At 37.8% G+C, this 72089-nt stretch overlaps 6 protein-coding genes across 6 annotated transcripts; 1 reads left to right on the forward strand and 5 right to left on the reverse strand.

Moving 5' to 3' along the window:
• Window positions 1-8933: 8933 nt before the first annotated feature.
• LOC149383791 (uncharacterized) lies at window positions 8934-9202 on the reverse strand. Its single transcript, XM_089629063.1, has one exon. The coding sequence runs from the start codon at window positions 9165-9167 to the stop codon at window positions 8958-8960; it is 210 nt and encodes a 69-aa protein (XP_089485189.1). The 5' UTR covers window positions 9168-9202; the 3' UTR covers window positions 8934-8957.
• Window positions 9203-10516: 1314 nt separating this feature from the next.
• LOC149383792 (Noc2p family) lies at window positions 10517-15671 on the forward strand. The gene is made up of 11 exons (XM_089629261.1): window positions 10517-10691; window positions 10773-10852; window positions 10964-11035; window positions 11835-12419; window positions 13073-13375; window positions 13754-14083; window positions 14166-14372; window positions 14526-14612; window positions 14809-14903; window positions 15001-15153; window positions 15245-15671. The coding sequence occupies exons 1-11, from the start codon at window positions 10610-10612 to the stop codon at window positions 15516-15518; spliced, it is 2268 nt and encodes a 755-aa protein (XP_089485387.1). The 5' UTR covers window positions 10517-10609; the 3' UTR covers window positions 15519-15671.
• A 1980-nt stretch (window positions 15672-17651) lies between these two features.
• On the reverse strand, window positions 17652-20868 carry LOC149383793 (DNAJ heat shock family protein). The gene is made up of 2 exons (XM_089628758.1): window positions 20232-20868; window positions 17652-18563 (listed from the first exon to the last, which is right to left on the reverse strand). Exons 1-2 carry the CDS (start codon window positions 20762-20764, stop codon window positions 18119-18121), a joined length of 978 nt encoding a protein of 325 aa, XP_089484884.1. The 5' UTR covers window positions 20765-20868; the 3' UTR covers window positions 17652-18118.
• A 5228-nt stretch (window positions 20869-26096) lies between these two features.
• LOC149383794 (FAD/NAD(P)-binding oxidoreductase family protein) lies at window positions 26097-27720 on the reverse strand. Its single transcript, XM_089628752.1, has one exon. The coding sequence runs from the start codon at window positions 27624-27626 to the stop codon at window positions 26184-26186; it is 1443 nt and encodes a 480-aa protein (XP_089484878.1). The 5' UTR covers window positions 27627-27720; the 3' UTR covers window positions 26097-26183.
• A 1596-nt stretch (window positions 27721-29316) lies between these two features.
• LOC149383795 (calcium-dependent protein kinase 10-like) lies at window positions 29317-34317 on the reverse strand. Its single transcript, XM_089628751.1, has 8 exons — window positions 33808-34317; window positions 33100-33445; window positions 31861-32004; window positions 31613-31765; window positions 31102-31217; window positions 30851-31018; window positions 30233-30463; window positions 29317-29871 (listed from the first exon to the last, which is right to left on the reverse strand). Exons 1-8 carry the CDS (start codon window positions 34129-34131, stop codon window positions 29698-29700), a joined length of 1656 nt encoding a protein of 551 aa, XP_089484877.1. The 5' UTR covers window positions 34132-34317; the 3' UTR covers window positions 29317-29697.
• Window positions 34318-56511: 22194 nt separating this feature from the next.
• Window positions 56512-57276, reverse strand: LOC149383796 (uncharacterized). The gene has a single exon (XM_089629485.1). It carries the CDS (start codon window positions 57150-57152, stop codon window positions 56565-56567), a length of 588 nt encoding a protein of 195 aa, XP_089485611.1. The 5' UTR covers window positions 57153-57276; the 3' UTR covers window positions 56512-56564.
• Window positions 57277-72089: the final 14813 nt, after the last annotated feature.

The raw sequence follows: 72089 nt of genomic DNA on the forward strand, positions 1-72089 counted from the left end.
AACCTGAAATTTTTTTTTTTTTGGACGTGTGGATATGGAGAAATTTCAGCGTTGATTTAACTAATTTGTTTCATTTAGGCAGTTTTTTTTTATTTTTTATATTTTGAATCAAACCGATTGAGAAAGTAGTTAACCTGGTTTTTTTGAATTTTTGGACGTGTAGATATGGAAAATATTATTCATTTATTGATATTATTTTGTTTTCCATATATTAGAACGTCCAAAATATTTCCAGAATTTTTTCTAGTTTATTTACATGAATATACTGTAAATATGCTTTGTATTTACAATGAATATATTGTAAATATGTTTTGTATTTACACGAATATACTGTAAATATGCTTTATATTTACACGAACAAACTGTAAATATGCTTTGTATTTACACGAATATACACTATTCGAACAAAAACGAATTATCATATTCTGTACAACCAAATAACCATTGAAACTCATCTTCCTCATGTAGCAAATCACCGACCCATCTTCCTTGGGCGTCGGAGCCTTCTCGCAAGCCTTTTGCAATCCCGGTCATGTAACAACCTCGAATCATGGTGTTCCACATGTAAGTAGGCTTTGTCGGAGTTCATGCCGACTTTGAAAACCATCACCGGGGAGGAATCGGCGGCTGTGACCTTGAGCGCCATCGTCGGGGAGGAATCACAGGCTGTTTCTCGCGGCCAAGATCTCGTTCAGAGACAACCTCTTTTTCTCCACAAGGCTCGCCAATCCTTCGCCCTCGCCAATCATGACGCGCCGCGGCCTGGAAGAGCTGCGACAGCGGTGGTGGTGGGAGAGTTCGTGTTCATGCACGGAGGGCTTCTGGCAGAGCACGTGGATTACAGCCTGGAGCGCATGAACAGAGAGGTGAGGGAAGAATTCTAATTTCTGAATATTTGATATTTCTTTACGCTGGAGAGATAATGAGAGAGGGGTTAGATATGCATTGATGGAGTTTTAAATGCTCCCTTGATTTATGCGAGGTAGTTATGGTCGAATTCTTTTTTTCTATTTAAATTATTACGCTGAAAATAATGGGCGGGAGTCATTTAAAGTCATTCACGTCTTTTAACTTGCTGTAAATAGATTGCTGTGACTATTAACATAAAATTAACAGAAGGTTGGCTAAAACCAAAACTCTTATAACCGTATGGCTATATACCTATATAACCCTTTTTATAATGATACATATGTAATATATGCACATATATTCCTTATCATGGTTTCAACTTACAATTTATATACACCAACTAATTACATACATGAGATCTAATTTGCTTCGTTCAACATTATAAAAGAAAGTGATAACAATAGCACAAAAAGTAGTCTAAGTTACTTAGACATACGCAACAAATAATTACTTTTTTTTTCACACACAACAAACTACTTAAATGAATAATATATTAAATAGAAAAAAGGGCACTCTGACAAATAACAAAGTAGCCAAATTGAAACGTTGAATTTCAATTTAACCAACGTTTTATAAATTTTTTAAAATTAGCCACTTGCTATTACTAACTGCCTAAATGTTACATAATTACCCCCACAATTATACCAACACATAAACAAGGTTTTTATTTTAAGAAAAAAAAAATTATGTGATATACACGCAATCCTAATATCACTCAATTGTGGGGACAACTCCCTAATACACGCAACAAACAAATTAATTATCATTTCAATAAATAAATGATAAAAGTCCATCACATTAGCTCTAACGTTTAGAGAAAAGAAAACAAAAATTGACTGTATAATTTAGAATACTGAAATAACAATCACCAATGAACACAATCGCTTATAACCAATAATTAACAATTAATAATTGTGCATAAAACCAAAAAAATTGAAAATCAGCAAGTTATTAACATATATTAGCGATTATTAGCCATAACGGAGGTTAAAAAAAACAGTATCACAGTTAATAGTCGATAATAACTGTTAATAGGTACAAAGGTCAAATAAATAAAAAGCGCAATTAATAGTCGTTAATAACTGCTAATAGGTTTCCGCTTTAACTAATAGTCAGTCATAACTGTTAATAAGTTTCCGATAGATCTATCATAATGATTATTTTTTATAACAACAGATACCTATTTTAGATCTATCATAATCATAAAAATTTAAGTGCATAAGGATTTTTTTTAAATAGACATTTACTTAATTTTTAAAATTTGTGTCTATTTTCTCTATGGATCTATATAAAATACTAGTAAAATGGAATAATTTTTTATTATTAAGAAACAATGCATCTGTTGATTATTCCCTTTAATATTTTTTTTTTTTTTTGAATAAACGGATTTTCCATTAAAATTAGGTAAAAAACCCATCAATACAGGAGAAAAACACCTTAATACAAGGAACACCAAGACCTAAGTCGAAGTGAATCTAACACTAAGATCCGGTAGAAGTACGTTATGTGTCAACTTCCGACAACGAGAAGAATTACAAACACCAATAGAGCACACAATAGGCTCGTTCAAAAACCCAAAGATTGGCGGTGGACAAATCCAACCAACCTCGGTCCGATGACCACGAAGAAGATGACTCTTCCACCTGCATAGATCAAAACCTAACAGGAAATCCACTACGGATAAGGAGATTACGGCTAATCCGGCTCCTAAACAAGTAAAAAAAACCAAAGCACAACAACAAAGATAACGATTCACTACAGAACCAGCAAGAGCTAAAACCAAGAAATCAAAACACAAAACTAAATTAAAATTGTCTTCCAAGAAAAAGCTCTCAAACCCCACAAGGACCGCGACGAGGCCGGCGCCGAACTGAGCCATGGACCCCCGGTGGACCGCGACTGCCTTCGCCGGTGAAGCACGGAGAAGAACTGCTGCAAGAACCACCGGCGGCAGCGCTGCACCAGCCCCGGTCGGAGAAGAAGGCAGAGCCGACCGGACCGCGACGAGGCCGGCGCCGAACTGAGCCATGGACCCCCGGTGGACCGCGACTGCCTTCGCCGGTGAAGCACGGAGAAGAACTGCTGCAAGAACCACCGGCGGCAGCGCTGCACCAGCCCCGGTCGGAGAAGAAGGCAGAGCCGACCACTCGTGAGGTCGCAAACTCAGATCTGAGATTTCAGATCTGAAAAGGCCACTCGGTCACCGCCGTGCGAGGTCAAGGGAAGAGCGATGTCGGAGAAGCCACCACACGCGAGGAAGCGCGACCTTCGCCTCCCCCCGGGTCGGAGTCGTACAGCCGACGTCCGGTTAGCGAGACAAAGTTCGCGCATAGAGCTCCCTATGTATTTGAAATGTTGGGCTTCTTAACTAGGTTAGAGAAGTTGGTTATCTTATATAAACCTTTTTTTTTTATTTTTTTATTTGAGAAACACTTTAAGAACATGGCACACAAAAAGATAGAGCTCAAACCGGAGGATATGTGTGTCTATATCTAAGCATGCATGCATGCATTCTTAATATAATTATATCATATTGTGTACGTTATATATGTGTATTATCATGCAAGTTTTTTTTTATTATTGGTAATGGCTTGAAGTGGAAAGATGAGTCATTTGGCTTTTACAAGCACAACACATTCCATGAGGAATCAATAGAGCCCAATGACAAATAGAGATTACCTTTTCATTATTTAAAAAAAAAAAAAAAAAGGTGAAAGCCTAGGTGGACTATAAATTCTTGGTTAGGTGTAAATCCCTCAAAATACACTTTAATGTAATAGAAGAAGGTTATACATGTTTTGATCTTTATCTTCTATGCATGTATAGAATATTTCTGTACCAAACGTTTCATGGGGTTGTCACTTTCCACTCAACCTTTAACGTTTCGGCAACTAGCTAGAAAACCCTTTTGTTCTCTAGCTAGAAAACCCTTTTTATGTATGTATTTATTGCTTAGAGGAATCTAATGATATCTTTTTCTTCTAGCTATATTCACTTTAGAAAATTACCAAAAAAAAAAAAAGTGTTACGAGCCGAAGTAGAGGGTTCGTCACTTTCATTACCGACTTTCATATGTATTAGAACTTAAACTCTTCGAGTTTGAATGTTAGTGAATCTCTAATTTGTTACTAATTTTGTATATACGTGGAAGCGAAAATATTGCACGTGCATGGATGTACCTAACGTATTATTAACAATTACGTTATGTAAAAAAAAAAACTAAAAACTAAGCATTGTTAGTACTGTATTTCTTTTGGCCTTATCTTGTAATATAAAAATGATTTATAATCGCTATCATGCAAACCTAAAATTTTGTACGCGTCAAGAAATCTAATTTTATCTTTCTTGTAAATGTGTGGTTGTATTTGCTAAATTATTGGACTTTTAATACTTCTGTTAGCGGATGACATTGAAGTCATTTGAACATTAAAAATTGGACAAAATAATCATTATATACTATTGACAAGTAATGCATAGTATATGTTTTAAATTTTCGTAAGAATTAACCATTGAACTACTCGATCTTTTCCTTATTAGTTTTGTAATACATTGAACATGAATATGACGTGATTGATCTACCATCTTCACTTCTTAATTTATTATTGATATTATGTGTGAAATCTTTTCTCAATTCCATAGCCGCATTTCTAAACTTTTAATACATGTTATCCTCCTTTTTTTTTATATTCAACCTTCACTATTTTTCAATTAAATTAGATCTTAATGACTATCTAGTTAGAACGGAACACCATATAAGTATCAATAGAGTCATAAACTTACAACCACAACAAAATTGCTCATTTAATTCAAACCAATTATTTCAAAAGAAGAAACCCAATATGTTTTCCATCGCCAATAGATTAATGTTTTTAGGTACTTAACTACGCTCCAAATACAATTATTGGTTTACAAAAGTAAAAATCTAGCGTACAACAAACAGGAATTTTATCTCATTAGTTCACATTAGTATGGTGCAGCTAGGCAATATGGCCCAATTTGGTTTGGGCCTCAGTATGGTCCATCAAGTAACCGTAAGAGAGTAATAGACTGGTCTAGGGTCAAGAAATCGGAGACACTACACAAATATCTAAATTGAAAGATAAATATCTCATTTGATTTGAAGATGGTAGTTCTATAATATCTTATGTTTTTAATTAATTATAAGTACTTCGTTACTTAATTTTTAGACGGTTTTGCTCTTAATCTAATTGAAAAAAAAACTTAAACGAAACTATAAACAGTAAAAAAAAAAAAAACGTAAAACTGTAAACAACAAGGCAAGTAATATATATAATTATATATATGTATGTATAGAATATAAGAAAAATTGTACAAAATAGCAATTTGAAACTTATTGATTAGCAAAATAGTCATTTGAAACTTTTCAGCAAAATAGTCAAATTTACATTTAAAAAAAATTTGTGATAGCCAGGATTAAAAATTTTGACGATTATTATAAGCAATTTATCATTTTCAAAAAAATTATCTTGGGATCATTTTTTTTTTTTTAAAATCAGATTGTTGCACATTTTGGCTATTTTACTAAATTAAGACAACCCTTGGAAAAATAGTAGAAATTACCGCCGGTACCTTCTCTTCAAGCTTAATCCCTCAAATTCTTTCTTATTTTATTTGTTTTAAGACCTCTTTTCTATAGTAATTTTCATGTCGTTCAAAGTTTTTATATATATATATATATATATATATATATATATATATATATATTTATCGCTTACAGTTTTATTTAGCTTTTTCTCTTTGTTTACAGATTTATTTAGAACATGGAAAAAATCATCTAAAAATTAGAATTATCATATTTATGGAATGTTTGACAACGCGAAATATTCTAAGATTTACCAGCAAATGAAGTATCTGTGAAATTTTCCTGAAGAATCACCTATCACTGTGACTTTTGCCAACATAATTCCTAATATCCATTATATTTATAATTCATAAAATATCCACTTTGTGCAGTTTTTCTTACAGCATACTGTTTATTTTTCTTATTTTCCTTATCGTGTACATTTTCATTTAGTTTTCCTTAAGTCTATCAAACAAAAATTCCAAAGATGGCTAACCTTTGTATCTCTCTCATTTATTTAGTGTTTAGCTTTTTCGTTGGGTAAATTTGAATATATGCACTTCATATACCTCTACATAATACTTTTTTTTTTTTAAAAACGTGACCGGCACCACGGAAAAATAGCATTAAAAACCCTCACTTAAGTGGCGGATGAATACCGTGGTTACATCAAGGACTAAAACCACGGAGATCGTTCACGGCCTCTTGAACAACATTAGGAGGGGCCGATCCCAACCACCTGGCGCCCGGATCAAAATTAAAAGCACAACTAACAAGAACATGGGCAACATTATTACAATCCCTTGGTTGAAACACAAAATCTAAGCTATCAAAACTAGGAAAGAGAAGAGAAATATCATTAATAATTGTACCTAGCTCCGTAACCGGCACCTCACGCCATCGGAGAGCCGAAATCACCTCAAGACAATCCGATTGCACTGTGACACATGACCACCCCATATCTTGGAGCATCGTCGACGCTTCTAACAATTGGGGCGAGAGACCGAGCTGAATAACAATCGTTTCTGAACCAAGAATCTCCCTCCTCACATTTCGCGCGATCGCCCCAAGCCCAATCCGAGGCTCATTCGAATGGACAGCGACGTCCACCGAGATCGCCACTTTGTCTTCCTGAGGAGGGTTCCACTGTCTCGGCGGGGCAGCCTCCCGCTCCCCCTTATGTCCCCCGCACGCTTCTTGGTAATCACGTAGGAACATAACCGACCATTCCAGGAGGGAGTCTGGCTTCCACACCTTTCGCCCCGAGCATATACCATTCCTGTGATTCCATAACTCCCATAAAATAGTAAGAAAGAGTTCAAGAGAGCGTACCTTGAGTCTCGTCGAGGCAAGGAGGAGCAATCCAATCATGTCGTCGCCCCGGAAGCACCGAACAATATCTTTAAACCCACCAAGCTTCCACACCTTCTTGGCCCAAGGGCAGCCCCAAAAGGCGCGGAAGATAGTTTCCCCTGCCGTTTCGCACACCGGACACCGGTCATCGGAGGTAATATGACGATGTCGGAGGAGAGTCCTCGTCGGAATCCAGCCCCTACACACCCGCCACAAGAAAGACTTGACCTTAGGGGGAATATTAAGGTCTACTTTATTCTCATATTTTAAAATATAAAATCAAATGTATCGTTCACATGAGGATTAAAATAACTTACTCTATTCTCTCCATGTGTTTTTCATTTTCGCTAAAAGCCATCTTCTTTCTAATTAAGCGAATTGTATATTATCACAAATTGAAATGCATAGCAATCATTAAAGAAAATTGTAAAAGGGATACATAATAATTGAATTTTTTTTATTTATGTAAATTGGATATTGATTTATTATACATAATCATCCAACTCCATTTTGCTACATGAGATTGGAGATGCTCTTAGAAAATCCTTCTTGTACTCATTAGTTCTCTCTCGCCGTCAACTTGTGGGCATTCCGATACGGGCTAAAACTATCGTCGTTGGCGAGAACTATGGCTTGAAGACGACCTTATTATATTTTCTCATTCTGATCTCGTAACCACTCTATTCGGATAAGCATTATATTTCGAGACAATCTCATTGAGCACAAATCTATTCATCATTCAATTCATGCTTAAACTATTTGTACATTAGGCATATTTATATACCTACCGGCCATTAAACAAAAAGGACTTGACAGCAAATATACTTAATATTAGATATATTTGTGGCCACTCCCTCTAAAATAAAACATAAAATATATAAGGGCCGGCTAAAGAACTAGCCAAAATGACACCTCTACTTTAAAATTATAGCCAAACTATTAACATATTTAGGAAAATAGCCAATTTATCATGACAACATTCCAATATTCCAATTATACCCTTAGGTTAATAATATTAACTATCATAGTAAATTATATCATCTATAACAAAAAAATTAATAAATCTAATTAACAATAACAAAAACTATATTAAATCGTATTTGTCGTAACAAGAATAATAGTAAATCTTATTTACCGTAACAAGAATAATAGTAAATATTATTTACCATAACAAGAAAACAATAAATTTTATTTACCGTAATAAGAACAACAGTAAATATTATTTACCGTAACAAGAACAAAAGTAAATTTTATTTACCGTAATATTTTGTAGTTAATCTAACAGGAAAAATATCAGAGATGAGGACTAGTTAATCTAACAGTAAATACGATTTACTAATTATTTCCGTGAACAATCGAGGACTAACAATTCGACAGTAAATCATATTAACCATTGAGTAAATCATTCGTTTCTATGGTAAATATGACTAGTTAATTTAACAGTAAATACGATTTACTAATTATTTCCGTGAACAATCGAGGACTAAAAATCCGACAGTAAATCATATTAACCATTGAGTAAATCATTCGTTTCTATGGTAAATATAACAGTAAATCCGATTTACTGTTATATCGATCTTCTCTTTATATCTCTCATCTCTTTCATTTTCACTTCAGAGATGAAGACTAGTTAATCTAGCAGTAAATACGATTAACCATAATATTTTCTAGTTAATCTAACAGGAAAAATATCAAATATGAGGACTAGTTAATCTAACAGTAAATACGATTTACTAATTATTTCCGTGAACAATCGAACATAGTAAATCCGACAGTAAATCATATTAACCATTGAATAAAGATGTGCGCATTCCATGAGTTGGCAATGGCATATCTTTTTGCATCTTATAATACTAGAGGCCACGAAATCCTGTGTTTATATAGTATAAAATTTAAAAATTTCAACCAACTTGGTAAAATAAATAAATAAAGTAAATAAAACCACGTAAAATAAAAACAATTGGGAACATCTCAGGAAATGCTCAACTTTGCACACGATCAATGATCACAAACAAAAAAACAACACAACTGAACCAAAAAAAACAAAAGCACAATTAATAAACATGAATACATTAGAAGAAGAAGAAGAAGAAGAAGAGGTAATTAAAAATGATCATCCAGTGTAGATATGTACACCAACAGCGATGAGCAAGATAGTGATGAGTCCAAAGAAAATGACCGTGTGAACCAGAATCGAAAGACCACTTGTTTGGAAATTTCCAAATTCGACCACTTTGTTCCTTCCCGGAAGCTGAAACAACAGTCCTGGGCCTAGCAAAACAAATAGCACCACCGCTATCACCACCGGTCCCCAATCTGCCATTCTCTCTCTACTCTCTCTCTAGAATATTATATATATGTGTGCATCTGTGGTGGTGTATATGTGTGTATCACCGTGAACAATCATATCTGGACAGTCACTCTCCAGATCTGCGTGACGAAGGCTGGTTCGACGGCCGGGTCTGCTCCGCCCCGGTGACCTTGCGACGAGGAGGGTTGTCTCTCCCGCGCCTCTCCGGGCGACGGCGCCCGACGACTCGGACCTACAATCGTCGCCCCCAATTCGCGCGACTGGTCTCCGTCCCCCGACGTTCCTTCGTCGGCGCTCGCTCTTCTCTCGATGTACAACGACGAAGAGGAGGACGAAGAGATCTTCTCTCGCGCTAGACGGGGAGGTGGACGACCATGTCGCAGGCGGCGGCGAGGGGGTTTCCGGCGACGGAGGTGAGGGCGACGAGGAGGACGCCGCGGGATCGGGCGGAGGGGAAGAAGATCGGCCGAGGAAGAAGATCCAGATCCAGAATGACCAAGATCAGATCTTCAAGCTTCGGGGAAGATTTTGAGAAGAAAGGTTGTTGAGCAATGTAATACGTTTAGTAAAGGGTATTTTAGGGAATCTAATTTAATATTGGCTAAATTCCTAATAAATTAATAGTTTGGCTATTATTTTAGTATCACCCATAGAGAATGGCCAATTGTTAACAAATCTCAATATATAATAGGGAAAATTTTCATAAGCAATCTAAAACATACGTCACTTTTCATATTTTACTCATATTTTCAAAATATTTCACTAGTAACCGTTTCTATTTTTTCGAACAAAAATACCTTTATGTTTCAGAAATTTAGTAAACAATTATTGAAATCTGATTACCAATTATTGTAATTTGGTCAACAAATATTGAAATATGATTAACTATTATTGATATTTGGTTAACTGTTATTGAAATGAGATTATTAACTACTGAAATCTAGTCAATAATTATCAAAATATATTAAAAAAATTGGCTACTTAAGCCACCTAAACTATATGAATTGTAAATTAGCCAACCTTTAGTAAATACTTTATAAATAGCCAACTTGCATACGTGGCAGCCTATTAACTACCTTTTTTTTATATGTTTGGCTGGATTAAATAAGTCTTTTATTAATATGCTAATAAGTTAACTTGGCTATTTACAAGAAATTAACGAAAGGTGAGCTATATCCCAATTCACTATGTGTCTATATAACTTAATAACCCAAATATATTATTGAAATATGATTAAAATGGTTCGACTATTTCCACAATATAATAAGCGAGCGCTATTGAGTGAAATGGTTATTGGGCCTATTGACAAGCCCATTGAATTAAGCCCTAACTGCCCATCACGGCTGATTCTCTTTCGCTTTGAACGCGAATTTTGGTCTTGGTTTCAAACAAGCAACGCAACTGGTTCTCTCTATACCTCTCCCGAAGCTCTAGCAATTCTTGCAATACGAGATATGGAGGTCGTAAGTGGACGCAAGAGGAGCAGGAAAAAAGCTTCCTCGGATGAGAATGACGCTTCCAAGAAATCGGCACAAGGTTCGTCTTACTCTCTCTCTCTCTCTATGTGTTTGTGTGTATGTGTTTACTTATTACAGTATATGGGCAATTCGTTCCCAGGGCCTGAGCACGAGGAACCACGGAAGTCAAAAGGCCAAGCGAAAGAGCACAAAGACCAGCTAGAAAGACTCAGAGAAAAGGTGAATAAATCACACTCTCTGCTTCTTTTTATTTTTATTTTTTTTATTATCAGCAATTGATTTGAGAATGACTATTCGATCAAATGAATTGGCTTTATTCGTTTCACGCAGGACCCGGAGTTCTACGAGTTCCTGAAAGAGCATGACAAGGAGCTCCTACATTTCAACGACGAGGACGCTGATGTAAGTCAATTCATATTTTGAATACAAGTTGTTTCTCACTGTCAACATGTTTCATTTCAAGTCTCTCGTGACCATTATAACATGTATGTACGTATAGGAAGTTCCGTATTAGTATGCGAATTGTTGGTCACTCTTAACAGGTTTCATTACAAGTCTCTTGTTACTATTATAATATATATGTGTATATAAGAAGGTCCATATTTGTATGCAAATTGTTGATCACTCTTAACAGGTTTCATGACAAGTCTCTTGTTACCATTATAACATGTATGTATCTATAGGAAGGTCCATATTTGTATGCGAATTGTTGATCACTCTTAACAGGTTTCATTACAAGTCTCTTGTTACCATAAATATTTAGGAAGGTCCATATTTGTATGCAAATTGTTGATCACTCTTAACAGGTTGCATGACAAGTCTCTTGTTACGATTATAACATGTATGTATCTATAGGAAGGTCCATATTTGTATGCGAATTGTTGATCACTCTTAACAGGTTTCATTACAAGTCTCTTGTTACCATAAATATATAGGAAGGTCCATATTTGTATGCAAATTGTTGATCACTCTTAACAGGTTGCATGACAAGTCTCTTGTTACGATTATAACATGTATTTATCTATAGGAAGGTCCATATTTGTATGCGAATTGTTGATCACTCTTAACAGGTTTCATTACAAGTCTCTTGTTACCATAAATATATAGGAAGGTCCATAGTTGTCTGCAAATTGTTGTTCACTCTTAACAGGTTTCATGACAAGTCTCTTGATACCACTATGATGTACATGTGTAAATATAGGAAGATATGGACACCGACGCCGAAGAGCTGGTAGAGGAAGAAGAAGAAGAAGAAGCCGATGATAGCAATGAAGTCAAGAAGACTATCGACACTGAAGAGGCCGCGGAGGAGAAGAAAGACGAGAAGCCTTCGGGGCGGACAATCACCGCCGAAATGGTTGACGCGTGGGCCGACTCGGTGCGAGCGGAGGCGAGGCTGTCTTCGGTGCGGTGTCTCATGAGAGGGTTTCGGACGGCGTGCCACTACGGAGACGACAGCGGGGACGACCCGGCGAGCAAGTTCGGGACGATGTCGAGCAGCGTGTTCAACAAGATAATGCTGGTCGTGCTGACCGAGATGGACGGCGTGCTCCGGAGGCTGTTCAAGCTGCCTGCGACGGGCGGGAGGGGAGAGATGGTGCTGAGCCTCGTCGGGACAAAGCAGTGGAAGAGCTACAACCACATAGTCATGTCCTACCTCGGGAACTCCTTGCACGTCTTGAACCAGATGACCGACACGATGATGATCTCGTTCACTCTGCGCCGCCTCAAGTACTCTTCCTTGTTCTTGGCTGCTATGCCGAGTCTCCGAAGGAAGTATATCAAGGTACGTTGGAGCTCTTTGGTCCTCTCTCTCTCTCTCTCTCTCTCTCTCTCTCTCTCTCTTTTGTTTATGAATATTACGATTGCTTTTTACAATGCTAATGAGGCAGAACAAACCCCAAGGAGAAGAGACGAATGCCCACGAAAAGAAAATGACCCCAAAACCCCAACAGATTTATGAATATATAAGTTCTCTATTTTAAGGCTCTGTTCGTAACCCGGAAAATTAAGGAAAAATGAGAGGGAAAATCAGAGTTCTATGGTTTTTTTGGAATTCATGGAGGGGGAAAAGTTGGGGATAGTGAGAAATGAAACACGAAAGTGGATCCCATCCCCGCACGTAGAAATTTGGATGGATTTTAATTTTCCAAGGAAAATAGAATCTCCTCATCAGTTTTTTCCCTCCCGTTTTCCTTTCTCTCAATCCAAACAACAGAAGCTAAATAGGAAATAACCTTTAGGGTGTGTTTGAAACCCGGAAAAATACGAGGGAGAAGAAAATAGAATTGTATATAAATACAGGAGTTGAGTAACTCTATATTTTAGATACTTTGATCTATAGTCATTTAAGTGAGAGAAATTGGCTTAGAGCCTGGACTTGTGAAAATCTTTGTAATTTTTCTAGTTTATTAAATTGTGTCTGTGTTATTGTTTCAGGTTGCTCTTCACTTTTGGGGTACCGGGGGAGGTGCTCTTCCCGTTGTCACATTTCTGTTTCTGAGAGATTTGTGCATTCGTGTCGGAGCCGACTGTTTGGACGACTGCTTTAAAGGGATATACAAAGCCTATGTCATGAATTGCCAATTCGTCAACGCAGCGAAACTGCAACACCTCCAATTTCTGCAGAATTGCGTCATTGAGCTTTTCCGCGTCGATCTTCCGACTGCGTATCAACATGCTTTTGTTTTCATTCGGCAATTGGCGATGATATTGAGGGAGGCGCTTAATACGAGATCAAAGGTATTGTCTCCTCTTTTATCTTCTTGTGCAAGTTATCTTGATTGATAGTAGAGTACTCCAAAATAATGCCCTCACTTTTTTTCATTTTCGTGCAAAATAATACTCGCTTCTTAACTGCGTAAAAGTATTTATGTAAAATAAGACCCTCGTTTTTAATTGTGCAAATTATTACCTTTTCCCACAATTTTGCGACGTAGGAAATAGTATTATTTATTATACATGACTACTTGACTTTAATCTTTAATGTCTCTCAGCTAGTATCATTTGTCATACATGAAAATAGTAGAATATGGTAAACGCGCCACCGCACAAGCCAATGGGTTCACATCACTCTACCAATCCAAACATTTTCCCACTCATGGGTTCTCTCTTTTATAGGAAGCATTTCGTAAGGTATACGAATGGAAATACATAAACTGCCTCGAGCTCTGGACCGGAGCCGTGTGTGCGTACGGAGTCGAGTCCGACTTCAAGCTGTTGGCTTTTCCGCTGACCCAGATAATCACCGGCGTGGCCCGGCTGGTTCCGACCGCGAGATACATTCCCCTGAGGCTGCGCTGCGCGAGGATGCTCAACCGAATCGCCGCCTCGACCGGCACTTACATCCCCGTTTCCATGCTCCTCTTGGACATGCTTGAAATGAAGGAGCTCAACCGGCCCGCCGCCGGGGGAGTCGGCAAAGCCGTCGATTTGCGTACGGTTTTGAAGGTATCGGATTGGATTGTCAACTTTTTTTTTTTATAATTTTATTAAAGACTGGTTTGATGTATTGATGCGTGTGTGTTGCCAGGTCAACAAGCTTACCGTGAAGACCCGGGCGTTCCAGGAGGCGTGTGTGCTCTCTGTTATTGACGAGACCGCGGAGCACTTGGCCCAATGGAGCTACTCGCTTGCCTTCTTCGAGCTGTCGTTTTTTCCGGGTGTGAGGTTACGTAATTTTTGCAAATCTACCAAAGTTGATCGCTTTCGCAAGGCAATGCGGCAGTTCATCCGCCAGGTGAATTTTTTTTTATTTTTTTTTATTTTTTTTATTTTTTTTTTTTTTGTGTGTGTGCTCGCATGTCTGACTGAACTCATTACCTGTGCTAGATTTTACCAGATTCAGTAGCATTATGCTCATCTATTTAAAATCCTTTTTTTCCTGTCTCAGGTTGAGGCCAACTCTGCCTTTATAAACCAAAAGCGCACCTCAGTTTCTTTTACACCAAATGATCATGCTGTCGCGACTTTTCTCGAGGTACGCACCTTTCATTTTTGTTTATTTAAATATTTTATCATTTTTTTTACAAGCTTCTCTTCATATTTGGTGACACACTGGTACATACCTTTGTTTTTCAACTTTTTATATTTTCTGCCTAAAATCTCTCATTTACCTTTTCATCGAGTTTATCATTGTCTCATCAATCGACTTAGAATCGTATATTTTACTGAAGGCTGAGAGAGAAGCGGGAGCGAGCCCTCTGTCGCAGTATGTGTTGACTCTGCGACAAAGAGCTCAGCAGAGAGCCGACTCGTTGGCCGATTCCAGGTTCCTTTGTCATATCGGAGCTCTTTAAAGCCGCTTTCTTATTTATGTCTCGTGATCAAATTCCCTAATTTTGCTTATATACATTCGACTGTTTCAGTGTTCTTGTCGGTGAAAACTCTTCTATATTTGAGAAGAAGAGAAAGCCTGAAAGCGACGACGACGAAGAAGATTACGACGACGATGACCTGGTTCCCGATGAGGAAGGCAATGCAGCCTTTAGTTCCTCTTGGTTACCCGGAAGTGATTCCAAGTACGCTTAATGCTCGATCACTCTCTCTCTCTCATTCTTAATTTGTTGAAAAGGTTTTCATGCGTTGTTGTCTTTTGTTTGAATGAAACAGGGCTAAGCAACCCAAGGAATCGAACAAGAAGAAGAAGAAAAAGAAGAAGAAAGGGGAAGAATCTGCGATCGATGAAGATGTTGTTCAGGACTTGGTTCTCAGTTCCGATGAAGACGATTATGATGACGATGCGTTCAGTGACGGAGAAGACGAGAATGAGAAACCGGCTTTGCCTCCGAAACAGCGGAACAAAAAGCAGAAGCCTAATGGGTCGAAGTTCAAGAAGTCTAATGGGAAGAGATCGAAGAAAAGACAGAGAACCACTTCTAACTAGGCTGTTTCTGTTGTATTCATTTGCCAAGAAAATTTTGATTGAGTTGGGATTTTGCTTTTACTTTGTTTTGCAATATTTGTTAACACATAAGAAAATGTATTGCCACCGAAACACCATCTGTCAGAGGGCCTAGCTATTTATGCCAGTGTAGCTCTAAGAAAAGTGCAAATTATTTTAAGAAAAATGAGATACTAAGTGAGAAATTTTGTAGGCTAACTTCTGCCTAAAGTGAAAGATAAGAATTTTTTATTTCTTTTTTAAATATATGAAATGATGGCTGGAGCTTTAAAATAAATAAATAATCCAAGCTCTATCTATTTATATATTAGGTTTCGTCTTTCAAATTTCCCTCATTTGTTGAAATCAAAATAACCGAGGTCCACTGACCAAGCAAAAGTTAGTACATTCTAGAAGAACAAATAATTCCAACAATACGCCCGTAATACGACTATGAAAGATGGTTATTCCATCCATGGTCGAACTATAACCCAATAGTTTAACATAAAAGGAAAATGAAATTGTCATGCTAAAGCTAAATACGAAAGAAGAAAACACTGAAAAAAGAAACAAAGGCCTTTGCGAGGTGTGCCCCGAAATGGGATTCACGACAAGGAGACGGACCAAATCGAAGGTATCGACGCCCATCCAATAGAGCATGCACAGCAAGAATACGTACGTTGTGGATCCTCTATTTTATTCCCTAAATCGTACTCATTTTTTTAAACACTTTCTTCATGGTACTTATGGGTCGTTAAGGAACACATAGACATGGAGCGTAAAACCTATCAGAATTCGAACATGCGGTGTTTTAAAGCACCAAACCATGCATCATGCACGCAAACAATTCTATCTACAAGATTATCACATTCTTTTCCAGGTCTTCCATCTTTTTTTCTCTTCTTCATAGATCTCGCCATCGGTCAAGCTCATTTGTTTATCCATCGTCCATAACTCTTATAATTGAATGAAACCTTAGAAAAAGAAGTGTCTCGATGCACGAGGTTGAAGGGGGTCTTGGTTGATATTTCTTCTCTTAGAGAAGAAAGAGAATTGTGCTTGGTTGTTCTTCACTCTTTCATTAAGAGTACTGATATATATCAGCAGTCAGAGAGTACTGTCCATCTCTCATCAGCGGCCGTTGATGAAAATCATTATCGTTTCATTAATTTAACTGTGTTTATGACAATTAGCTTTATATGCTAATCTATCGATAAAGAGTTAGTTACAAAGTGTGCTGAGCACGGGATTGTTAGTTAGAGCGTGTGCTAGGCACATGCCTGCATACGCATCACACTAGTCGTGCTAAGCAATCACGCTGACTGTGCTGCTCATATTCACTCTTTAATTTACTAAGTTTATAAAAGTCCAGAGAGCACGGTATTTCCCTATGGCCTTTCGCAAATGCAAGACCGTCACTAATCCTCCTCAATGTCTGGATATCCTTTTAGTGCATTCCTTTCGGTATCCTCGATAAATATCATATATGGGCAAATCTCGAAATACCATCGATATATATCCGTTATCCTGAAAGATAACTGACTTTTGGAGCGAGCTATTTGTTCATAAACAATAGAGAAAAATATTTGCAAGATTCCCGTTAAATTTAGTATTGGATTATGCATGTGTTTGCGTGTGTTGCATATATCGGAGATTTGTTCCGACCATAAAGATTCATCAGTCACAAGGCCAAGCTAAACAAAGACCAGCTAGAAATGTCTCAGGAAAGGTTTATAAATCAGTCTCATGGCCATGCGAGCGAGCACAAAGGCCAGTTAGAATGACTCGAGAAAGGTTTTTAAGCTTTGGCAGAGGCAATTGATTGAAATATGTGGGTATAAATTGGGTTATTAAAATTATACAGGATAAACCAGAGTTCTATTGAGTTTCTGAAAGAGCACACGAAACCAGAATGTAAATTAGGGAGGCTAATATGCAAAGACAAAGTTTAAAGGGGCTAATTTATAAATTTGTAAGGTAAAAATTAAAAACATTAACAAAAAAAAAAAATTGATGGGGGTTAACCTGCCCCCACTTGCACCTACCTTCGTGCCTAAGCACAACAATAAATTTTTACATTTAAGAAATTCAAATCCAGAGAGAAAGCGCATTTAACATTGAGAGTTTAGCCAAAGATAAATCAAACATGCGATCTTTTAACAATTGCAAAATAGAACAATACCATTCGAAACAACCCGGGCCAAAACAATAATCTGTAACAAAGAAAATCTATGGCATTCAGTTTTCTACAAGTAACAAAACCAGCCTGTAAAAAACTAAAATCTAACAACTTTTTTTTTTCTCAAGTATATAACAAAAGAAACAAATAGCAAATCTAATGACCCACCAAAACTTGAAGCAAAAGATATAAAACAAAGCCTATCTTTCTCACTCCCTTCTTCCACTTCAGCAACGCCAAGCCAAAAAATGCTAACATTTGAAGATACAATCCTATTAAAAAAAAAGCCTGACAGTTCTTCTCCTTCCAGCCCAGTGTACCCCTCCTAATGTATTCACATTCCTCAACCAAATAGACGTGAAATTATCTACACTAATCCCAATCACGAAACCGTCAATAGTAATAATTAGCACCGAGTTTACTATTACGACACTCCTCCCAAAACCTTTCTAAGATCAGCTTTCTGTTCAGCGGTAAGCCTTGAAGGATATCTCACATCAAACTTGATTCTCAAGTTACCTCTCTTACCCGGCTCTTTAGAGATCGGCATGCCCTCGTTCACCATGACCTTCTCGAACCCGGGCTTGACGACGGTGCTCAGCATTATCGATAAGCTTCTTCCGTCGAGAGTCTGTAGTTCGAAGGTCTTTCCGGTGAGGGCTTCCAACAGAGTGATCTCTTGGTTGACCACGAGATCGTTACCGTCCCTTTTGAAAACGGCGTGTGGTTTCTCGTCCACCACGAAGATTAGATCCGCGGGAACGACCCCGGGCTCTTGGTTTCCCTTCTCCGGGAACGTTATCTTCGTGCCTTTCTTCCATCCGGGTTTTATCTCGATCGTCAAAATCTCTTCCACGGTGCGAGTATTACTGCAAGAACGGGAAAATGCTTGTTTAGAATTTGATCATGAGTATATTCCACGAGCTTTATGGACAGGTGAAATTGAAGCATTTAGGCATTTCTGATGAGTCGATATGAGAACTACATCATTATTAAACAATCATTTCGCTTTTTGTTTTTTCCTTCAGAAAATTAATATCAGGTGCTTCTACCAAAATGCTGGCACATGCTAAGAACATATTATCCAAACAAAAAGCATTAGAAAGGAACTAATAAGGTCCAAATACACAATTAAGGCAAAAGACATCAGATGCAAATGAAAAAGACTAAAAAGAAGAAAACAAAGCTGGACTAAGAAAGATAAAACTATCTGCGTATTCATTCATGTTTAATTCCACACGATAGATGAAAAAAAAAAAACTGTCCCTAAAGAAACAAGAGTAATTTGAAAACACAATTTGAAGGAATGTTGCAGTCCATAATACCCTCCAACTTCTATAAACCGGGTTTCTAAGCCAAAACATCAGCGCAGAGTAGTTCCAAAAATTCTTTGGGAATAAAACGAAGTCTAAGCTTCGGAAGTTCCAATTCTTCCAATGCTATGCCAAAACCACATAATTTAGTCTACCCTAAGCCGACTCTAAATCCTTAAAAAAAAAAAAAAAAAAAAAAAAAAAAAACTGGCCAGAAGATAAGGACATTTATAATACATTGCTTGCCTAATTATAGCACACCCAACAACCCACTATTTCTATAACGCATTTTTTACGTTTCCGTTCTAGCATAAACAGTTGAATTTAAATTAAAAATTAAAAAGCACAAAGGATTATTCCTTCGAAGACTCTACCACAACTCGCCAACAGACCGCTAGAACAACAATAGATTCAGAGAGCCCTTAGACACAACATACCCTGCTTGGACTCCAAGCTTCAGTGTTGGACTGTCGGTCAAATAAATAAAGAACAAAGGGGCTAAACAATAAAGGAGATGATTGGCATCTAAAGCCAAGGAGTTAATTTCATGCCATGTCGGAATGCTTTGACTTAAATTCCCATGACAACGAAGTCTTGAAATCTTCGGTCAAGTCTATCAGCTATCATCGTATTCAAAGAAACAGAATAAAAGTTTTGATATAGACAACACCAACTTTTTTCCCATTTTGACTACTGGAATGCCTACATGACTTCCAAAGCCTAGACTTTCGTGGCCTAGTATCACCAAATTTTTCCACTTACATCCTGATATTAATAAGCCTACAAGATCAAAATGAATCCATTTCTAAGTTTCAGCGCGTAATAAATAATAAGTACATGAATAAAAATGTTTCTAAAGGCCTAATCTTATTCAGAACTGAATTAAAACAAAAAATTATTCATTAGAACCCTAAACGGAATTCGCAAGAAACATTAATCGAATCCAAAAGCATCCGATTTCCAAACACCCACCGAATTCAAACGCCCCTTTCAAGGATCCCATACTTATTTTCAATCCGATTCCTCGGACTCATATTAATCAAAAACCTAAAAAAAAATAACAAATCTAGAAGAAGAATAAACGATTCACAACTCAAACACAATATCAAAAAATCGACTCAGAATCTCTAAAATCTACAATCAATCAATCTCTTATAATAATAATAAAATTAAATTAAAAAACGTCGATTCCGATTCCAAACAGACCAAAATCGTGAAACTAACCCGAATGATTCACTGACAACCCTGGAGATCTTCATCTTCTTCTTCACACCCTTGTAAAGCTCCTCGAGACTACATGGAAGCAGATTCTCCACCGCCGCGGCCTTCCTCTGTCCTTCCGCCCCGCTCCTCCCCCGGCTCGCACTCCTCCCTCGGCTCGCGCTCCTCCCTCCGGCGCCGGAGCTCTCCGATCCAAAAATCTCGGCAAATATATCGTCGGCGTCGCGAAAAGCGGAGGCGGAGGACGCCGACGCCGAGGCGGACTGCTGGTGGCGAGATCGCGGCGGCGGCGGAGGGAATTGGCCGGACTTGAGAGCCTCCTCGCCGTGGAGGTCGTAGATCTGGCGCTTGAGGGGGTCGGAGAGGACGTCGTAGGCTTCGGAGATCCGCTTGAATTTGGACTCCGCTTCGGGGCGGCGAGCGGCGGGGTTCTTGTCGGGGTGCCATATCATGGCGAGTCGCTTGTACGATTTTCGGAGATCATCTTCGCTCGCGTTCCGGTTTACTTTCAGTATGTTGTAATAATCCACCCCCATAATTCTTCTCTCTCTCTCCCTCTCTCTCTCTAGAGATATATAGGCAGAGAGAATCAAAACGACGCCTTTTTGGGAACTATGTAATAATGTAATATATGTATGAAGTCATGTAAAATTGATCGCCTTAATTAGGCAAATGCAATTTATTACTACGATCCTTCGATTTTTTTTTTTTATTTGGTCACCTGCTTTAAAAAAAAATTTGTACAGTTTTTTTTTTAATTTTTTTTTTTTATACCTATTATGTATAAATAGTTTATTGGTTCATTTTGGATGCGCTTAGATTAAATAAATTATTTTCCACAGAAAAATGGTAAGTAAATATTTTATATTTTTTTTTCTTCTTCATGGTTTGACCCTCGACACAGATAACTACTGTTAACAATATTACAATAATATTGACGAAAAAAAAAGACAATGGGTAAGAATTAAATTAATTAATTTAAATAAACTAGAAACCGGATGAACCTCAAACCGGCATGAAAGAATGAGGAGAAGAGAACGGAAAAAAGAAAAACGTCGAGGCCCGTTGGACAGTTTCCTTGAAGCTTTTTATCACCTTCCCACGGGTGCTGGATTTCGTGAGTGAAAGCCTCCCAGTATACAATGACGAACAAGACGAGCAATGCACCACAAGATTCGACTTCAACGAATTAGAACTCGAGCGTCAGAAGCTACCACCGGACTACAACCACAAAAAAAATTCGAAGAGAGGGAGAGAGGATGCGTTTTGAGGTGTGTTCAAATCAAGGATTTAAATACCGGGGGAACCGGACGGGAACCGGTCCGGTTCCCCCTTTTTGGAGCTCCCCGGCACCGGAACCACCAAAACCGGAAGTTTCCGGTGGTTCCGGCGGAGGCGGCGTCCGGCCGAGCGCGCGAGGAAGAAGACCCGGCGAACCTGGGATGGCGCTTTCCACGAAGCTCGGCGAGAGAACCTGGGTGGTCGAGATCTGAGCGCCGTTCCCCTGGGGTGAAGGACTTGGACGAGAAATCAAAGAAACAGGGAAGAAATTTTGAAATCCCAGACTCACCCCTTGGCCCAACGAAGAAGAAGGAGAGATAGGGTGAGTGGGACACGTGGCTGAATCTCGTTGGCTCAAAGAAGTGATTTTTATATCACTTTGATTTTTTAAAGGGAAGTCTGTAGTACGGTTTATTTAATTTATTGATTCAAATTATTCATTCTTTCTTATATATATAAAAGGTTTCTCATAATTCATTCGTTCTCCTTACCTTAATATATTTCAAATTAATTCGATAAACTCATTATTCCAAACCCAAAATGATGAAAATAATTCTTAAAAAATTAATTTACATAATTTTCTCGTCCTTTTGACGTACTTAATTTACAACATTAAGCTTAAAATTTCGAGTATGACCATTGTATGTTCGCTATGAGTAGTCATTTCATTTATATCCATTTTATGTTGAATTTGTTGAACTATAATATTTGATGAATTGCGTTGTATTTTATCATTTTGTTTTGTACTATTGAACTTATTTTTGTTGTGTTTGTAATTTTATATTGTGTTGAAACATTTTACACTATTTTTAATTTTATGAATTGTATCCTACATACTTTGTATGCTTTTTTTGTATATTTCTTTTATGAATTCCCCTCGGTAAATACGGTATTTGACGGTATTCCTCTACGGTAACGGTAAGTTCAACGGTACCGGTTTCCTTTTTTTTTCTCGCTTCCCCCGGTATTCCTTTACGGTACGGGGGGTTACCAGTAAATTCAAAGGCTCGGAACGGTAACGGTAACGGTATTTCGATCCTTGGTTCAAATGAGAGAGCTAAGACTCCTTGTATAGGGCAAGGTAGAGTGGTTACGAATAAGAACCAAACCAAAACCGCTCAGCCTTCAAGGCTTTTATTTCCATTAACTCTCATAAAGAGCTGTTACAAAACGCTCAAAAAACCGTCCAACCTTAATGCACAAGGTTACAAACCGTTGCCTTAATGCACACGGTTACACTAACTTCAATGTTTAATTCTCAATATAACACAAGAGTTATTTGAGGAATTAAAACTTTCAGAAGTGAAGCAATAAAAAGATAGGAATTAGCCTAAAAGCCCAAAGATTGAGACATTTCCAAAGCCCGAGTCCGGCCCAGCTTGGCAGCGCGCGTGTGTGTGCGCGCGCGAGAGGTTAAGAGTTAACCCACCCTCACTCTTCTCTCTTGCACTTGCTTATCCACTAAAGAAATATGATAGTATATATACACTACACAACACACTTACCCAACCCATGTGGGACTTTTGCAATTCACTTCATTTACACATAACAAATGTGTTCTTTTAAGTATACTTTGAACATCAATTTCTCATTCATTATAATAATGATTTTGAAAAATAAATAATCAATCTTATACCCGTCGCAACAATGAATAAGAATACGCAAGAATTAACAAAATCAGATGAGTGGACCCCACTCAAATATTAGCCACAAATCACCCATACATTTGTAAATAAATCCTCTTAATTTACAATTCTTCCAACAACTACTACAAACGTATCTTAATAGGAAACTAACTTTAAAGATATAATTTTTTATATATATATCGACCAAGAACGAGTCATTTAGTTGATTGTCACGTTATACACATGTTTCACAATAACTGCCATATCAAAGATGATTCTCAAGTTAAGGACCATCGTGGGAAAAGGGGTAGAGTCAGTTCTTCAAGTCCCCGCAACATGGTGAACTTTGTCAAATTCAAAATGGTCTTCTAGTATCTAGTTTGGTCTAATGATAATTGCACACCATTTTCAAAGTAGAACTAGTGACTTCAAGTCTCGCCTACAAATATATTTCTAATAAAATATATATAAAAAAAACATAAAGTAAGTGAATATTTGGGCTAAACTAAACCTGGCATTCGGCACAGAACCAAATGGAAGGAAGAGCTTCCGAATGGTATGGGTTGCCTCACGGAACGAAGGATTTCCGTTTGCTACGGAAACGGCAAAAAATTTCCGACACATTTGCGGAAGTGGAAGTGACGGAAGGTGGCAGTGTAGCAGGGCATTTGCTTCCATTACGCCGTTACAAAATTTTGGACGTTGGCTAATAATTCTTTTATTTACACTTTCAGCACGTTTCCACACGTTCACTAAAAATAGACCTCATTTTAATTCATTTTTCACAACTCATCTCACAACTCACATTTCAATACTACAACATTACTCTATAGTATTGTCTACAAATATTTCTCTACAATATTGTCTACAAATTGATATATAGTTATTATCTAAAAAAATAGTTGATAATTTTGATATAAACTTTCAAAACATGACTATTAATGCAATGTAGTTTTATTGTAATGTTTTACTTATAATATTGCTGTCATGCTTTTATCTTTTTCAAAAAAAATTATTAATAAAGATGCAATTCATTTTACATATTAGTACTTTCTTTTAATATTTTAACATTTGAGTCCCTTTTCATTTAAATTTGATTTTTTTTTATTACTTAATGAAAATTAACGGAAATGCTAACTTCCATGAAATCTAACGAAAATTCCACTTTCGTTAGGCAATGGAAGGCAATAAATTGCCTAACAGAAATAGAACTTTCGTTAAACAATGGAAGACACACTACTGAAAATGGAAATTTCACTTCCATCCGATTGCCAACACGAGGCTAAACACGCGGTGAACAATAATATTTATAACAACAACACAACAATAGTGATGATGATGGTATATTAGTTTGTTAATGAAGTTATAATTATTCGTCATTTACAAAGTGTGGAGAGCCGTTGAAATGAGAGATGAATAAGAATGATAAATATAATCAAACATATTATTACGTATTCAATCACCCATTCTAGCATGTCTAACAAACAAAAATAATCAAGTTTGCATTTCCATTTCATTCATTCTCTATTCCATTCTCATTCTCATTCTCATTCTCATTACACCATTGCAAGCAAATATGTCATTAGTTCTCGTGAAATTGATACTCGTATTTATTACATTATACTATCACTTGAGTGAATACAACAACTATAGAAAAGCAGCCAAAACCTATCAAAACAAACAGATATTAGCCCAATCTATTGAATGTCTTCCCTAAAAATAATATATAGAAGTTTCCACCTTTTTTTTTTTTTTTTTTATATCACAAATCATCAAATCTTGTAAAGTAAAATAAAAAACCATATTAACTACCTATCGATCTAAAATCAAAAATCCGAATTTCAACAAGACCTTACCATGTCAAGAATTCCGCCGAGAGCTTTTATTTCACGGGGTCGTGGGACATTAGAGAGCGGCATTAGCAGAATTTTGTTAGTTGGACAAGAGCGATGAAAAAAAAAAAAATTTAATTCTACTTTCTAACGAGTTAATTAGAATGGAAAAACAAAGAAACGTACATTCGACTAAAAAATAAACAGAGCTTTCTAGATATAGGGTTTCTTACATCTCCCTCAGCCGCCGCTCCCCCCGGAGCCGCCGGACTTTTGCCCTGGTCCGACCAGCAGTGAAGCTCCGGCCGGGGGCAGGCACATCTTTTAATTTTGCTTTTAGCTTACCCGTTTTCCCTCCAATGGTTTTTCCCTTCCCTTGCCTTCCTCCCCTTTTGGTGTTCTCCGGTGAGCTCCGTCGGAGCCTGCACTTCTTGTATTTTATTTCAGGTCGGCGTGGTGGTTCTCCTTCAGATCTTGGGCAGGTTGACGTCGTCCTTTGCGTGTGGACCTCAACTGTGAGATCCGTTCCCTTCGGAGGAGGTTGCAACTGCGGCACTGCTGTGGGGCTTTCCTCGGTGGTGGTGGTGGTGGACCCCAGAGACCTATGCTCTGATTTGTTATCCGGCGGCGCCGTGTGGGTGGTGGTAGTTTGTATGGGACTGAGAGGGTATAATTTGGATGTTTACCTGTTTTTTCGTGTGTTTAGTTTGTTAAATCTTGTTGTCACTGGTTTATTTTCCTGTCTTTTTTATGACTATATATCTATTGAAATCGGATTAGCCGTTGTCCATTATCCCGTTTGTGGATATTTGTTAGAGCTTTGCCTATACAGACTGAAGACCGTTCTTCAACATGTTCAGCGGACCGCGGTTGGTTGGATCTCTCCACTTTCCATAAAGGGTTTTCTGACAGAGCTTGAATGCTCTATTTTCATTGTGCACGTGATGCACAAATTGGGCTATTACTTGTATTTGGCATTATTGTTCGCGTTAACGGCAAATCTTGTCTGATTTCGATCATTTTTGTTCATTGTTTCAAGAAGGTCTGATGATGTATTTGCGAGTGTTATACACATTATCTAATAGATTGGCCCCTGGCCTTTTCCTCAAAAAAAAAAAAAAAATAGAATGGAAAAACAAATAAAATAAATTATTAATTACAATACCAAATAAGTGAATAACCTAAGAAATATATATTCTCTCCCTCCCTTTCTATAACTAAATTCTAACGACGGCGTTATCACGGAGCAGAGCCTCCACGGCTCTTCTGCCGGAGACCAACGCGCCGTCAAACGTGGCACTCGTCAAGTGGTCCCCACACACGTACAGCCCCGCGGGTCCCACCTTCGGATCCTTGAAAAGATCTGTCGGAGGGCTCTGGTTCGGCTGAGCGAATCCGACCCGGTACGTCCTCAGGTGCTTCCAACCCGCCACGTCAGCCTCTCCGAACCACCCCGACAGCTCGCGCTTAACCTGAGCCGTCAGATCTTCGTCGGAGGATCCGTCGAACGTCCCGATCAGTGACACGGAGACCAGAGCCTTCCCCGGCGGGCCGTAGGATTGTGCCACGTTGGTGGCGAAGAACATGTTGTTCACTATCCCTTTTCCTGACCCGTTTAGAAAGAGAATCGGATCTTGAGCCGGAATTCTTTCCCGGTCCGCTGAGAAGTAGATACAGACGGTACTCCGAGGCGGCTTTCTCTGAACCGGTTGGGTTAGGTTTAGGAGCTTATCCGATTCAGGTTGATCGACGGCCAGGATTACTCCGAGCTCGGTCTCGATGATTTCTCCGGTGTGTAACCTAACCGCTGGGGATTCGTGTCCTTCGATCTCGATGGACGCGACTCTGGAGTTGAAGAGGATCGAATCGGACGGTAATTTCGAGGCTAGTTGGTTGGGAATCGCTCCGATTCCTCTCGCTGGGAGAGTGTTTTCGCCGAGGGCGAGGCATTTGAAGACGAAATCGAAGAGGCGCGAGGAAGTTTCGAGGTCTCTGTCGAAGAAGATTCCGCCGAAGAATGGTCGGAAGAACCGATCGATGATCGATTCTGAAAAGCCTGTTTTACGGAGGAGGTCGATCAGAGGAACTTCGTCGGAGGTGAGAATTTCGCCGTCGGTTTTCGTTAGGACGCGGAGTCTGGTTGCGCCGATGAGGATTTTGTCGAGGACGGTCCCGATAGGGTTGGCGAGGGAGAGGATCGAATCGGAGAAGTGGCGGATCGGATCGGCGACGGTGTGGAAATCGCCGGAGAAGAAAACTCTAGCGCCGGAGTAGAATCGCTGGAGATCTAGGGCTTCGTAGTCGAGAAGCTTTTTGGCCTCTGGATAACCGGTGATGAAGATCTGGAATCCGCGATCGAGAAGGAATCCGTCGACGGAATCCGTTCGGACTCGGCCTCCGACGCCGTCGGAAGCTTCTAAGAGGATGAACGGAACGTTTTCAGAAGCGAGTCGTGTGGCGGCGGCGAGGCCGGCGAGTCCAGCGCCGACGATTGCGACGCCGGTGGTCCTCGATGAGCCGGGACGTACGGACGGAGGAGAAGAGAGCGATTGCGATGAGGCTCGGGGTTTCAATCTGATGCGGTAGGGTCTATGGTGTGGGTAAGGGAGAGATGCTGGGAGTGGACTGAGGATATGCAGTGTCTGTGTTGTGAGTGTCATTTCGAGAGAGAGGGAGAGATGTGGTAGACGAAGAAGAAGAAGAAGGGGTTTTCGTTTCGTTCATACGTGGCATGGCTTATCCGTTAATTGGTTATTGTGTAGCGGGAAATGGGAAGAACTGGGTCCCACAGGCCACATGTAATGACACGGAAGCAGTAGAATTTTAACGACTAACGGTTGACGAGTATTGGGCAGGGGCAGAGTAATAGTTGGGCTTTTAATAAGAAAGAAAGCCCAATTTTGTCATCTTAAATTCCCGAACCGAATTTACATGAATAGTATTACTTTCTCTTACTTTAATAATGACTAATTTAAATGAAGAAATTATGTTAAATAGTTGAATGGCAAAACCTCGCTTTAAAATTATGGCTTTACTATTCAAATATTGAATAAAAAAAATTAATTTAACTCGTTCACACTTTTTTCTTAACTATTTTCTTAATTCTCTTACTTTAATAACGTTCACAATAAAAAAAAATTAGAAAACTGATGTTGGCTAAAATGAAAACCCTTACTTTTGAAATGGGTTAGTTAGTTATAAATTTAAAAAATGTAATCACAAATCGCCTTATTCATGCGTTTAGTTAAAAAAAATCAAACAGTCCATAAATAACAATTTTTTAATTTTTATATTATAAGGTTCATATTTTAAATGAAATAATAAACAACTATTAAAACTTTAAATGAAACTGTAATGAGTAAAAAATAAAAATAAGTCAAATAAAACTATAAATAGACAAAATTGTAGTGACGATATACTCTCATAATAAGAATTAGAAATAAAATATTTTTGGAAAAAAAATGTTTTTAAAATGTAGTAGGTTGAGTTATTTATTTTTGCAAGATAGTTTAACTCTGGTGGCAAAGTCGCATGCACATGATGTGACATCTTCTAAATAGAAGGGTTCAAAGCCTATAATATATAAAAAAAAGACTTTCATGTTAAATTCTAATTATTATTTAATATAATCAATCGTGTAATTGTGTGCGATATATATAATCCAAAAATGACACGCAAAAAGAAAACTTGTGGTGTTTTTTCTAGTGTCCGTAAAACAAATACGTAAATTAGGAAATTAAAAGTTGAGGTATATACTTTGATAGTAGTGGTGGCTTTAAAAAATAACCAAAAGATCAAATGTTTAAGCTATAAACTAACAATAACTTAATGAATGTATAATAAACAAACAAGAGAGGAAGATTCAACTGCTGATATCTTGATAACTAGTCAAACAAAAGAGGTGATGGTTTATCCTCCCACGCCATCAACAAAAGAATGTTACATTGATTAAGTATTAATAACCATTCCTCATAGAGTATATGCATTTAAGTATTAGCCTAATGGAGTTGGTCCCAATTAATTGACATTTGATATTTGGCCTTAAATATCATGTATATTGTATGGCATAAAAAGAAAATGACATCCAATCTATATCAGATTGGATGGTTCAATTTAATTGGACGGCTAGATCTTCTGCCGTGTTCTATATGGACAATTTTTAATTCTTGAATTTTGTCACAACGCATTTGTCACGTCTTTTTCTATCCCAATTGTCATTGTATATTATTCATTAATTAGTGGATTGATCCACACCCACTAAAATAGAACAGCTTTGTGTCCAAAATATCCCAAAAAAATCTCTCATAAATCAGCACTGCCCTAAAAAAATTACTACAAATTCACCAAGACTTGGAACTTCTGAAATAAAAATAAATAAATAAAATTTCCCTTTCCCTTTCTGCACAAACACTATTGATAAAAATCAATCCAAACACCAAATAACAATAAAAAAAATTAAAAAAAAAAAAAAAAACATAAAATACAGACAAAAAATATACAAGTAAAACAAGTGGAGGCATAACTCAAGACAATGTGTTGCACAGTGAAGCTGGCAAACTCTAAAAACCCGAGCTCTAGTCCGACCGCAAACTCGAAGCCAGATCAAAAGCTCGCCTTTTTTTTTTCTTTGTGGCGCGGTAAAAAATAAAGGAAAAAGAAAAGAAACACTTAGCGCTGCAGACGCATCGTGACCGTTAATTTTTTTTTTTTTTTTTTCAGAGTGGGGTCGGGTCAGACAGCGACGGCTTTACCGCTGATGCTGTCGTGAAGCTGAAGAGAGCCGTCTTTCATGAGGTTGAGGCTCAAGCTCTTGAATCTCTCCCTCGAGTATTGCCGAGATGCCTTTCTCCAATCCGTTCCCGCCTTCATCATCGCTACAAACTCGTCGTAACTTACACGCCCATCCTGAAACCGAAAAAAAAAAAAAATTAAATTAAATAAGTGACCATAATTCGACAGTCATTTCAAAGAATTAAAGAAACTGTTTTTTTTTTTTTTTTTGTCCATAGGAAAATAGTCAACTTAAACGTTTGATATTGTTAAATAGTCAATGTTTGGTAAATTTTAAGTAAATAATCATTTTCATATATTTACAGACGTAAATCTTAAGTAAATAGTCATTTCCATATATTAGGTTACGTCATCATTTACGGCTATTTACTTAAGATTTATCGAACGTTGGATATTTAGCAATGTCAAACGTTTAAATTGACTATTTTCCGAATTTTCTGTTTTTTTTTCTCGGGATTTTTGGAAAGAAAGAAACCTTGTCGGTGTCGACTTCGCGCAGGATTTCATTGAGGACCATGGTGTCTGTCTCGCCCAGCTCATCCGCCAGCGCTTCCCTGAGCTCGTTGGGCTCGATGAATCCGCTTCCGTCTCTGTCGAAGAACTCGAACGCCCTCTTGAAATGCTCGTCGTTCTCCATTCTCTGCAGGTGAATCGTCACCGCCACAAACTCTCCGTAGTCAAGCACCCCGTTCCCGTCCACATCAGCCTAAGAAAAGATCAAAAACAAAAGCCCATTTATTTCATAGCTTATCACACATCAATTGTATGGGTCTTGTATTTTGACCCTAAAAACACTATATAAAAGGTAAGACAATTTAAGATTTTTAGAACATTATTTTATCTAATTTATACTTTTAAAAATGAAAAACAAGTTATTTTAGTTAATATATGTGTTTTAAGTTGTTTAGGTGTTGTATTTACTTTTAATTTTTTTTTTTTTCGAAAAGGACCAAAGAAATCTGATAAAAAAATCAATAGGTTAGGGACCAAAATAGCACAATCATAAAAGTTCACGGACTTTTTCGCTAAAAAACCTAAGAATAAAAGTACAAAAAAAATGTTTGGCTTGTGGAGTGTAGAAAAGAGAGTTTACCACTTCCATAAGCATCTTAATCTCCGGCTCGCCCAACTGCGAACCGACCTTTCGAAGCCCGGCCTTTAATTCGTCGTACGTTACTTTCCCGTCTTTGTCGGTGTCCATTAACGCAAACATGTCTTTGATCACTTCAACTTCTTCGACCGACAAGTGCTCGGCGATGACCTGAAATAATCCGATTAAGTCGTCTATAATCAAATCAAAGCACTCTAAAAAAAAGCATTAACCCGGACATCACAGAAGCTTACCCGTAAAGCTTTCTTTTTGAATCTGTTCATGACGGAGAATTGCTTAAGCCTTGTTCTCACGATATCGCCTAACGGAACGTTCGAAGTCTTCTTCGCGTTTTGTATCCACGGATGCTCTGCGGTAAAAAAAAAATAGTACGAGATGTTGATGTAAAGTTCACTCTCCACAGACATTAATTAAAACAATATAGCAGTACATAGCTTCATAAATGAAATAAAAAATAATAATTAAAAAAAAGAACCTAATTAAGATCCACACCAAACTCATAACATGCTTTGAAAAGACACAGGTAGACAGTTTTGGTGCCACAATTATTGTTTCAGAGCATGTCCCAGGATTTCACATTCAAGACACATACCTCAGTACATGACCCTCTTAATCATTGAACTACCACTCTCTCTTCCTCAACCTGAACTTGGACATAGCTTTATACTTTCTTTTTTTTATTCTCCTTCTTATTGTCTGTTTTCTTGTGGAGTACTAAACCAATAATTGAAGCGGGAAACTCACCGAGGACCTGTAGGGCGGTCAATCGCCTTCTGGGGTCGGGGTCTAACATCTGGCGGACAAGGCTTTTTGCGCTGTCGGAGATCTGAGGCCACGGTTCCCTTTTGAAGTCGAGAACGCCCCTCAAGATTGCAAGAGCCACGCCTTGTTCCGTCTCTGTCAAAAACAGCCCGCCCAAAAAAAAAATATTAAGAAAAAAGCTTGGCAAACAAAATAACTAAAGAACTACGGTAGTGAATGAGAGTGAATACCTGCCCAAAACGGTGGTACCCCACACAACAATATGTAGAGAATCACTCCGGCGCTCCAGATATCGACCTCCGGACCGTAGTTCTTCTTCAACACCTCCGGCGCCATGTAGTACGGACTTCCAACGATCTCCGTAAACTTCTCCCCTGAACATTTAAAAAAAAATCAAAACTTTGTTTTCAATGAAACAGTTTTAGGAGACGAAAAATCAACATTGTGCTTTGTTCCCGATTTGAACCTATCCGTGTCGAGTATCAAGTATAACAGTGTTCCATCTCAAAACCAATAAAGATGATTCAAAGTCCTCTACACATTTGTTTTCATCTTTCCGGAGTGGGATTCTTAACAGATATCCATACACTAACTCTCCTTCAGTTAAATTCAGGGACTGAGCTAAGGTGGAACTAAGGGGCGCTCAAGCTCCCTCTTAAATTTCAATCTTTATACATTCATTTAATATGGAAAAATTTCAAACTAGCCCCCCAAAATAAATAAACAAAATTCATCCACCCCCGTATCAATTATTCTTGTCTAGCTCAGGGGTCGATACAAAGTACCAGTAGCCTGGCATTATCGACCGAGAGACTATCCTAGCAGCCCCAATCGTCGCGTCCAAGGGGAATCGAACCGGGAACTGACAAGGACCACCAACCCCTCAAGGTTTCATATTAGCCCCCCAAAATAAATAAATAAAATTCATCCAATCAATAATTGTTGTCTAGCTCAGGGGTCGATACAAAGTATCGGTAGCCTGACATTATCGACCGAGAGACTACCCCATTGGCTTGAATATTCGCGTCCAAGGGGAATCGAACCGACAAGGTCCCAAGAATCGCCTTTACCACTAGACCAACTCCTCGAGGTTTCTGTTACGATCCTAGTTGACTCTCGCATCGCTAAGTATAGGATTGACACGCGAGAGTCCCCCATCACCAAAGTATGGGCTCAGTCTGTGGGTATATAACCTCTTGGGCACCCTCTCCCTAATATCTAGCTTTCGGGGACGAGCTCTACCCAAAGGATTGTAACAATTTCATATTAGCCCCTACCATTATGGCTTTGCTTTATCAACAAGGCCCCGACAAGGGGAATCGAACCGGGGACTGACAAGGTCCCAAGAATCATCATATCTAGCTTTTGGGGATGAGTTCTACCCAAAGGATTGTAACATTTTCATAATAGCCCATCCGAAATAAAATAAAAATAAAAAGTATTTAAGAAAGAAAGGGGGAGGGGTGTACCGGGCTTGAAGAAGACGGAGAGGCCAAAGTCGATGGCCTTGAGAGGGGAGTTCTCCTTCTTGTTAGCGAAGAGGAAGTTCTCGGGCTTGAGGTCGCGGTGCATGACACCGTTGGAGTGGCACATCCTCACGACCTCCGCCACCGTGCGAGCCACCGTGGCCGCCGCACGCTCGCTGTAGTGGCCCCGCGCCACGATGCGGTCGAACAGCTCCCCTCCCTCGCACAGCTCCATCACCAAATGCACATTCTCGTTGTCCTCGTACGTCGCCCGCAGCCTCACCACGTTCGCGTGCTCCGGCAGCGTCGACATTATCGCCACCTCCCGCCTCACGTCCTCTATGTCAATCTACACCCAACCAAAATCATATCCACATTAATACTTTTACGCCTTCTTTCCTTGTTGGTAATTTTCTCAAACTAGATGGAATTTTTTTTTTTATATAAAAAAAAAATTAAATTAAATGAATTCAATCCCAGCTGTTTGACATAAATACACAGAAAATTTCCATCAAAAGAATTTCTATTTCAAAAAGACCAATCCAATTTTTCAATATAACAAGAAATAAATAAGAGTTCGGAATTTTCTCAACAAACTGTTTCATAGCCAAATAGAAGAAGAAGAGGAAAAAAAAAAGTCAATTTTAGTAAATAGTCCACGAAACCGAACTCGTTTTTTTTTTTTTTTTTTTTTGGACTATTATTACTCACAGCAGTTCTGAGCTTTCTCTTGGAAATGGACTTGCAAGCCAAAGCCTCCTTGGACTCTCTGTCCGTACACAGGTACGTGATTCCGAACTCGCCTCGGCCCAATTCCCGGCCCAAAACGTACTTGTCTCCGATCCGAGTCCTCCGACTCAGCGGAATCACGTCCTTCAGCACCCGGATCGGAGCCGGACCGCGAACCGGCTCGTCGGAATACGGATTCGGAGCTCTTCTCCTCGGCTTCTCTTGCTCTCTCTGCTTCCTCCTCCGCTGACTCTGCTCGCTTTCCGACGCCGAATCGCCTCTTACACAGGCGCAGCAGTTTCCCATGGCTCTGCAGAGTCCTTCAGAATCGCCGCGTGTTTCGGAGCTCCGGCGAGGCTTTCTCAGGCATGAGAGAGACGATAGAGAGAAGAGAAAGTGTGATTCTGTGTGTGTCTAGAGAGAGAGAGAGAGAAAACGCGGGGTGGTTGAAAAAAAACAGGACTTTTTGAAAAACTAAAGAAAAGGGGAAATTAAAATTTTCTCTTATCCGTGATAATAATATTAATAATCATATTTTTATTTTGCATAAAAAATCATATATAATATATTATTAATTAGATTTACTTTATGAGAAAAGAAAAAATTTAGAATTACTTTTTGGTTGTGAATTGTGATGACCATAATTGCCAATCGGGCTGTTAGATTATTTATAATTTACGAAAGTATAATGGGAATGATGAGCTACAAGATCATTTTTAAATTCTGATGTATAAAGTATAACATTTTTTTTTATTATCGCTCAGATTTGTGTATGGAAATTGGAAAGATCATTTTACTAGCATGCGTGCTAAATTGCTAATGACTTCTTCTTTTGTTGACAGATATATCCTCTTCGTTTAGGAAAATAATATTTTGACCAGATTTTGTGTATAAAAAAATTAGTAGATTTACAATAAATGGGACCATGTAACAAAAACTATTTTCGGCCACACTTTTTTTTTTTTTGTACAGGAGAACATTTTTTTGTTTGCTTGAGAAATGATTTCAACTTGCATGGCTGGAATTTCAGGTGAATAAAAAGAGTAAATTTAAAAAAAAAAAAAAATCAAAAGAGTAATTAAACTTAGAATATGGGAAAATTTACTCTGAGTGATGGCTCACGGTTTTAAGGTGTGTTGACGTGTTTGTCGTTTTCCGAATTGTTAGCATGATGGTATTTATGTGCCAAAGCTAAACCAAAATTGGGTTACGATAAAATAAAAAATAACCAAAATTGGGTTTGTTATTATTCTTGCAAATTTTGCCGTTGGTTTAATTTTGTTTTCCCTATTATCTTTTTTTTGTTACTCAAAAATCTAAGATTCAATAATGTACTTTTGGAGACCCTGTGAAGCAAAAATATACTGTAAGATATATTGCTCCTTTCTCAAGCAAATCTGTGAGCCACCACCCAACAACCAAGGTTTGATTATTGTTTTAAAAATACACATTTTTAGGGAATTATATATATATATATATATATATATATATATATATAATTTTAGGGAATTACATGAGCATGTATGTTTCATATGTTTTTTTACTATAATGTGTAATGGGTGCTAAACCGAGTCCTATTGTTGATTAAATCCGTTTGGTTATATATGCATTTTTTTTATAATTAAAAGTGGGTGAATGATATGGTATGCATGGCAAAACTTCTTGTTGAAGTCGTTCACCAATTTTTGGTGACAAATCATTATTTTGACTTTATCTCCCTTACCAGTAACCATCCACCAAAAAAATAAATAAAGTGAAACTCTCAACTTGTTATAGAAATTACAAACAAATGAAGAACGAACCCCAGTCTTTTTCTTATTCAGTCAGACCAAAACTTTTGAAAAAACAGTCCAGCCAATTGTATGTAAATGTGTTTATATAAAAATAAAAAATAAAAAACTATATTTTTGTGCTGCTGTTAAAAAAAATTGACACGTAACTGATAAATTAGAGCTATTCTATTTATTTTTTTCTTAAAAATTATTTTTTTATATGCATAATACATAAAAAAAAATGGCTTTTTTTTTTTTTTTTTTTTTGAAGAAATAAATGGCTTGATTAATGATACATATTTTCGGTTTATTTTTTAGGTAAAACTGAAGGCCTGCTTTTCTTTTTATGAATGATTAAAGCTGTCACTCATAAATTAGAATTTATAGCTTTAGACAGTGAGTGATAATAATTTTCCGAAATTCTCTCCACTTTTTTTCGCTTTGTATACGAATTATTATATGAAATAAGTTATTTAAAACGTTGAAATTATAAAATAGTAAACGTTCCAAGCTTTTTAGACAAATAATTAATTAGGATAACGTGGCAATTAAAAAAAAAATTGTCAAATTTAACCTTTATCCAAATTGTGTTAATTTCAATATATTTGTGTTAAACTCATTTAATAACTCTTTTTTTATTCTGAAATGTTTAATAAAGGATATTTTGAATATTTGATCCTTGTTAATTTATGTTAATGGTTATTTTATAAAATAAAAAAACCTTAACTATTTAACAAAATTTAAATTTGTCTTGTATTATTATAAGATTGGCTTTTTTTGAATTTGTCTTGTTCAATGGTCTTTGCTGGTATATAATTTCTTAGAAAAGAGATTGAAATTGAAATTTTGTTGAGTGTACTTTGGAACATATGATATATCTTATTGACTTCGTGTGTAAGTGTACGTCTTTCTCATTTGCTTGTTCAATCAAGATTGAAAAATATAGTTAACCTGTAAATTTATTCACTAGTAAAATAATTAGTGAAAGTGACTTGCACTCTGGTTTTATTTTGCAGTAAAATTACTTTTACAATAATCCCCTTTCCATGTTTGTTAAAGACAAAGAAATCCTCACTAGATTATAAGTTGTGCTCTGCTGATTTCAAACTATAAGATACATCATACAATTGATGGAATTTAAATATTGTTCTCTGTTATATATAAAAGTGTCCAAACTCTATTTTTATTATTATTATTATTATTATTATTATTATTATTATTATTATTATTATTATTATTATTATTATTATTATTATTATTATTATTATATATTCTTAAATCACATAGTACGTATTAGTTATTTAGGCGTAAATTATAAAGAATAACGGTTAACCTTCAACATGATAGTTTTTATTTTTATTTTTTTATATTTGGTGAGATATGAACACTCGCGAAATTCTTGAAATTCCAACATCGAGTCAAGCACGCATAAGATATCCTTAATAGGAAGAAGAAAAAGGCTATAAATTACAAAATTGATCTAAATACATATAGAATAAGACTACGTACGGCATTTTGAATGTTGCAAAAATAATGTTAAAATAAACATGCAATGTTCATGTTCATTGTTGAGTTCGTAAATGAAAATCGGTTACATATGGGTATAATCGGCCGGATTCTTATTTTTCAATGAGAAAGTTATAAAATCGGTCATCAATTTGTCAAAATTAAAGTTAAGATGGAATAGAGATTGATGTTCAAATAATGAACAAATAACCAGAGATTTTTAAATGAATAATAGTCTCACATTGGTGAGATAACTCGTTTTGGGAGGGGTTTATAATGACATTTGCTAGGAAGCTGGAAGCATACTTACCATTAGAATTGTACTTAGTAAAATCATATATTAGGCTAAAGAAGAGTGAAGCAAGAAAAATGAGAAACATAGTTGGGTTTAGGTGTTTGGGAGAGTTTCGGATCTCTCTAATACTAAAGTATATCTTGTATTTTCTTTACATTTTATCAGTGAAATTTGAACGTTCCGAGTATCCAAGTCTTCGATCCTCGAATGTAGCAGATGAATTCCGACATTTCGATGGTAGTGATTAGGCGACACATGAGCTTATAATCATCAACGGAGTAGTGATGAAGTGATCACCACCTTGAGGACATTATGGTTTTTTGAGTAGTGGATATTGTATGGAACTTGTGGATTTATACTTAGCCTTCCGGGAAAGTTTCGGGTATCTCAAATACCTATGTTTATCTTGTATTTTATCTACTATATATCAATGAAATTTTTAAGGCTCCTATTGAAATCTTCATTTACTAAGTGCTAAGTTTCTCGGGGCTCTCTCTTGCGTTTGTGCGCGTATAAGCGGGTTGATTTCAACTCAGATTTTTGTCTTAGTGTGGGCGACGCAAATCTCAAACATAATTAGCTACCGAGAAGCAAGTCACTTTATAACGTTTTAAATTTGTTTGCCTTAAATTCAAACTATTAAAATGTTTGAAAGGTCGAATAAAAACATTTAGAAACCTTAATGACAACATGTTTGAATGTTTGACACATTCGAATGAAACACTTTAGTTAAATTTATTTTCCACTGAGCATTCACGAGCCTTGGTTGTGTCGTCTTAAATGGTTTTGGTTTGGCCTATAAAAGGCGGCCTTAGCCACTTAGTGTCTTCACTTCAAAGTGAATCATAGTATCCGCATACAATTTCATGTTTTCAATTTTTTTTTCTCCTTGTAGTATGGTGATAAAATACGTCCCATGATATTCTAGTTTGTCGGAGTTGGACTCGGTGGTGCACATCTCTTCGTCATCGTATCATGTGACACTATTCCTTGTTGATTCCAATTCTCGTATTAGAACATTATATCTTTAAAGAAAAGAAACCACAAAATATGCATCAGCTTCTCTTTTTTCATAGTTCCTCAACCCCGGTTTATGTTTTCCAAGTTTTGTATTTAAGATTGATATTGTCTATTGTTTGTAATATTTCAGTTTTTGTTCATATTTTTTTTTATATTAGTAAATTGTCTATATATATACATATATCGACAAATATTATTTTTAATATTACTAATACGTTTGAACTCGTTAAAATTAACAATCACCGAATACGTAGATTTGTAAAAAAAAAAAAAAAAAAAAAAAAAAACATATTTTTTTCCTCTTCCGAAAACTGTTTCTTTGAATTAATATTTAAGTGTAATAAATTCCAAGAATATATTTTTTACATAAGTATATTAAGTAAATACTGCAAAAAATTGTTCATAAATGGAAGTAAAACAAATTGAGCTATATAGAAGAAAAAAAAACCATGCATTTCAATTCACAATTCACTTTCTGGACCAAACTTGGAATTCGATTGAGTTAATATTAATTCAAATTGAACTTTTGTCAAACAATCTAGTCTAACTAGAATCGGAGTCAAAATTGAGCTAAGTTAACAGCAAAATAAAATATGCATATACGGATTTCATGCCACCTTTAAAAATATATTTTTGATGCATATTGACGAAAACAATAACATTGACCAGCCGTCAGCTACTAAATTCATAATAAACACGTCTAAAATCTAAATAGAATATTGGACCAGAATATATGCCGCTTTTGGGACAGGGAAGAGATTATTTGAAGAGTTGACAAATTCCTCCAAATCTCTTTAATTTGCTTTGAATTTTTGAACAACTATTATTTGTGGCTTTAGGTAGCAAGAAGTGTCTTGTTCCTAATGCCATGAACTTGTGATCCTTGAAATTCTTTATAACTGATTTCACACGTCACTTCGTGTGGGCAATATCACCTTTTGAAATGGTTTGGGAATAACATCGGTGAAAGACTCGATACTTTAATTTATTTTCACATAATTAATAAATAAAAAGTAAAAAAAAAAAAAAAAAAAAAAAAAAACTCAACCTTAATTGTTTCCCAAAAAAAATAAAAGGTTCAACTCTTGTTGAAAATTATGTAGTTGTCGCTGTATCGTAGGAAGATATTATGCAGTATAAGAAAATATGTGGACCACCAATTGAACTGATTAGTATCTGATCTGATACCAAAAAGCGAACAAAAAGAAATTATAGATGGCTCATTTTCAATATACGGTAGCACTCTTTTCACACTGAATTCACAAACCACCTAAATAATTAATTGTAGAGTTCATTAATTGACCTATTTCCCACCATTATGAAGTAGGTTTTGTTGAAAATATCGTTTGTATACCTCTCAGTGTTTTGAAAGTCTCGCAGAGATATATCACATGAAGCAACAAACCTAATATCAAGACTGCACCGAGACAAAGCAAAATCCGAAAAATATAGGCTATAACAAATAATTTTGGAAGAAAGTGATTGAAGGAGAGAGAGAGAGAGAGAGAGAGAGAGAGAGAGAGAGAGAGAGAGAGAGAGAGAGATGTGTGCATGTGTTTTATTGAATTATTAACTATATGATATCCAATTCGATTTCTATAGATAATGTTTTTTTTCATTCGTTAAGAAAAATCTTTCAGAAAACACGGTTAATCGTCGAAGCACAACAATTGTTGGCCAAACGAGATAGTTATTCCCGAAGTTATACTTTCATAGGAAGTGGCATGACTTTTCTCCGATGTAAAAATAATAATAATGTATGCTACAAAAACGACACGAGCATTGATATGACAATTGTCACGACGAGAACCCCAACATGAGAGTCATCAACGAACCTTACAATTGCCACCATTTTTTTGGAGCAACGATCATTTGAGTTTTATGAACTTAATTTGATATCATTATACGGATGATCAGATTTATCTTAAAATCAATTATCAATTAAATGAGCAACACATTACCGGCCGTGTAATATTTTGTTATATCAATGAAATAAGGCTTATTGTTAAGTCTATAGTTTTTTTAAGTCTTTGTTTTTTTTTGTTTTTTATTTTATTTTAAATTAGAAGATCTGTATTCCCTCCTCTTACTATCTTTCAACACTATCGGCCATCGCTTACTTGCGCAAAACACATTTCTCCTCTGCTTCTCTCACTTGTTGAGACCTAAAAAGTAAGAACTTGGAAATTAGTTTATATTTTTTTTTAAGTTATATACTTCCACAAAAATCCATTAAAGTTGTATTGGTTTAATTTCTCAATATTTGAATGAATTTGAAAGAAAAAAAAAATCTTTGTCGCTGGTAGTTCTTGAACTAATCTTGCATTTTCGGTTGGTGTTTTAAATTTCTTTTTTGGTGATGATTTTGGATATTTTTAGTCTTTCTAAAAACTCTTTTTGTTTTAATAATGTCAATGAAAATATGCATGTTTCAAATTAATAAATATTTTCTAATGTGTATAAAAGCACTATCACTATTTATTTCATTAAAATGCTAGTAAAAAAATATAAATACAAATAAAATTAAGAGAGTTTACGTGTATTTTTCATTTTTAATAAAAGCCTTCGTAAAATAAGTATTAGCATTGATGGAATAGCCATTTTAAATTATAATGTGTTTCAGAAGGAGCAATATCATTAAAAATATGAACGAAAATTTTAGTAGAGGGGTAAAAAATGTCTAAAGTTAAATTTGTAGGAAACTGAATGCCTAAGAAAAAGTTTAAGGACCACAAATACTATTGGCAGAGAGCCAGAGACTAGAAAAAGAATGATTTAGTTTTGTATTGGATTAATGAATAGGTGGTTAGAATATAATATATTCGAAAGTTGAAAGTACCATAAACTCTGAATTTTATTTATATGCTCAGCATATAGACCTATTTTTCTTATTTTCTCAGAAAGATACAAGTTCCCCATCTTATGGAGGAGATATGGGAACACATGAGATGATGGATTGGATTGAACAAAGACTCATTGCATAAATAAAGTGTTCTCAAAAAGGAAAAAAATGGTATGATGATAAGCCATGTTCACGTAAAAAAAACTTTGTTTCCCTCTCTATTCCCCTTCTTTTGTAGGCCCATATGTACAAAGTACGTGACATATATACGTGTTTTTTTTTGTTGCAAAAGTTATTTAGATCCAATAACATGATGTGTGTGTATATATATATATATATATATATATATATATAGAGAGAGAGAGAGAGAGAGAGAGAGAGAGAGAGAGAGAGAGAGAGAGAGAGTTGACATTATGATGATGTTTGATGATGGGTCTCAAAGAAGGCATGTGCTAGTTTCTAATTCACAGCTCATCTCATATACCACCCCTGCTTAAAAAGGGAATAAATATGGCTGGATTCAAGACTTGATGTACTTTCTTTTGGTACTATTCAAATCAGGAGATTAATATTACATTACATAATTGATTAATATAGTCACCCTACGGTATTTAAGAGTCTATGAAAGACTTAAACGTCAATTAATGATTGTATCACATACTATCACAATTTCTAAATATAATTGCTTTCATATAACACGAACACTCGACATACTAATCTATACGCGCGCATTAAAATGGACAAGGGACTTCTAATTCATTACGATAAGAGGTAAAAAAAAAAATTGTTATTAACTGCCAAAGTTGAGGTTAAAACTGATGTTGAGAGATGATCAAAATAACCATGTATTTCATAGTGAAAAGTACAAAGCCAATATTGTTTCACATTGGTCATGCATGGAAAGTGTAAGCGTTTATAAAAAAAAAAACTCACACTTCTTAAGTGGTTAAGCATAAAGGTTATCTCTATTGCGCAACCAAAGAGAGCAAAAATATCATGGGTCGGATTCGAGAACATATGAGTTGGCCAAATTGTGGCGTGGGTGACATGAAATCCAAAACCGAATTAACTATCCCCATGCGAGTCACTTTTCTCTATGTTCTTAAACAAGTTCCCGTAGTTGAAGACGGCCTAAACGTTTTGAGCAACCTAATTGAATAAGAATAACGTACGATGGAATCATTGGTTACAATTCCAAACATAATAAACTACAACTACAAACATTCTCTTTGTTGCTCTCGCGTCTTTTATTATTTCATTTGTAGTCGGGTAGTTTTGATACTAGTTATATTCGCACGAGTCAAATATATGGTGCGTACGTTGTTTGTCTGTTCGTCGTTGTATCACGGAAATCACTTGTACACTATTAAAAGCCACAACGGGTTTTTTTCACATTTTTATTTGGCCAAAGTTTTATTTCGAGTTATAATTTCCAGAACCATTTATTTGGTTTTTTATTGTCTAATTATTCCCCCGTATATTAGTATAATATCTTGAGCATATTCTCAAGAAATGCATATTCTTATCAAAATGGCTGCATTCTATCTCATTTAAAAGTTAGTGTAGAACCCTGTGTTTATTTCTCACGTAGGATTATTATTTAAAAAAAAAAATTATGGGCATACTTAAACGTTTTGAAATTTGAATGAAAAGATGGAATATGGTTGGCAACACTAGTGATTTCATGTCAAAATAGTTGCAATCATTTAGATATAAAAAGGTCTACAGTATGCATTATATTGCTTGAAGATAGCTTTAGTGTGACGATTTCGTATGAATCATCTCACTTGTTGTGGCTTTTTTTTATTCCCGACTGAGATATGGTCTACTTTTTGTGGATTCAGCTCAAAAAAATCTTTTTAAAAGAAGAATAAAGCAGTCATTTGCGAAGGAAGTTTCTTCAGCGACTGAACGAGAGGCTGCCTGTTTTTTTTCTTCAATGTACATATAAAAAAACAAGGCTAGAAAATAAGCTGTTCGAAACCCTAAAGCAAACTTTTGAATGACTATTGCATTTTGCAAGTGTTAGTACAAGTAGTGTTTTTTTTTTAATTACAAGTAGTTGCTATGCTATAAGATTCCTACTTTTTACAATAACGTTTGGTCATTAAAGATTTAAACTTGGATGATACATTCGTCTTGACGCAAAAGAGAATCAAAATATGCAATGAAACTCGGTCACAATGTGATATGACATACTAAATAGGTCATCTCATAATATGGTGACAAATTATGAGTGTTTTATAATAAGCGCTTTTCAAAATAAATACAAAAAATTACGTCATTTCTGTAGCTTCTGATGTTTTTTCTTAAAAATTCTTGTTTGTTCATGTGGGCTTGACTTGGTGGTCTCACATACTTTAAATACTTCATTATAGGCTAAAATCAACTTGGGCTATCAAGCATTGGATTCTCAATCAAAAGCTTTAGACAGACCTTGCCTTTCAAACCACCTGTCTTGGGCCTCTCTAACTAGTGGAAGAATCCTATACCTCTGGGCCCACGTTATTCCAAAAACTAGGACCATTTAAAATATATTTTTATTATTAAAATTCATTTATTGCTTCAAATTATAAAATTGTGACCATTTGTTAAGAAATTTGTCGATAAATCACTGTGTTTATCGACAAACACAGTTAATTGTTTATAGACAAATTTGATAATAATTTTAGAATTAGATCAATTAATGAATTTTGGTCATAAATGTTCAAAGTTTTATAATTATCTCTAATAAATATCACTATTATGCATTCGGAACTGGACATGAGTTAGAGGCGGGATGTCAATTTTACCGACATGTTTACGCAAGACTTTATTTAATGTAAGTAGGGTCTTACTCATATAAATGAGTTCGTGGTAAAGTATAGATACTACCTATTGCAAATAAATTATAAGGGTATGATAGAATTTAGTTTTCATGAAACTAACCATTTACATTGTCAATGGGTTTTTTAATTAACATTCACGAGACACGTCTCGATGGCGCGAGCTTGTGACATATATCGATCTTGAGTTGCGAGTGCCATATTTCCTATGATTCCGAAAGGACCGTAACGGAGAGGTGGTGTCTCGATAGCGATGGAGATCCTAGGAAACCGAAGTGGGTTGGTATGATTAGCCTTGCGATGTCCTTTCCTTGTCGCTGCCCTCGTCGTTGCTGGGATTTGATCTTCTTGAGCGTGTCTCTTCCTTTTCCTTATCTGGAAGAAAAAATACAAAGGGTGATATATAATGAAATATTCCTCTTACTGAGTGAAGAACATGAGAATTGGATTTCTCAAGTTTTTGGACACTTTTTTTTAGAGAGAATGTAATTTGACATAATTTTAGTCTTTGTTTGTGAAAGGAAATATGAGAGAGAGAGAGAGAGAGAATATTTTTTTTTAATTCTAGGGAGAAAGGAAGTAGATCATTCATTTTTGTATTTTAAGGTGGGAGAGAGAGAGTTTCTCTAGATTATGAGAAAAGAAGTGTTTATCTATTAATTCTATAGAGAAAGAAAGAAGATTATTTCTTTTTTGTGTTTTTTCTAGAATTAAAGATGAGAGATGTGGAGTAACTCTAGCATTATTTTGTGAGTATGTGTTGATGATGTTTGAGAGACAGAGAGAGAGAGAGGGGGGGGGGGGGGGGGGGGGGGGGGGGGGGGGGGGGGGGGGGAGAGAACTTGTAGTATTTTGCTTTCTCTAAGGATTGTTGTGTCCATCTTCTAAAACATGAGTGGTGTTTATAGGGAGACTTGGACCTTAAGTTGTCCTAAAAAGGTTTCACACTGTTAGAGATGTTTTGGGCTCAGCCTTCGAAGCTGTTTAGGGCTCAACCTTCGGGAGTGTTTGGAGATCAGCCCTCAGAGCCGTATGGGGCTCAGGACCGTTTGAGGCTCAGCGTCTTCTATCATGTTGTGGACTTCGAGCGTCAAGGTTTGAGAAGCTCTAATACCCACGTGATGAGGACATCTCAAGCATCAATGTGAAGAAAGGCCAATGCACTCATCAACAAATTTGGATGTTTTTTTTACTTGTTTTGTAACCTCTAGCTTTTAATTTTCATTACTTAGTGGTTTTTATTTTCTTAGAGGTTATGATTATTTATTTTGTGGTTATGTTTTTTTCTCATTCATTTGGTTTTATAACCATTGAATTAGAATATGTAAGGTTTGTGTCTAGAGGTTATTATCTAGACTATATATATGTGTGTGTAAGCTCTAGTATGAGCATCTTGGAAGATATATGAAAAAAAGTGTGTTTGTGTGTTTAGAGAGGATTCTCTTAGTCTAGAACTTATCAAGAATTTGTGCTCGAAATTCTTGTGGCGTTCGTCCGATTTATCGACGGGAATTTCGCAACCCATCGTGGCATCATTCGATCCATCTTAATTCGAAGGTTTCGAGCACGAAAGCTTCGTCTATATCCAAACCTTCCGATAGACGGTCCGCTCAAATTGAACTCCGACGAATTTCTCCGACGAATTCACATCACCACGTATCTTCCCTCAACTCTTAAAAGAGGGTCATCACGCTTGTGTTGTTGGTGAGAGTTGTGACGGGGGTAAATCTTGTTGTGTGTCTTCTCTCATTAGATGCTTGTCGAGAGGCGCAATGTGTGGGGGAGTGGGATTGGCTGGGATTGGCCCCATTCCCTCTCGGGTGTTTGTTGTTCGAGAATGGGAGGATTCCGTGGAACTTCCCATAGAGCGTTGAGATGTATTGCCTCCGGTTCTCACTACTACAAATTCACATTTCTGGTGCGGATAGGTATTAGGTGCAACATGTCGCACCTAAATGTCGCACCAGATAGTCCTCTAAATGACTAAAAATTTCGCTGATGTTTAGTGGTATTCGGTGCAACTTTGTCGCACCTAATAAACTATTAGGTGGGACTTTTGAGGTATTTGGTGCGACAATCGTCGTACCGGATGACTTTTTTTGTCCTAGTGTCTCGTCATGGCGAGGCGCGGGTCTCAGGTCGTGGACGCGTCTCGGTGGTGTTGACCTTCGAGTGTTGCAGCTTTCTACCATGTCTTCTTTGTGGCCCAGACGATCGAAGGCGGACGGAGGTCAACGATTCATCCTTGCCTCGGAGAAGGAGCGATAGCTCTGTGAGGCGGCCGGGTGGTTTCGTGGCCTTGGGTCGACCATCGCTCGGCAAGCCTCGCGGCACCGTTGATGTTCACGAACTCGTCGTGCCCTTATGAGGTGGTCGTGGCCAATGTCCCAAATGCTTGGATCGGGGGCATCGTCGTTCTCCTATTGATGGGGCTCGGGAGATTCTCATTTGGGATTTTCGTTGGGCCTTGCTTTGAATCTTGAATCTTGGGTCCTAGCGGGATATACTCCAGTGTGTCTTGCTCATTGAAGATGTCGTCGATGATGGCACTTTGTCCACCATGTCTTGCGACAACACCGGTGAGAATGAAGATTCATGTCTCGATGCGTTATATTTGTGTGTCTCGGTCGTCACGAATGGGTGCAGGGGGTGGGGAGGAGGTGTGCTCCCCTTGAGGGGCGTCGTTCTCTTAGGCTTGGCGGGCTCGGGCCCGAGTGTTGAATGCGACGCTTCCCACCGAAGGGGCGCCACCCTCGGAGATGACTAGGTGGCTAACCATTCGTCAAGTGTTTGAGGTTTTTCGTGGAGGTAAAGAGTTTTCCGGTGTAGAGCTCGTAGTTGTTCTCGAGATCCCCTCCTTCTAGGGCCAAAATGTTAATACTTTTTTTTATTAACATTTACGAGATACGTGTCGGTGGTGCGAGCTTGTGACGTGTATCGATCTTGAGTTGCGAGTGTCGTATTTCCTATGATTCCGAAAGGACTGTAACGGGGAGGTGGTGTCCCGATCGCGATGGAGATCCTATGAAACCGAAACGAGTGTGTATGATTAGCCTTGCAATGTCATTTCCTCGTCTCCGTCCTCGTCGTCGCCCGGATTTAATCCTCTGGACCGACGTCTCTTCATTTTCCTTAGTTGAAAGAAAAGATACAAGGGTGATATATAATGAAATGTTCCTCTTATTAAGTGAAGAACGTGATAATTAGATTTTTCAAGTTCTTGGACACTTTTTGAGAGGGAATGTAATTTTGCATGATTTTAGCCTTTGTTTGTGAAAGGTAATATGAGAAAGAGAAAGAGAGAATATTTCTTCTTTAATTCTAGAGAAAAATGAAGTAGATCATTCATCTTTGTATTTTAAGGTGAGAGAGAGAGAGAGAGAGAGAGTTTCTCTTGATTATGGGAGAATAAGTTGTTGGAATAGATCTAGGGTTTAAGAAAAGATTATCGCTTTTAGCAAGCGGCGGAATATAAAAAATTCTTTAAAAACTCGTAAAACGTTTTTACTACCTAGACAAAGTGCATGAGTGATAGGTGTGTGTCGTACGTAGAAAACTCCTATCATCCCGACTAAATCCGAGCTGGTTCTTGAGTGGTTTTGAGGTTTTTCGTGTGTTTTGAAGGTTTTCGGGTCAAGATGGGATTTCTATGATACTCTAGGCAAATCGATACAAATCGAGGCATCCGGGATCGAAAACGAGTCAAAAAACGAAGAAAGAGTTAAGAAGACATTGAAACCTCGCACCGCGACCTTCCTATCGCGCGCCGCGAAGTCTGGAGATTCATCCCGAGTCATCTCTGAGCGTCTTGCGCGTTCCACGAGGGTATGGAAGTGTAGACCTCGCGCCGCAACCCTCAGACTGCACGCCACGAGGTCAAAGAATTGAAGCGCCGAAAGTCTCCGAACGTCAGGCGCGGAACGCGACGTCCCGAAAGTGTCTACCTCGCGGCGCGACCCAGGTACCGCGTGCCGCGAGGTGCGCCGAAACCAAAAAGAGGAAACCCGATTTTTGAGTCAATCTGAGACGTTGGATCAAGTTTTATTACCCAGTCTGCTCCGAAAATTAAGAGAAACCCAAGGATTTCGACCTAGGCCTATAAATACACTTCTTAACCTCTTGTTTGGGCATCTTAGCACTTTTTTATTGTTTTCACCTAGTGTTTTGTAGAGATAGAGAAAAAGAGGAGAGCCGTTCTTCATTGATTCGCGCCAATTACAGTTTTATTTTTCTCCTTTACTCTTGAACTCCCGTATTTTAATTTACAATTGAGTTTTTAATTATGGTTTCTTATTCCTATTCTCTTTTTGTTTTCTCGCTACACTATGAACTAATTCCATTAAGGACTATGGCGTGGCGGGTTTTGTTTTCTATTTGTGATGGATATGATTTAATATATTGAAGTTCAATTTTCATTCTCTATTGCTTTGCTTAATTCAAATCTGTATTAATGCTTGATCGAGATTAGCTACCTTGTTCATGATTTTATACTTCAACTTGATGCTTGAGAAAGATTAAGTTGTTAGTGTTTTTGGTTTGAATTACTATGATTCATGCCTAAGCTAGAGATAGTTAGGTTGCCATAGAATCGTGTGAATGCTCTTGATATCAATGCATGTTTTTGTTAGGGATTGAGATCGATAGAAGATTTTCCTACCTTTGACATAGGTTGTTAGATGCTCGAGAGAGATTTAGCAATATTATTGTGTGAGTATGTTTAGCAAAGAGTAGTGAGTTGATTATTGATTGTGCGTGAAATTCGTGTATCCAAACCGTTGAATAAACCTGTGAAGCCTTGGTCCTTAGCCTCTTCTTCTGCTTACAACTGTTATTTATTCGCGTTAGAACTTGTCAATAATTTGTGACATCTTTCCATCTCCTCTTTAGTTCAATTCGTGCTAGTTGATTTGTTTGCTAATTAAGCTTTTTCCTCGTGGGATCGACACTCGTACTTAATTCACTATATTACTTGAGCGACACGTGCACTTGCGCGCGTAAAAATCGCAACAATGAGCGTATAATTTAAAATTTTAAAACTACTTTGAGTTTTCACTCGATACCAACCTTGAATGGAGCTTGAGCGTTGAGAAGCCTTAGGAAGATTGAGTCGCTCATCTCCCCACTTAGCTTGTCTCCCTTGAGTCTTCTTGAACCTTTGAGTAACCACGAACGTTTCTACCACTAGAGTCTTTCGAGTATGGTTAGGATTTAGTGTGTGGGCACTTTTAAACACTATGACTCAAGAACTTGTCTTAGAGCCAAAGAGCTAAAATAAAACACGAGGTCTAATGAGGACCTAGGTGCCAAAACAAAAGAACGAGAAGAGAGAGAGAGAGAGAGAGAGAGAGAGAGAGAGAGAGAGAGAGAGAGATGGGCGGCTACAAGTCTACAAAGAGAAGCTCTCAATCTCTAAAATTGTGTATTGTGAATTGTGAATGAGGTGTGGTATTTATAAGAGGATGGATTACCTTGAAAAGGCAGTTTCCTCTTCTCTATTGAATATCACATATTCATGAGCAAATCTCAGTTTCCTCTTTCTACCCTTGGACGTGCAACACTTGCCAATCAATCCCTTGGATTTGTTTCCTCATTTGTTTTGCCTCTCTCTTGCCGCCCACTTTGCTTCTTCATGGAGCAAATTTGTTTCCTCTTTTTCTTTTGGCAAGTATCTTCATACATCAATGCACAAAATAATTCTCTTTCTCTCTTGATGTTGGACGGTTTTAAGGCTTCTAGAACACGCTTCTAGATGTTTCTTTATTTGTTCATGACAATATAAGAAAAGCCCATGTAGAATTTTCACATAGAATTCAATGAAATGAAAATCAATCCTTAAGGCCCAATTCCATTAAGTTGGCCGTTTGGATTAAATTCATTGTCATCATATGACAATGTCAAAAAACTTATTTATTGACATTCATATCATCCTATGTCCAAAAGGACAAAATTACCCTATAGACAATTTTCATAAAACTTGTCTAGTTCAACCTTTGAACTTGTTTTGACTTAGCTTTCTTGTTTAACTAATCATACTCTAATGACTTGTGGTAGTGACCTCATGCATCCAAATGAACAAAGCTTGAGCTAGCATACTTGGACTCAAAAGTTCACAAACATTTTCCAAGTTCTAGCTTAATGTCAACTGACTCCACTAAAGAGTTGACACTGAAATCTCTTGGTTCAAATAAATATATTTTCTACTCAAGAATTCTTCTTAATTGTAATGAGTGGATCCATTGAATATTATCTACGTTTACCCTTCATGAATATCATCAACTAGATGAAATTTACAAAATTACCATTTTACCCTTCTAGTTGTTATTTCCTCAACTCTTTTGTCGCTTGTGAATAAGTTAGAAACAATGTATTGACGAGGAGCTAACAAGTCATATGTATTCATCCAAAAGAGTCATGACTCAATTTGGATAATGGTCAGTTCATTTATTCACATTCCAAGGAACAAAGCATGAGGTGATATAAATTGCATTTCAACAATCTTGTATATGAATTCCATACTTCACAAAGTTGTTCATGACATCTTCATAACTTAGTATTTTACCAATAGGTCTTGTCTATATCACATAGTGAATCTAGAACTCTGACTTTCTCAAATGAGAATACGTAAGCTATGAAATGACATGTCTCATTTCAGGATTGAGGTAAGCATTATGCAATTCATACATAGTGACTCTGAGACAGAAGAGGTTAAATGGTTTGTTCTTACAATGTCTCTAAAAGTGCACTGGTCAATTCAGTACCTTCAGAAGATACCTAGGAAGAACTATAGAGTCTCCAACTCTCTATGCCTCATAACTAGACATCATAGATTCTCCTAACAATCATACTGAGATCAATAGCCATTTGATCATTAGATTGTGAATATGCTGTTTTAAGCAAACCATGAAGAGTTTGTTCATGCAAATCTATCACTAGTACAAAAAAGACTTTTGGTGCGAATTTTTTCGCACCCAAAAGTCTTTTATCGCACCCAAAAACACCTTTAGGTGCGACTTTTCCGTACCCGAAAGTCCGCACCTAAAGGTCTTGGGTGCGAAAAGTCGCACCCAAAAGTCATAACTTTCGGGTGCGACTTTTCGCACCCATATTCGCACCCAATTATGTCTGAAAGTATGTTGAAAATAGCGGGAAAGTATTTTGGGTGCGGGTGCGAAAAATCGCACCCAAATTTGGCGAGTAAGCTTTTGGGTGCGACTTTTCGCACCCAAAAGTTATTCCCCTTGACTTGTCGCACCCAAATTTGGCGGTAGGTTTTGGGTGCCGACTTTTCGCACCCAAAATACCCTACCCGCCAAATTTGGGTGCGACTTTGTGCTCATATTCTAAATAGCATTAATTAAAATATTCATTAAATAAAATTGACTAATAACATTCATTTGAAAATTCATTAGATAATTTTAGTTCAAATATTCATTAAATATATTAATTACATAATTATAATAAAAAAATCCGATGTTTGATAAATAATTAAATAAACGTTTAATCTTATTCTTTTTCTTTCCTTTTTCTCCTTCCTGGGGTTCTACGTCACTGCTTGATTGCACTACCTCCTCTTCTGCTAAATCTTCCTCGTGCGATGTTCCCGCTCGTCGTACGCTCTCGGTGGAACTCTGCTGAAGCTGGCGGCGTCGTCTAAGGCATCGGCATCATCTGAGGCATCGGCGTCATCTGAGGCATCGCGGGGCCGGACAACATATGAGGCAAGGGCGAAAAATTCTGTGTGAACGCGTAGAGCTGTCGCTGCATCTCCTCCAGCTGGACTTGCAAGGATCGCTTCAACTCGTCCATAACGGCTTGTTGTGACGTCAATTGGGTCTGTAGCTCGCTAACCGCTAGATCTGGAAAGCGCTGCAATGACGAACTTGATGACGAGCTTTCGTCCAAAGCCTGAGCAATGGCCCAAGATGATCTCGGGACCGAGGGACCTTATCCCGAAATACCAATCTTGACGGTGCCCAAGAACGTATTGCATCGCATACTGCTCTGCGTCGTCCATGTTAAATGATGTGCCTTGCTCATCTGCTTGTCGCTGAAGATCCGCCACTTGATAGACTATTCGCGCCTTTACACACATGTAAAAAAAGTAAGATTATCTAAAATTGATTATTAAGTAAATAATATAATAGTAATTAACAAAAATAACTTACATATGCTTGTCTCGCCCAATCTGTCGTCCATTCATCTTTTTGGTTATGGTGCTTTTTTCTCCCATGTTTCTAATGCGGAGCCCAAGGTCCCATCTTCCTTACTCTGCAATTTGTATGAAAATATGAGTATTATATTTAAGTGCAAAATAAGTAATACAAAATTAGAATAACTTACGTTAATATAAAGATGATCCAAGTAAGAAAGCGATCCTTGTGTAGACTTCGTCTTCTTCTTCGACGAATTCACCTTGTTACGTTCTGACTTTTTCTGCAAATATTTAATTGCGTCATTATTCGATCTGTTATAAGATAACATGATTTATCAAAATAATACATTACATTCCAATCGTCTGTTGAGAACTCGTCTACCACTGCCTCCCAATCCTTTTTCTTATATCTAGTTGGGACTTGGTTCTTGGCAATATATGTTTTCCCGCAGAAGTCCAACCTGACTTATTTGATAGACTAGACTTCTGGTTGTGTCGCTTTTGTTTGGCATTCCGAAGAATTGCCTGGTCAATCGTATTCTTAAAGTAATCCACTGGAATATCATTGCCGGTTTCGAAATCCGTGGACACGAAAGTGAACTCGGAATGAATTGCGCTCAAAATAGCAGCCACTGTCTGGGGAGTCACTTCACTCCAATCACGAACTGTAGACGGGACATAGGTTTTCACCAAAGCGCCGAGGCGGGTGTTCAATAGTCCGATATTTGGGTTTTTCTATCTCGTTTCTTGGTATAAGGTTTGGTTTATTGCGTCCCACATGACCACCTTCGCACTGGATACGCCGTGTGTTGCTTTCGCCGACGTCGAGCCGGTTGTTGGTCCCCTTACTTTCTTAGGAGCTCGGGAAGTCGGTGTATGTGGCGGACCTTGAGAACCCGGTGTCTGAGGCGGATCTCTACCTGCTTCTATGGCTATCGACATCCTATAATATGAAAATAACATTTTATTAAAGAATCATATAATATGAAAACTACATTTGTAAACAACATAAGATTGTCAAATCTAAGTAAACAACATTTTATTAAAGAAACGTGGACGGTACCACGGATATTTTATTAAAAGACCTCACATATGACGGAGGAAAACCGTGGTTACATAAAAAATACTCATTGATCATCATCACTCCCTACAATATCATCTTCTACATCAACATCGTCATCTTCTCCCTCAAAAACGATATGTTCCTCACTGTCATCATCGTCTTCTTCATCATCGTCATTAATAGTTACTAGAAGATCAGCTTCTTCGGTTTCATGTCGATGATTCAGACGCTCGATGTTTGATAATTCTATTGTCAGTAGGATCGAGGCTGAGGTGGTAGGGTCAACTTGAGGAACGTCCCAAATCCCTCGATGATTGCATTCCAGGGCGATTTCCCAATCGCCACCTAAAACAAGATCTTTGATGTAAAAGACTTGTTTCGCCTGAATCGCGAGTATGTACGGTTCCTATGTAAACCATTGTTTCGCTGTAAAAGCACTCGTTTCGCCAGTAGTCTTATCATTGTGCACTAGTCGCCTTCTATCGTGTTTATCACCGTACCATGTACATTTGAACAACACAACACGACAATTATACCTATAGTTCACACGATGACGTCTTCCGTCTGGCTATAGTAAGTGAAATCATCCACATGCACACATACACCGCTGTTTTGAGTGACTCGTTGATGATCGCGACGATGAGTGATGAACTTCACGCCGTTAATAAAGTAGCTCGGATATTGATAGGCGACTTGAAGGGGACCGAGAGAAGCGAGTAGAGCTCGTCAGACATGTCAGAGCCACTAGCTTTCATTTCAAAAATCTGGTTACGAAACAAAGCATTGATTAGCACTTGTGTGTTTATAAAAAAAACTTCGATATTGTGTTATTACCTTATTCGCAAACCAATGTTTGAATCCCTTTTTATGTTCCGCTTCAATATCGCGAACTCCAGATTCGCTTAGGAGATCCAAATGTTCGCTGTTGTTTAAAACATTACTCAAACAACAATGAAATAACTTAGATAAACATGTGGATTGATAACTTACATCAAATATGGATCCACTTCAGGACAGTTGGTCTAACTCTATCTTTGACAAAAAAAAATTAACGTTCCAAGGTATCTCTCAAAATGGTACATCCACCGCATATGCACGGGGCCGCCATGCAATGTTTCCTCTGGTAGATGCATCGCCACGTGAACCATGATCATGAAAAAAACGGGTGGAAATATCATCTCAAGCTTACACAAGATCTCGACAATAGACTCTCGCACTTTTACAAGATCTTCAGCTCTCAAGGTTCTCGAACTTATCAACTTGAAAAAGTTGCAAGCTCAGTGATCGTATCCTGTATTGGCTATGGCACAAAAGGGCGAATACCAACAGCCAAAAACCTCTGCAAGATCACGTGGCAATCGTGCGACTTCAAACTTGTGAGCTTTCCGTCAGCAGTCACGTTTTTCTTCAAATTCCCAGCAAGGCCATCGGGGAATTCGACAGATTGTAAGAACTCTGTAAACCACTGTCTCTGCTCAAGGATCAAAACGTATGATGCTCGCAGTTTGTAATACCAGTCTCCCTTTGGTTCTAAGTGCAGAGTGGTCTTGATGCCCAAGTCCATCAAATCACACCTCGCCTTTTCGGTGTCACAGTCCTTCTTTTCCAAGCTAAGCATCGTCTCGAGAAGATTCTCACACACGTTCTTCTCTACGTGAATTACGTCCATGTTGTGCTTCAACTCCAACTCAGACCAGTACGACAACTCGTAAAAGATGCTTTTCTTGGCCCAATTCAGTTCGCACTCGGCTCGCTTTCATTTTCTGCCCACAGAGTCAGGGTGTTTGCCAATAGTCGTGCAAGAAACACTAGCCAACTGAGCGAGTATGTCTTGCGGAGTCAACTTCTCGGGTTTATGGCGCTTCTCGTGCTTATTCTTATAGTGATCGGTGCTTTTCCTCAATCCGTGACGCTCTTTCAAGAATCGATGATGGTCGTAGTAGACGATTCTGTTTCTGGCTTTCAAAGATGGTGTGTCAAGGTTACACGTTGGGCATCCGAGATACCATTGGCCACTCCATCCCGATAAATATGATCGAGCCGAAAAATCGTTTATCGTCCAGAGTAGCACGGCACGCAACCGAAACACTTCATTCTCGGCTCCATCTCGAACGCGGACTCCATTCTCCCACAGTTCTTTCAACTTTTCAACAACTGGCTGCAAGAACACGTCCATATCTTTTCTTGGCGAGTGAAGCCCCGGGATAAGAAGCGTCAGCATCAGGTACTCTTTCTTCATGCACAACCAAGGCGGTAAGTTGTACGCCGTAAGTACCACATGCCACATCCTGTACGATAGACTTATCTCCCCAAACGGGTTGAAGCGATCCACAGCTAGCCCAAGCCGCACGTTCCGAGTCTCTGTAGCAAAGCCTGGGTATCTATCGTCCAAGTTCTTCCATGCCGTACCATCCGCAGGATGTCGCAGAACGCCAACTTCCTTAACGCGATCTCTTTCGTGCCACTGCATCTGAAGCGACGTGTGTCGAGATGCGTACAATCGATCTTTTAGGAATATCGCAATATCTTTTGCGGTATCTTCTTCCCAGTTGACTTCCACATGCTCTCGTTGAATGAACAAAATTACAAATTCAAGGGCAAACCCGGTATCAAACTATTATCTCTCCTCAAAACACTACTAAAAGTGTCCAAAAACAAGGTACCCTATATTTTGGTCCAAATCATTGAAAACACTACTACATCCGGCCCAAATGTATGTATAGAATCGTACTATTGGGCTTTTAGGTGGACGATCTGAATGAAGACTTTAAGCTCTTTGGGATCTCCTCCGGCGTCCGAACCGAATCAGAGTTCTGGTGGTCACTTAAGAAGACTAGTCCAAAGGACTACAACGATTTCCTGAAAAGAGCTCAGAAATATATCAACGCGGAGGAATTGATATATAAGAACAACAATTAAAGTCCACCAAAATCCCCCTTACCATCTTTGAGTAAACAAAAAGTGATGTATTAAAAATGGCCAATCTAATTGTTGACACATTAAAATAAATTAAAGGATAAAAATCGAGTCCACCAAATATCATTAATTCCAAATACCATTTATCACCCTACTTCTAAATAAAGTTGAGTTCCACAACAATTTTTATATCATGTTATTAAATGCAGATTGGCATATATATATATATATATATATATATATATATATATATATATATATATATATATATATATGTATCATTTAGCTACACATACATAAAAATAAAAAAGAACAATTAGTACAATTTTCGGAAATATTTTCCGGTAGTCATAAATCGAGAGGCACCTCATTCCGGCACAATGGACACAAATTACTTTTCTCAAGCCAACTCAAAATACACTCTTCATGATAAAAGTGCAAACAAGGCAACCTAGCAACAACTTCACGTGAACTTCCCAAAATACCCTCCAAACATATCACACAATTCATTTCCTCCTCATCATCAAACCCTAATTCAACTCTCACCCCGGAAACCCTAGCCGGGCCCCGCTCCAGCGGAAGCTCTTCGTCAGCGACAAAGAGGGACACAACGAGAGCGACGGTTCTGGGTCGGGCCTCGGCGATCTCTTGAGCCGAGGCCCAAATCTTGTGGATCATGGACGGTTGGGCGTGGAAAGGAACGAGGGCGCGAGAGAGCATTTTCGATATCATGGACCATGAAATCGTCTTGCCCAATAAGAGGTGTCGCTGAGCCGTGAATTTGGAGTGCCTATAGGAGGTTGTGAGGAGTGATGAGTTGCGATAGTCTGCGGCGATGTGCGTCGCAAAAACATGGATTGTGAGCTCGGACTCGGAGTAGTCTTGCGTTGAGATCACGCTTTGTTCTGATTGCCATACCTCGCAAGTATAAGACATGATTGGACGTGACGTTGCTTGGCATTGAGAAGAAGAAGAAGAAGGGTTAGAGGGAGATAGAGAGATCTGGTGAGTGGTGTTATATTAATCTATGTAGTGGAATATTATGAGTTGGAATAAGAGTTTGCTTGGAATAGAAGAGTATATTATAGCTAGCTATATAGGAGAGTGGTTGTTACTTATATGACTCTTTAACATATATATAGATATAGATATTGTTTGAAGGCGTGTATTATTACGTTACTATAATTGTTCTTGTTGTCAAGAGTCGTGGGGTCATTAAATTATGCAATTTGTTTATTGTACTAATTATATGTGTGACGCAAGTGAGGGTATATAATAAATATTAGGTGTTAATTTATTAGTGGAAACGATAATTAAATAAAATATCTTAGAGGAATTGTGGAAACGTACGTGCAGATGAATTACTATTTCGTATCAATATATTTTGCTTTAGATATCCATTTGTTTCCCTCTTCAGCATGGTATAAGAACATAAAAATCACTAAAATGGTTCCAAATAACCACTTAAATAACTATAATATGTATGAGATCTACCAAAACATCTCTCTATTTCAAAATTGAAAATAAACTTGATCCGACATAATTGAGAACAAGGCAGGAATAGTAATTCAAGCAACAATCGTATAGAGAATGGCTTTCAAACCTTCAAAAGAAGGACAATTTCATCAAGCCCGACACGTCGCAAATTAAGCAAAGCTGTTTAGTAGGGGCTCTCAAAAACTAGGCCGACGAACAGCCCAATTTATTTTCAAAACATTTTTAGCGTGATATTTTTTTTTTACTTAGAAGCGACTAATCGCTTCTGAAAGTGTCGTTTTTACTTTTTAAAAGCGGATCTTTAGAAGCGACTTTTGTCGCTTTTAAAAGTCATTTAAAAACGACTTTTTGACATTTAAAAGCGACTTTTGTTGCTTCTAAAAATCTTTTTTGCAGTAGTGGAACCTCGTTGGATTAGTGAACAACACTAAGAAGAAGAGTTGGGTAACGATATTTTTTTTATTAGGGTTAGCCAGTTAAAATTTATATAAGAGTCTATATTATTTATAACACTTTTAACCCTTTAGGCACATTTTTCAGACAAACTTCAATTTTTTTTTTAATTCTTATTTCATCCTCGTGTTGTCTATCAACACTACTTGTTTGGTAGATAGATATCTCCTTATACATGCTACTTTCAAGCATTATAAATGGAGAGCTTCCACAATGCATATTCCTCACAACTCGATCAGACAAAAACCTCGTATAGAGAGAGAAAGAGAGATATTCAATGTACACAGAATATGATGATGAAGAGTGTGATTCGGGTAGTGTTTTTGCCAGTATCTAATAGGAGCCATTTATCCCAAAAGTACACCAACAAATGTCATTAAAAGAAGTTGTGAAGTTGTTGAATGACATTTTGTCTTTAAACGTAGTTTTTATATGACATTATTGACATATTGTTGGAATACATGATTAATAGGAGAAAATATTGTTTAGCGACTTATTTCTCGCTTGTGCACACTCATTTTATAACGAGTTTAGCTTTTGAAGCTGTAACTTATGGCATTCATTGTTAAGTTCAGCTAACTTTTTAACAAATGAACTTTTTATTTACTGTTATATATTTAACAATAGTTATTTTTTGATAATTAGAACCTATTGAAACTTTTGCTTTTTGTTTATTGTGTGGCCTATTTCTTCTATTTGGAGCCAAATGTCGGCTACTTCGAGGCCAATTGGAGCCGTAATTTAGCTTCTTCGAGTCCATATTTGGCTTTTACGGGTTCAAATTTGGCTACTTGCGGAATTTTTAATTTTTTTTTTCCCTAATTTGGAGCCATATTTGGGTTACTTTGGAGCCAAATTCGGCTAATTTGAGTTTTTTTTTTTTTATGTTTACAGTTTTAACTTTTTCTCTATTATTTTTTTTTATCAATAACAATCTCTATTATTGTTTTTTTTTTATAACAATCTCTATTATTTTTTTTTTTAAACAATCTCTATTACTGTTTATAGTGTCAATTGAAGTAATGGGAAAAATTATCCGAGAACTAAAAAATACGACCTTTGTATAATATTTAAAATTTTGAGATATTAAAAAAAATTACTAACTTCGTATAAATAATGGAGAAATAAGTTATAAGCGGAGTAATCTCTCCTAAATATATATGTTACTTGGGTCTTTAAGCTGATGCCATGCAAATCTACATTTGTCTCTTCGTAAGTTGTTAAGCAATTCCAAACAAGAATCTTCGTGAGACTATATTACATCAAACGTACACAAATAGACACTACTACTCTTCTTGTGGGCACCATTGACAACAAACTCTCACTTGACTCAAAGAAGATGTGAGTAGTCCTACATGCCTAATCCATCTCGAAGTTGGTCGAAGACCTTGTTCGCTAGGGCCTTGGTGAATAGATCTGCCAGAGATCTACTTCACCTCCACGTCTCCGCACTGCACGATCTCTCGAATCAAATGGTATTTCCTCTCAATATGCTTAGAGCGCTTATGGCTTCGAGGTTCCTTTGAGTTAGCGACAGCCCCACTATTATCACAATAAAGGGTCATGGGCTCGTCGACGTTTGGAACAACTTCCAAATACTTAAGGAATTTTTTAAGCCATACAGCCTCTTTGGAAGCTTCACAAGCAGCCACATATTCTGCTTCCATTGTGGAGTCAGCAATGCAAGATTGTTTAATACTCCTCCACACGACAGCTCCACCATTAAGGATGAACACAGATCCCGAACTGGGTTTTCTGGAATCCTTATCCGCTTGAAAATTGGAGTCGGTATATCCCGTCATAGTCAGGTCAGTACCTGAATATGTAAGCATCAAGTTCCTAGTTCTTCGAAGATATTTGAGAACATGCTTAACAGTAATCCAGTGCTCGGGTCCAGGGTTGGATTGGAAACGGCTAACTACACCAACGGCGAAACATATATCAGGTCTAGTGCAAAGCATAACATACATGAGGCTTCCTACGGCAGAGGCGTAAGGAATTTTCCTCATGTCTTCAATCTCTTGTGCAGTCTTGGGAGACTAGAGTGAGACTCCATGCTTAAAGGGTGTTTGGCCCTTCTTGGAGTCTTGCATCGAGAAGCGATCCATCACCTTATCAATATAAGATGCTTGAGAGAGCGACAGTGTCCGGTTTTTCCGATCTCGAAAGATTTGGATCCCCAGAATGTACGCGGCTTCTCCTAGATCCTTCATATCGAGTTGCTTGGCTAACCAGACCTTAACCTCAGATAACTTACCCACATCATTACCTATGAGTAATATATCATCGACATATAATACCAGAAACACAACTTTGCCTTCGTGTATTAACTTGTAAACACAAGGCTCATCTATTGACTGTTCAAAGCCGAAGCTTTTCACAGTTTCATCGAATCTAATATTCCATGACCTAGATGCTTGCTTGAGTCCATTAATGGACTTAAGTAACTTACAAACCTTGGTCTCTTGACCTTTATCCACGAAACCGTCTGGTTGAGCCATGTAAATGCGCTCGTCAAGATTGCCATTCAGGAAGGCTGTCTTGACATCCATTTGCCAGATCTCATAGTCGAGAACTGCAGCTATGGATAGGAGTATGCGGATGGATTTAAGCATCGCGACTGGCGAGAAGGTTTCTTCATAGTCAATCTCTTCTTGTTGGGTATAACTCTTAGCCACAAGTCGTGCTTTGAACGTCTCGACGTTCCCATCCGGACCCTTTTTCTTCTTGTACATCCACTTACACCCTACGGGTTTAATCCCTTCAGGAAGGTCTACAGGTTTCCAGACTTTGTTGACATACATCGAGTGCATTTCAACTTTCATGGCGTCAAGCCAAATGTTTGATTCAGAACAAGCCATCACTTGGCTATAGGAAACAGGGTCATCCATGTCAGAGACGGCTACGAGAGAGTCTCCATAGGACATGTACCTGTCAGGCTTTTGAGTAGCCCCCCCACTACGTCGAAGTACTACTTGACGAGATTCTGAAGAGTTAGGTTGTGTTTTAGTTGGGGTAAGAACAGTTCTTACAGATGAGGTATAAGCTTCCTCACCCAACTTTTCTTCAAGCACAATTTTGCTTCTAGGTTTTGCATCCTTCATAAAGTCCTCCTCAAGGAAACGAGCATTCGTGCTAACGAAAGTCTTATCATCCTCGAGACTATAGAAGATGAAACCTTTGGTTTCCTTTGGATATCCCACAAACAAGCACAATTCTGACTTACTAGCCAACTTGCTAGTCTTTCGCCTTAGCACATGTGCAGGGCAACCCCAAATTCGGATGTGACCCAGATTTACTTTACGGCCAGTCCATCGTTCATAAGGAGTACCAGGAACCATTTTGGACGGAACTTAGTTTAGAATATAAGCGGCTGTTTCGAGGGCATATCTCCAAAGGAAAGAGGGAGTGATGAGTAACTCATCATTGATCTAACCATCTCCATAAGAGTTCGGTTTCTTCTCTCTGACACTCCGTTTTGTTGAGGTGTGCCAGGTGCGGTAAGCTGAGAAGTGATACCTTCTTCTTTAAGAAAGTCATCAAACTCTCCAGACATATACTCACCACCTCGATCAGATCGAAGGGTTTTGATCACTTTGCCAATTTGCTTTTCCACTAAAGCCCTAAAGACCTTAAATACGTTAAAGGTCTCGGATTTGTGTTTGAGCAAATAGACAAAACCATATCGTGAGTAATCATCGGTGAAGGTAACGAAGTATTCGTATCCTCCACGTGCCTGTTGGCTGAGCGGACCACATACATCAGAATGTACTAGCTCCAGCAACTCAGTGGCTCTTCGACCCTTATCGGAGAAAGGTCGCTTAGTCATTTTTCCTTCTATGCAGGATTCACAAGTAGGTAGTGAACCTATTGCAGAGTCTTGGAGTGGACCGTCCCTCACAAGTCTCTTAATCCTATCTAGACTGATATGACCAAGTCTTAAGTGCCATAGGTGTGTTGATTTTGTTAGATCGGAGGATTCAGAAAGTTTGATCCTCTTTGGCTCCTTAATTAGATCATTATCTATTTCGGTGTCTAAAAGGGAAGGTTGAGTGTGATAGATGTAGAAAAGAGCATTCTTCATACATGCATCAGTGACAAAAGAATTATCAGGAAACGAAACACGAATTCCATTCTTAATGAACTTTAAACAATAATCTTGCTCAAGAAGACGAGCAACGGATATTAAGTTCTTCCCAAAGGTAGGAACAAAATAAACATTATTCAAGTTTAAAGTGCGGTCTTCAAAAGACAGCGTCACGGATCCCACAGCCTTCGCAGACACCAGGCTCCCATCACCCCATTTGAAACAGAAGTCGCCTTCCTCTAAGCTTTTGGTTTTCTTGAAACCATTCAAGGAACAACAAATATGGTTAGTAGCAGCGGAGTCAAGAATCCACGTTGATACATTATCAACTACTAAGCATGCTTCGGTAATTAGTACATTACTATGTTCCTTTGCTTTGAGATAGGCAGGACAACTCTTCTTATCGGCCTTGTGGGGTCTCTTCTTAGATCTAGAGGCGGAGGCTTTGTGCTCAGTAGCATGTGCCTCTCCTTGATTCCTCTTTCTCTTAGTGAGACCTTTAGCAGTGTGAAGCTCCTTTACAAGCTCGGTAACAATGTACTCTAGCTTATTCATGGAGTAGTTCCACTTGAAGGTATCAAAAGATTCGGGGAGAGTTTCCAAGATCATATCTATTTTGATCTCCTCGTTAATCTTAGATCCTAGGATTTCCATCTCATTCAGGTAACTAACGATCAGCATCGTATGGTCCCTGACAGGAGTCTTAGCCTTCATGCGACAGTTCATAAACTGTCGGAGTGCTTGTTGCCTATGTTTGACGCCTTTGCCCTCCAAACATCTCAAGGAGATTGTAGAGCATGTAAGCGGCAGTCTCGATGTCACGATGTTGTTTTTCAACACATTGTTCATTGATGCTAAGATATAGCACCTCACAATCACATCGGATCGAAGCTAGGCCACTAAGGCGTCATTCTCCTCTTGAGTTGAATCATCATTCGTCAGAGGAGGACACGGGGTGGTGAGTACCCATTTGTGCTTGTTAACGATAGGTATTATGTCGAGGTTACGTTTCGAATCTACGTAGTTTTCGTTTTCGAGTTTGTTCGAGGAAAGGATGATCGAGAGATGGTTGAGAGACATATTGCTTAAGTTGAAACAAGTTTATGATTAGTCTTTGGTTTAGGATTTAAGTTTTATTTAAGACTTGATAAAATCCAAAGGTGTTATAAACCAAACGATAATTTACTCCCTCAAGAGAAGGCCGCAAAAAATCTCCATTTATAAGTAAATGACACATCATTAATGCTTAGCCAAGATATCAATACACCAATTTTGACTAGCCACCTTTTAAATTGGTTTGATCACTCACATCCTTTCGCAGAGCCTCAAGGGAGGATTACTAGGGATTAAGCCTAAGTGTGCAACCAACCACTTAGTCCAAAAGATCAACTTTGAAAAATAATCCCCCAATGGGAGGCCTTGTCATCATCGTTTCACTCTCGGACGTAGCTCATTGAGCAATGATCGAAGCAAAAACGCCTTGGAGTACTCCCATTTAAGAGAGGGTCGCAAGAGCGGCTCTCAGTCCCACGTTAATTGCTTCTTTCATTAGTGTTGGGGATCGTGGGTTACAAACAACAAATATAACCCTCCCACTTAGTTTTTGGATTTGGTACATCGACTCTTATAAGTTCGGAAACGGATTTCCTAGTTAGAGAGCGACAGAGCGGACAACTAGAAAAGAACCCCAGATTTTCATGTTCAGAGCAGTGTTAGTGCATAAAGGCACAAGGGATATACTCGGATCTTTTCCTATTTTCTATTTCGGGAAAGTGCACGAGGGAAGTGTGAACTTCAACTCACTCGAACACTTGAAAGTTTGAGATTACACATCTTTTTATTTTTCGGCTTGTCTACAAGGAGACCTCCCACTCAAATTTTCAAGAGCATATAGATTTTGAACATATATGATATAGATATCGTTTTGAAAACATTTTGAAAACTTATTTGATTTGGATGACAAAATATTTTCAAGTTTGAAAACGAAAATGGTTTTTCAAAATACAAACTAGTTTTGTAAAATTCAATTTCAATTAAACTTTCAAAAATCAAAACATTTTAATCTTTCACATCATGTTTATAATCTTATGAAAAACATTTTTGCTCAAGAAATTTTTCTCATTAGAGTTCGATAACTCATGGTAATGGGGCTGAAAATCCGGAATTCTAAAAAACTGGACTTTCGGAACAGCCGCGAACCTCGGAGTAAAATCGCCATAACTGGCGGCTCCGATGTCCTTTTGACCCAAAACTGGTGGCATTGGAAAGAAGACAGACAGACCTTTAATTTGATTCAAGAATCATTAAATTTCGATTTCTGAGCAGAGAATTATGCCACTTTTACTACGGGTTTTACTCTAGCTCAAAGAAAAAGAAATAATTAAAGTTCGGTCTTTTTAGGTGCGAAAAAGAATCGAGTGTAACGGAACGTTTTAGGAGGTTGTTAAGGCTTTTATTTGTGTTTTATTAGCAAGGTAATAACATGGTATAAAAGAAAAACAACAAGCATAAAACGATTCAAGTAAATATAAGAAACTAGTAAGACAAGAAACTAGTCATAAAAATTACTCGAAATTTTTACAAACTTAAAAACACGTTTTTCAATATAAAAAAATTAAAAACTTTTAGAATTGATTCTAATGTGTTTTAATAACATCCCAAACTCATAGAAAAACAACTTGATTTTTAATTTAAAGGCAAGAGCAATAAATTTAAAAAAAAAAAATCTAAGATAACAATTCTAACTTGTCACAAAATTAGTAAACTTTCGAAAATGATTTTCAAGCTCAAATTTTAATTACATGTACATGCATATCTTTGACCATAGCTCTGATACCATTTGTTGGAATTGATATAGGGTTTAAGAAAAAGTTTAACGCTTCGGTAAGCGGCGGAATTTTAAAAAATTTCTTTTTCAAGTAAAACGTTTTTACTAACCTAGACAAAGAGCAAGCACATGTAAATAAAAACTAATATGAGCATAAAAGATTACTAACCTTTTTAGAAGCTTGAACGTTGAGAAGCTTTTGGAAAAGGTCGCAACGTTCGTCTTCCTCGCAGCACGTCTCTCTTCCTTTCCTCGGCAACTCGAGCAACCACGAAAGTTTCTATCACTAAATCACTCAAAATAAAAAGGAATTAGTGTGTGGGCACTTTTAAACACTACGACTTAAGAACGAGTCTTGAAGTCGAAGAGCTAAACTCTAGGTCAAATGAGGACCTAGGTGCCAAAATAATAAAACGAAATTGAATAGAGAGAGAGAGAGAGGATCGGCCAAGCTAGAGAGAGAAGCTCTCAAATCTCTAGAACTTGGGATGAATGAAATGTGTGGAATGAGGCTCCTATTTATAGTAGAGGTTTCACTTTCAATAAGGTAGTTTCATCTTCTATAGAATATCACATATTCATGAGCCAATTTCCCCTTTTCTTTCATGAGGCACACGGCCAAGAGGATCCAAGCAAGTCCTTGGATTTGTTTCCTCTTTTATTTGCTTCTCCCTTTACCCGTGTGGCTGAATTCCCTCTTGCCTCTTTGAGGAAATTTGTTTCCTCTTTTTCTTTTGGCAAGTATCTTCATACATTCATGCACAAAATATTCTCTCTTTCTTTGGGTATGTTGGGCGCCTATTTCACTCTAGAAGGAGTTTCTAGAGGCTTCTTCATTTGTTCATGACAACATGAGAAAAGCCCATTAAGAATTTTCAATAAAATTCTTATGAAATGAAATTAATCCACAAGGCCCAATAAATCTAATTTTTGGCCGAGTGTTACTTGTCATCAAATGACCATGTCAAAAAATTTAGTGACATTCATTTCATTTTATGTCTCAAAAGACAAAAATACCCTTTTGACAATTTACGAAAAAACTTGTCTCGTTTTTGTTTTGACTTAGCTTCTAGTTTAACTATTCCTACTCGATGTGATTCGTGACAGTGACCTCATGGATCCAAATGAACAAAGCTTGAGCTAAACACTTGGACTCAAAAGTTCACAAACCTTTTCCAAGTTTAGCTTAATGTCAACTGACTCCATTAAAGAGTTGACACTAAAAATCTCTCGGTTCAAATGAATTTATTTTCTACTCAAGAATTCAACCAAATTATGATTAGCGGATCCACTGAATATTATCTATGTTTACCCTTCATGAATATCATCAGCTAGTCGGGATTTACAAAATTACCATTTTACCCTTCTAGCTGTTATTTCCTCAACTCCTTTGTAGCTTGTGAATAAGTTAGTAACAATGTATTGACGAGGAGCTAACAAGTCACATTGTTTCATCCAAAGGAGTCAAGACTCAATTTGGACACTGGCCAGTTCATTTATTCACATTCCAAGGAACAAAACATGAGGTGATATACATTGCATTTCAGCAATCTTGTACATGAATTCCATATCTATGAGAACTTCACAAAGTTACTCATGGCATTCTCACAACTTAGTATTTCACAAATAGGCCTTGTTCGGAATCACATAGTGAGTCCGAACTCTGACTTTCTCAAATGAGAATACGTAAGGTGTGAAATGGAATGTCTCATTTCAGTATTAAGGTAAGCACGATGCAATTCATACGTAGTGACTTCGAGACATAAGAGGTTAAATGGTTTGTTCTTATTTTGTCTCTAGAAGTGCACTGGTCAATTCAGTACCTTCGGAAGATACCTAGAAGAACTATAGAGTCTCAAACTCTCAATGCTCCATAACCAGACATCATAGATTCTCCTAACAATCGTACTGAGGTCAATAGTCCTTTGACACTTAGATTGCGAATATATCGTTTTAAGCAAACTACGAAGAGTTTGTTCATGCAAATCTACATTTGTCTCTTCGTAAGTTGTTAAGCAATTCCAAGCAAGAGTCTTCGTGAGACTATATTACATCAAATGTACATAAATAGACACTACTACTCTTCTTGTGGGCACCATTGACAACAAACTCCCACTTGACTCAAAGAAGATGTGAGTAGTCCTACATGCCTAATCCATCTCGAAGTTGGTCGAAGACCTTGTTCGCTAGGGCCTTGGTGAATAGATCTGCCAGAGATCTACTTCACCTCCACGTCTCCGCACTGCACGATCTCTCGAATCAAATGGTATTTCCTCTCAATATGCTTAGAGCGCTTATGGCTTCGAGGTTCCTTTGAGTTAGCGACAGCCCCACTATTATCACAATAAAGGGTCATGGGCTCGTCGACGTTTGGAACAACTTCCAAATACTTAAGGAATTTTTTAAGCCATACAGCCTCTTTGGATGCTTCACAAGCAGCCACATATTCTGCTTCCATTGTGGAGTCAGCAATGCAAGATTGCTTAATACTCCTCCACACGACAGCTCCACCATTAAGGATGAACACAGATCCCGAAGTGGATTTTCTGGAATCATTATCCGCTTGAAAATTGGAGTCGGTATATCCCGTCATAGTCAGGTCAGTACCTAAATATGTAAGCATCAAGTTCCTAGTTCTTCGAAGATATTTGAGAACATGCTTAACAGCAATCCAGTGCTCGGGTCTAGGGTTGGATTGGAAACGGCTAACTACACCAACGGCGAAACATATATCAGGTCTAGTGCAAAGCATAACATACATGAGGCTTCCTACGACAGAGGCGTAAGGAATTTACCTCATGTCTTCAATCTCTTATGCAGTCTTGGGAGACTGGTCCTTAGAGAGTGAGATTCCATGCTTAAATGGTGTTTGGCCCTCCTTGGAGTCTTGCATCGAGAAACGATCCATCACCTTATCAATATAAGATGCTTGAGAGAGCGACAGTGTCCGGTTTTTCCTATCTCGAAAGATTTGGATCCCCAGAATGTACGCGGCTTCTCCTAGATCCTTCATATCGAGTTGCTTGGCTAACCAGACCTTAACCTCAATAACTTACCCACATCATTACCTATGAGTAATATATCATCGACATATAATACCAGAAACACAACTTTGCCTTCGTGTATTAACTTGTAAACACAAGGCTCATCTATTGACTGTTCAAAGCCGAAGCTTTTCACAGTTTCATCGAATCTAATATTCCATGACCTAGATGCTTGCTTGAGTCCATTAATGGACTTAAGTAACTTACAAACCTTGGTCTCTTGACCTTTATCCACGAAACCGTCTGGTTGAGCCATGTAAATGCGCTCGTCAAGATTGCCATTCAGGAAGGCTGTCTTGACATCCATTTGCCAGATCTCATAGTCGAGAACTGCAGCTATGGATAGGAGTATGCGGATGGATTTAAGCATCGCGACTGGCGAGAAGGTTTCTTCATAGTCAATCTCTTCTTGTTGGGTATAACCCTTAGTCACAAGTCGTGCTTTGAACGTCTCGACGTTCCCATCTGGACCCTTTTTCTTCTTGTACATCCACTTACACCCTACGGGTTTAATCCCTTCAGGAAGGTCTACAGGTTTCCAGACTTTGTTGACATACATCGAGTGCATTTCAACTTTCATGGCGTCAAGCCAAAGGTTTGATTCAAAACAAGCCATCGCTTGGCTATAGGAAACAGGATCATCCATGTCAGAGACGGCTACGAGAGAGTCTCCATAGGACATGTACCTGTCAGGCTTTTGAGTAGCCCTCCCACTACGTCGAAGTACTACTTGACGAGATTCTGAAGAGTTAGGTTGTGTTTTAGTTGGGGTAAGAACAGTTCTTACAGATGAGGTATAAGCTTCCTCACCCAACTTTTCTTCAAGCACAATTTTGCTTCTAGGTTTTGCATCCTTCATAAAGTCCTCCTCAAGGAAACGAGCATTCGTGCTAACGAAAGTCTTATCGTCCTCGAGACTATAGAAGATGAAACCTTTGGTTTCCTTTGGATATCCCACAAACAAGCACAATTCTGACTTACTAGCCAACTTGCTAGTCTTTCGCCTTAGCACATGTGCATGGCAACCCCAAATTCGGATGTGACCCAGATTTACTTTACGGCCAGTCCATCGTTCATAAGGAGTACCAGGAACCATTTTGGACGGAACTTAGTTTAGAATATAAGCGGCTGTTTCGAGGGCATATCTCCAAAGGAAAGAGGGAGTGATGAGTAACTCATCATTGATCTAACCATCTCCATAAGAGTTCGGTTTCTTCTCTCTGACACTCCGTTTTGTTGAGGTGTGCCAGGTGCGGTAAGCTGAGAAGTGATACCTTCTTCTTTAAGAAAGTCATCAAACTCTCCAGACATATACTCACCACCTCGATCAGATCGAAGGGTTTTGATCACTTTGCCAATTTGCTTTTCCACTAAAGCCCTAAAGACCTTAAATACGTTAAAGGTCTCGGATTTGTGTTTGAGCAAATAGACAAAACCATATCGTGAGTAATCATCGGTGAAGGTAACGAAGTATTCGTATCCTCCACGTGCCTGTTGGCTGAGCGGACCACATACATCAGAATGTACTAGCTCCAGCAACTCAGTGGCTCTTCGACCCTTATCAGAGAAAGGTCGCTTAGTCATTTTTCCTTCTATGCAGGATTCACAAGTAGGTAGTGAACCTATTGCAGAGTCTTGGAGTGGACCGTCCCTCACAAGTCTCTTAATCCTATCTAGACTGATATGACCAAGTCTTAAGTGCCATAGGTGTGTTGATTTTGTTAGATTGGAGGATTCAGAAAGTTTGATCCTCTTTGGCTCCTTAATTAGATCATTATCTATTTCGGTGTCTAAAAGGGAAGGTTGAGTGTGATAGATGTAGAAAAGAGCATTCTTCATACATGCATCAGTGACAAAAGAATTATCAGGAAACGAAACACGAATTCCATTCTTAATGAACTTTAAACAATAATCTTGCTCAAGAAGACGAGCAACGGATATTAAGTTCTTCCCAAAGGTAGGAACAAAATAAACATTATTCAAGTTTAAAGTGCGGTCTTCAAAAGACAGCGTCACGGATCCCACAGCCTTCGCAGACACCAGGCTCCCATCACCCCATTTGAAACAGAAGTCGCCTTCCTCTAAGCTTTTGGTTTTCTTGAAACCATTCAAGGAACAACAAATATGGTTAGTAGCAGCGGAGTCAAGAATCCACGTTGATACATTATCAACTACTAAGCATGCTTCGGTAATTAGTACATTACTATGTTCCTTTGCTTTGAGATAGGCAGGACAACTCTTCTTATCGGCCTTGTGGGGTCTCTTCTTAGATCTAGAGGCGGAGGCTTTGTGCTCAGTAGCATGTGCCTCTCCTTGATTCCTCTTTCTCTTAGTGAGACCTTTAGCAGTGTGAAGCTCCTTTACAAGCTCGGTAACAATGTACTCTAGCTTATTCATGGAGTAGTTCCACTTGAAGGTATCAAAAGATTCGGGGAGAGTTTCCAAGATCATATCTATTTTGATCTCCTCGTTAATCTTAGATCCTAGGATTTCCATCTCATTCAGGTAACTAACGATCAGCATCGTATGGTCCCTGACAGGAGTCCTAGCCTTCATGCGACAGTTCATAAACTGTCGGAGTGTTTGTTGCCTATGTTTGACGCCTTTGCCCTCCAAACATCTCAAGGAGATTGTAGAGCATGTAAGCGGCAGTCTCGATGTCACGATGTTGTTTTTCAACACATTGTTCATTGATGCTAAGATATAGCACCTCACAATCACATCGGATCGAAGCTAGGCCACTAAGGCGTCATTCTCCTCTTGAGTTGAATCATCATTCGTCAGAGGAGGACACGGGGTGGTGAGTACCCATTTGTGCTTGTTAACGATAGGTATTATGTCGAGGTTACGTTTCAAATCTACGTAGTTTTCGTTTTCGAGTTTGTTCGAGGAAAGGATGATCGAGAGATGGTTGAGAGACATATTGCTTAAGTTGAAACAAGTTTATGATTAGTCTTTGGTTTATGATTTAAGTTTTATTTAAGACTTGATAAAATCCAAAGGAGTTATAAACCAAACGATAATTTAATTCCTCAAGAGAAGGCCGCAAAAAATATCCATTTATAAGTAAATGACACATCATTAATGCTTAGCCAAGATGTCAATACACCAATTTTGACTAGCCACCTTTTAAATTGGTTTGATCACTCACATCCTTTCGCAGAGCCTCAAGGGAGGATTACTAGGGATTGAGCCTAATTTCACACTAGCTGCTAACATCATCACGTGCTTCGATCAAAGTTCAATTGAAGAGAAATCCCCAAATTGAAGAGAATCTTGAAACCTAAAATACAGATACGATTCGTTAAATTAGAAATCAAGGACTTCATAGAACAAGTCAAAACATTAATTAAGTCAAGCAAGGTCTACTTCTATCTATGGAAAGCAAAAGAAGCATAACCGAGCAATCGATAAATAATATTTAAAAAAAAAATGCGAAGACTTAGAATAAGCAAGGTCTACCCTAAAAGCAAGGTCTCTAATTCCAAATTCCATTCAACATGGGATTTTTTTTTAACTTAATATTTTCTTTGTCCGTATAATACCTTTGGAAATTGCCTCTATATCGAAGATTCATAGTTACAACATACATGTCATGACTACATACTAAATAAATCACATGAAATAGCAAACGTTTCACACTTTTCTATCAAATATAAACAATATATTCGCGACCCTTTAATTCATTTGGTGAAAATTGCCGAGTTCATGACTTTGAAGAGTTATTTTGGTCATACTCGTTGAGTACGCAGCTTCGATCGGTTACTCTTTTTGTGGTTATGTTCTCTTCTTTTATTCGTCGACTAGTTTTGTTCCTGCAATCTATTCCAATATTATTTCTCTGTTTTTTTGGTCAATACGTCGGGTCAGCAATAAATAATATGGTTGAGAACGTCCATGCTATTTTATAAATCATGTGGCTAAGAACGTCCATATTTGTAGAAATTTTCTTATAAAATCGATTC

Source organism: Urtica dioica, chromosome 10 (assembly GCF_054948205.1).
Source record: "Urtica dioica subsp. dioica isolate 48M chromosome 10, U.dioica_male_clone48M_v1_H2, whole genome shotgun sequence".
Classification (NCBI taxonomy): Eukaryota; Viridiplantae; Streptophyta; class Magnoliopsida; order Rosales; family Urticaceae; genus Urtica; species Urtica dioica.

Bases quoted from the DNA above. Each gene is read 5' to 3' on its own strand.
- LOC149383791 (XM_089629063.1), bottom strand. From the start codon at position 9,167: ATGGCAGATTGGGGACCGGTGGTGATAGCGGTGGTGCTATTTGTTTTG.
- LOC149383792 (XM_089629261.1), top strand. From the start codon at position 10,610: ATGGAGGTCGTAAGTGGACGCAAGAGGAGCAGGAAAAAAGCTTCCTCG. The intron at 13,376-13,753 runs GTATTGTCTCCT...TCTCTTTTATAG, and splicing joins CGCTTAATACGAGATCAAAG to GAAGCATTTCGTAAGGTATA. The intron at 14,373-14,525 runs GTGAATTTTTTT...TTCCTGTCTCAG, and splicing joins TGCGGCAGTTCATCCGCCAG to GTTGAGGCCAACTCTGCCTT.
- LOC149383793 (XM_089628758.1), bottom strand. From the start codon at position 20,764: ATGGGGGTGGATTATTACAACATACTGAAAGTAAACCGGAACGCGAGC. The intron at 18,564-20,231 runs GTTAGTTTCACG...CCGTTCTTGCAG, and splicing joins GTTGTCAGTGAATCATTCGG to TAATACTCGCACCGTGGAAG.
- LOC149383794 (XM_089628752.1), bottom strand. From the start codon at position 27,626: ATGACACTCACAACACAGACACTGCATATCCTCAGTCCACTCCCAGCA.
- LOC149383795 (XM_089628751.1), bottom strand. From the start codon at position 34,131: ATGGGAAACTGCTGCGCCTGTGTAAGAGGCGATTCGGCGTCGGAAAGC. The intron at 31,218-31,612 runs GTGAGTTTCCCG...TTTTTACCGCAG, and splicing joins GACCGCCCTACAGGTCCTCG to AGCATCCGTGGATACAAAAC. The intron at 29,872-30,232 runs GTTTCTTTCTTT...TTTCGGTTTCAG, and splicing joins GCGAAGTCGACACCGACAAG to GATGGGCGTGTAAGTTACGA.
- LOC149383796 (XM_089629485.1), bottom strand. From the start codon at position 57,152: ATGTCTTATACTTGCGAGGTATGGCAATCAGAACAAAGCGTGATCTCA.